Below are 72089 nucleotides of genomic sequence, written 5' to 3'. Positions count from 1 at the left end.
AGGGAGCTAAGTATTCTCCAAGATTGATCTTCGATCAGGATACCACCAGCTGAAGATCCGAGAACAAGATATACCTAAGATAGCTTTTACCACAAGGTATGGGCTATATGAGTACACGGTCATGTCTTTTGGATTGACTAACGCCCCTGCCTATTTTATGAGTATGATGAATAAGGTGTTCATGGAGTTCTTGGATAAGTTTGTTGTGGTGTTCATTGATGATATATTGGTGTACTCGAAGAATGAAGAGGAACACAAGGAACATTTGCGATTGGTGCTCGAGAAGCTCAGGGAAGACCAGCTATATGCCAAGTTCAGCAAATGTGAGTTTTGGTTGAAGGAAGTTGGATTCTTGGGCATGTTATATCAGGAGAAGGTATAGCAGTAGACCCTACCAAGGTTCAGTCTTTCACTGAGTAGTTGGCACCCACCTCAGTTGGGGAGATCCGCAGTTTTCTAGGACTCGCAAGATACTATAGGTGGTTCATTGAGAATTTTTCCAAGATTGTGAAACCCATGACAAAGTTGTTGAAGAAGGACACCAAGTTCAAATGGACAGAGGAATGTGAGGCCAGTTTTCAGGAGTTGAAGAAACGCTTGGTTACAGCCCCAGTGCTGGTACTTCCAGATATACGCAAGGATTTCCAAGTTTATTACGACGCTTCTCGCCTAGGACTTGGAGGTGTACTTATGCAAGGCGAAAGAGTTGTTTCATATGCCTCACGTCAGCTTTGACCCCATGAGTTGAATTATGCCATGCATGATTTAGAGTTAACAACCGTAGTGCATGCGCTCAAGACCTGGAGACATTTTCTTATTGGAAACCGTTGTGATGTATACACAGACCATAAGAGTTTGAAGTATATTTTCACGCAGAAGGAGCTGAATCTCAGGCAGAGGAGATGGTTGGGGCTCATAAAGGATTATGATATGAAGTTACATTATCATCCAGGAAAGGCCAATGTCATAGCAGACGCTTTGAGCCACAAGAGTAATGTCAATACCCTCGTAAGCGGAGGATTACCGCAGGAGTTAGTCGACGATCTCAAGGAACTTCGTTTGGAGATAGTTCCAAGAGGATTTGTTGCAGCAATGGAGGTTCAGTCTATGTTGTTGGGAAGGATTCGAGAGGCTCAGAAGGATGATAAGGAAATTGCTGAGATAAAGGAGAAAATGAGCGAAGGAAAGGAAAAAGGTTTTCGTGAAGATGAGCACAAAACTTTATGGTTTGAGGACCGTGTTTACGTGCCTAATGACTCAGAGATCAGGAAGTTAATACTTCAGGAGGCTCATGACTCGCCATACTCGATTCACCCCGGAAACACTAAGATGTATTTGGATTTGAAGGAACATTTCTGGTGGATAGGTATGGAGAAGGATACTGCCGAGTATGTAGCTCTATGTGATGTATGTCAGAGAGTTAAGGAAGAACATCAGAAGCCAGCAGGATTATTACAGCCTATGCCAATACCTGAATGGAAGTGGGATAAACTTGGCATGGACTTTATCACCAGATTACCTAGGACAAGATCAGGATATGACTCCATCTAGGTATTAGTTGATCGCTTGACAAAGTGGCTCACTTCATCCCTGTGAAAACCACTTATACGAGTGCGAAGTTGGCCAAGATATATATGACCAGGGTCGTATGTCTGCATGGAGTTCTGAGGACCATCATATTAGACAGAGGAACACAGTTTACCTCGAAGTTTTGGAATCAGTTACACCAGACTTTGGGTACCAGGCTAGAGTTCAGTACAGCCTTTCATCCGCAGACAGATGGACAGACCGAGAGAGTCAATCAGATTCTGGAGGACATGTTGATAGCTTGTGCGCTAGATTATGGATCTAGTTGGGATGATAATTTGCCTTACGCAGAGTTCTCATACAACAACAGTTATCAGGCTAGTTTGAAGATGGCCCCTTTCGAAGCTTTGTATGGAAGAAGGTGCAGGACACCATTGATGTGGGATGAAGTCGGAGACCATCAGTTGTTTGGACCAGATTTAATCAAGGAGTCTGGAGAGAAGGTTAAGTTAATTCGTGATAGACTGAAGGTAGCTCAGTCCAGGCAGAAGAGTTATGCCAACACTAAACACAAGGAGGTAGTCTATGATATCAGAGACAGAGCATATCTTCGTGTGTCACCACTCCAAGGAGTTAAACGATTTGGAGTTAAAGGAAAGTTAGCCCAGAGATTTGTAGGACCCTACCGAGTGTTGGAACGTATGGGAGAAGTGGCCTACAAGTTGAAGTTACCCAAAGGACTGTCAGGAGTTCATGATGTGTTTCACGTTTCCTAGTTGAAGAAGTGCCATGCATAGATGGCTAATATTCCTCTGAGAGATACAGTGCCCCTGGAAGCAATTCAGTTGGAGACTGACCTAACCTACGAGGAGAAACCAGTCAAGATTCTCAAGTTTGCCAGCCGACTTACACGCAGCAAGGTTATCAAGTTTTGCAAAGTTCAGTGGAGCCACCATACCGAGGAGGAAGACACCTGGGAGCGAGAAGAAGACCTACGGAAAGACCACCCACACCTATTTTCTAGCCAACCCGAATCTCGAGGGCGAGATTCATCTTAAAGGGGGTAGGTTTGTAACATCCCAATTTTCAATTTGGATGTTATACATAGGTCATCATATGCATATCATATTTTTATTTGCTTTTGGTTGTGATCCTAGAAATCTTAAGCAACTCAAGGACCCAAGGAGAGAGTTGGAGGTTTCAAAAAAATCATATTTGAATTTATTTCAAATTTGAATAAAGGATCAATTTGATTTTAATATTTTTTCCCTCCAATTATTTTCAATAACAAAAATAAATGAGAGAAGATAATATGACTTCTTCAACACAAGAGAAATTTTGGAGCACAAATTTTAAAATCAATTTCTCATTTTATTTGCGATTTTATTTGAATTAGATAAAAACTTGAATTTTTAAAAATTGCATTTAGCCCAGAAAAATGTTCATCTTGTCCTAAATATTAGGTTTGGACGATGAAAATTGTTTCTGGGATTTTTATGATTTTTTTCTATTTTATTAGGATTTTTCTTCCATGGAGAAATTGAAAAAAAAAACTCCGTCGGACCGAACTGGGCCAGAGGCACAGCCGAGCGCCGCCGCCTCCCGCTCGGAGTCCCGGTCGCCACCTCCGTGGAGTCCGGCTCGAACTCCACCTTGTCGCCGCCCCTCCCGCAAGTAAGCACCCCCCTCGGCCCCTTTATAAGTCGCCCCACCCCGCCGCCTCCTCCTGATCGCCAGCCGCCGCCAGCCACCGCGCGTCGCCGACGCTGCCGCCTCACCTCGCCGACGCTGCCAGATCCCGCCGCCCCACCATTGACCTCGCCGCCGCGGTTGACCGGTACAAAAACCTATCGGTTTTTTCAATTTAGATTAGATCGGTTTTATTTTTAGGGTTCGCTAATTAGCGAACGTTCACCGGTTAGATCGTTTTAACGAACGGTTTTGTTCGTTAGCCTCTGTTAGCGAACGTTCGTTCATTAGACTTTTTCTTTTAGTTTTATATTCGGCCAGGGACCTATCCGCGAATACTTTTGTCATAGATTAGTCCCTGATCTTCAAACCCTCGTTACCTTTTACTCGTTTGTCCAAATCCCGTGGAACCAACGCCAAAATCTTTGTCTTGTTCCCATCTTTCCAGATAATCAACTTGAACATGGTTTTGACAATTTAAAATTTGGTTTCAAGCAGATTTGATTTCGAACTTCTTTTGATTGTAGTTTGAGTTTCGTAGCTCCGATTTAATTGATTCTTTTTGCAAATCGAAGCTCTTCACTTGAACTTTCAGTTTGGATCTTTTCTTTTGGGTTTTATCTTTGCATCTTATGCTTGAGTGCTTATGCGCTATTTTTTGTTCATGATACAGTTTCCGGAGTGCGAAGCGTGCTACTACGAGTGACTAGGGTTTTCAGATCGTCAGCAAGGCAAGTAACACTTTGATCATATCCCTTATTACCAAGTTTTTATCCATAAGTTTCAACCCTCAAACATTTCATGAGTATGATCTGTTAACATGTGGGTTTTGGAAAGTAGTTGAACAGGTAGAACCTATTGCCCTTTCATATTCAAACCCCTGGGTGTTACTACGTTATGCTTATATTGATATGCTATGTTCGTAGATGTCGGCGTTCTGGGAACGGGGGTCCCCGGACTTGCCTACCTGCGGCCCGCAGCATGGCTCCACCAGCAGCCCCGTACGACCCATCTTCACCAGCAAACATTCAAGACCCTCGCGAGGGGCCAAGCCTCGCGAGCCGGACGATGCAAGACCTCCTCAGGGGCGGCCTCACCAGTCTGGCTCGCGAGGGGCGGAGAGACCAAGGCAAGGGGCACCTTGCGAGGTTCCTGTGACGCAAGCCATGACGATTGGAACCAGGCGGGTGCCAGGAGGGCGCTAGCGCACAGTGTCCCCATTTCCTCTTTGGTGCTAAAGGGGCAAGCGCAGGCGAGGAGTCCCGAGGCATCAGGCAAAGGTTTCCATATCGGTGCAATAAGACCAAGACCAGCAGGACGGCAAGACGGAGGTCACCGTGGAGCCCAAGGCGGCGTCACCACCAGAGCCTTTGGCAGGCGAAGACCACTTTTGTCAGGATAGCTTGTACTAGTTGTATCCCTTTGAATTTGGCCGTTGTGGGATCCTTTCCCGCTCAATATTTGGGAAGAGGACCAGGGCCTCTATAAGTAGGACTAGCCACCACCAAGGGAGGCAACTGATTCAGACCCAGATCATCCCGAACCACACAAGTTCACCACGCACAAGAACACCTCTCCTCAGGAGGCTGTTCTTCCCTTGTAACAGTTCATCATCAGCCCAAGAGGCAATCCACCACACCATACTGGATTAGGGTATTACACCACAACGGTGGCCCGAGCTAGTATAAATCTTGTGTCTCATGTTCTTTGGGTTCGTCGAGCCAGGCTGTGAGATCGTAAAGTGTGTGAACTAGAGAGGGGGAGAGATCTTCGTGCGCACCCCAGTGTTTGAACCTCAAGGGTTTTGCCAGAAACCGAAATCCGATATTTGGCGCGCCAGGTAGGGGTGCGCCGAAGCTTTCCTCTTTGTCGATCTGCGCTTCACCGCTTCGCCAAGTTCATGGCCGACGCTCGTCGGGCTCGCGCTGAGCGCCGGGCCGCTCTCGCCACCCGTGTCGCTCAGACCGCCCCTATCGGCGGACCTCCCCGCCGTTCTCCATCACCTGCCGCCAACGCTGCCACTAGTCCGGCGGCAAACGAGCAGCAAGCCTCTTCATTGCACCCCTCTGTGCGGCGAGATGGTCGCACCGCCACCCCGTCGCTGACTCCGGCAGTCCCATCGTCCCACGCTCGCCGCGCCCCCACGGACGCGCAGGCCACGCTGCTCATGGCACACGAGCTCCTGCGCTACCACCTAGTCGACGACCTCTAGGAGGACTGGTTGGACCGCATCGCCGAGCTCGTCAGCGCCGCAGGGGGCTCTCCAGTGCCATCCCTCTCACTGCCTCGCCCGCCCCCGGCTGCGGGCGATGTGGCTCACGGAGCGCCTCCACCCCCTCAGCACCAAGATGGCGCCCTCGCACCGGGGCACGCGGCTCAGGGAGCACCTCAGCCTCCCCCGCATCAATACGGCGTCCTCGCTTCAAGATGTGCGGCCCAACGGCGTGATCCTCCGTGCCGTGTGCCCGCGCACGAAGAAAGAAGTTGCCAGGAGGTTCCCCGTCCGCAAGAAGACGCTCCACCGCTTCCAGCACCACCACGTCAGGATCGCTTGCTGCAGCAGGGCCATGTGCCACTTGCCGTGGCGGCACAAGGACACCAAGGTCAAGCTCCACCTCCACGACGGGCCCTGGTGGCCACGGCGGGCTGTCGTGCCTTCACTCCTGAGCTGCGTAGCGTCGCCTGGCCGGGCAAGTTCAAGCCGAATCTGCCTCCTCGCTACGACGGCACCCGTGACCCTGTGGAGTTTTTGCAACTCTACGAGCTGAGCATCGAGGCGGCCAACGGCGATGAAAAGGTCATGGCGAACTGGTTTCCCATGGCTCTCAAGGACGGTGCCCGCTCATGGCTCCTGAACCTACCCCCAGGCTCGATTTCCTCCTGGGATGAGATGCGCAGCTGCTTCATCGCCAACTTCCAGGGCACTCGTGACCGCCCCCGGTCGCGGGTGACCTGCGCCGCATCAAGCAACAACCAGGAGAGACCCTGCAGAAATGCATTCATCGCTTCAACAGCACGCGTATCAAGATCCCCAAGGTGATGGACGAGGCCATCATTTCGGCGTTTTCTGATGGTGTCCGTGACGTCAAGATGAAGGAGGAGCTCGCCATCCATGAGGAGCTATGCACGACCTTGGAGATGTTCAACATAGCAACCAAGTATGCAAGGGCTGAGGAGGGGCACCTCTCCCTCCTCGAGCTTCCAGCTGCGGATCCAGAGGAGAAGAAGGCCAAGGTCAAGGACGTGAAGCGCAAAGGGGTGGTCGTACTCGCAACAGAACCAGACACCAAGCGTGGCCGAGATCTTCCTGAGCCGGACAAGGGCAGCCGTACGTTCTGCACCTTCCACAACGTGCATACGCACAACACCAACGACTGTCAAGAGCTCAGGGCCATTCGAGATGGACGCTTCGGTCGACACCCCGAGCGCAACGACCGGGGCTACAGCCGAGGAGGTGGACGAGGTGGAGGACGTTGGGACGACCGTGGGCCTCACCAAGAGTGGCACGACTAGCCTCGCGAGGATCATTGGCAAGACCAGCCTCGCGAGGACGCCTGGAGGGACCAGCCTCGTGAGGACCGCCCTCAGGGCAACCCTGGTCTCCCCCCCCCCCCCCCCCCGCTGCCGCCACCAAGAAGGAACAACGACCATCAATAGGACGAAGGGGCTGGGGGCTTTCCGGAGCCGCGCGCCATCGCTTGCATCTTGGGTGGCGCTCAGGCCCCAGCCTCCTAGCGCATCTTCAAGCAGTTCTCTCGAGAAGTGGATGTAGTCCTCCCCAAGCTCGAGGCTACGTGCCCGCTCAGGTGGTCCAAGTACGCCATCACCTTTAGCTCGGCGGACCAGCTCAAGTGCGCGGCAACCGCCGGCGTCCTCCCGATGGTCTGCTCATCCGTCATCAGCAATGTCCAAGTCACCAAGACACTCATCGACGGCGGCGCAGGGCTCAGTGTCCTGTCCGTTGAAATGTTCGACGGCCTCCAAGTGCCATACGATCTGCTCCAGCCCACCAAGCCTTTCTCAGGAGTGACAGACGGCTCCACCACCCCGATAGGGCAGGTTCGCCTCCCTATCACCTTCGGTCAGCGCGACAACTACCACACCGAGCTCATCGACTTCGATGTTGCCCACATCCTCCTGCCATACAATGCCATCCTCGGGTACCCAGCACTGGCCAAATTCATGGCAATCACCCACCATGGCTACAACGTCCTCAAGATGCCAGGAAGCGGCGGAATCATCACGGTCCCTTGCGAACAAAGAGACATGAAGTGCTCCCTCAAGCGCGCCTTCCAAGCTGCATCAATCGAAGACCCTGATAGCGTGGGTGTGCGGTACCCTCCTGAGGCCAATCCCAAGATGAAGAAGAAGAAGCTACTCCGCGCTGGGCCTCAGGGGAGTGGCACCTCCAGCGGCACCACTTCAGGACCTGGCCAACATCACGAGGGAGGCGCTCGAGCACCACGTGGAGGTGTGCCTCGCGGCTCGTTTCCCTCAGGAGTATATACCGGGCGAAGAGCGCCCGGCGCTCAGGAGTTCATCACCAAGGCATCTCATGAGCTTCAGGAAGCAAGGGCAATACGCGGCGACCGCCGCCCACCTGGCACCGCTCCCCACCCAGGCGAGGGTGGTGAGCTGCATGTCTGCACCGACATCTCAGGGCTCAACAGGGCCGCATCTCAGGAGCCCTTCTGGCCTTCGCGTGTTGGCCGGTGTGAGGGCCCGCCTCACAGCTGCGTTCGCATGCCGTTCGGCCTACCGAGCATGGTTGTCGCCTTCCAGCGCAATCTGCGGAGCATCCTGGCAGGTCAGGAGGCCAGGCGTCATGCGGTCCTGGCGGAGATGAAGACGACCCTCCGGAGGCCACCTGAGCCTCCAGAGCCTCCCGAGGCTCAGGGCCCCGGCGGCTCGTGAGAAGAACTTCTTAGCTATGTGTCTTCAGCTACCCCGACACTTCTTCAGCAACCAAACCAGGTGACATCTTTCCAAGTTCATTTAGCTGGGAGCGCCCCCTGGGCTGCATTGTCCCCAGGCCGCGTGGGTCCGTCCCTGTGGCATGTATCTGCTTGCATCTTTAGTTCACTCTGCTGGGAGCGCCCCACGGGCTGCATTAACCCCAGGCCGCTCGGGTCCAATCCAGTGGCATGTATCGTTCTCGCATTTACCTAGCTAGTTGCTTTTCATGTGTAATCTATCTATGGATATCACCTGCTCCATTGTCACCTACCATGGGAGTCACGCGCCAATTGTCTTTCTTCAGGATCCTTCCAATTAGAAGGCTAGGCACGGTGTCTGTGCTTGGGCCCGTCCCTGCAGCGTCGATAAATCCAATGGTTGAGCTTTATTTGGCGGGTCGGCCCCGTTCACGTCACCTCCTGGGGTCGTTGGTGCTTGGCCTTCTCGTGCGATAGCCTCAGGAAATCCACTCGGTGCAGGTTGTCTAACCATTTCGCAGGAACGCCAAAGCCATCAAGAATCAAGACCAGACGCAACCCACCTTGAGGTAGGGCCTCGTGAGTCCCGCGCTGGCTCACGAGCGCACAGATACACCTCGCCTAGCCCTGTCGTGCAAGCCACGTGTCAGGGCGGGGTTGTACGTGCCCCGGGGGCTCTCCGCAGTAGGGAGTCCCCTCCCACAAGCCAGCGACGGACGGGCGATCACCACGGCGATTTGCGCCTGATACGTCTCCAACGTATCTATAATTTTTGATTGTTCCATGCTATTATATTATCTGTTTTGGATATTTATGGGCTTTATTAAACACTTTTATATTATTTTTGGGACTAACCTATTAACCGGAGGCCCAACCCAAATTGCTGTTTTCTTGCCTATTTCAGTGTTTCGAAGAAAAGGAATATCAAACGGAGTCCAAACGGAATGAAATCTTCGGGAGAGTTATTTTTGGAACGGAAGCAATCCAGGAGACTTGGAGTAGACGTCAGGGAAGCTTCGAGGTGGACACGAGGCAGGGAGGCGCGCCTGCCCCCTGGGTGCGCCCCCCACCCTCGTGGGCCCCTCGTGGCTCCCCTGACCGACTTCTTTCGCCTATATATGTCCATATACCCTAAAAACATCGGAGAGGGGAATAGATCGAGAGTTCCGCCACCAGAAGCCTTCGTAGTCACCGAAAACCAATCTAGACCCGTTTCGGCACCCTGTCGGAGGGGGGAATCCCTCTCCGGTGGCCATCTTCATCATCCCGGTGCTCTCCATGACAAGGAGGGAGTAGTTCTCCCTCAGGGCTGAGTGTATGTACCAGTAGCTATGTGTTTGATCTCTCTCTCTCTCATGTTCTTGAGGTGGTACGATCTTGATGTATCGCGAGCTTTGCTATTATAGTTGGATCTTATGATGTTTCTCCCCCTCTACTCTCTTGTGATGAATTGAGTTTTCCCTTTGAAGTTATCTTATCGGATTGAGTCTTTAAGGATTTGAGAACACTTGATGTATGTCTTGCATGTTCTTATCTGGGGTGATAATGGGATATCACGTGATCCACTTGATGTATGTTTTGGTGATCAACTTGCGAGTTCCGTGACCTCGTGAACTTACGCATAGGGGTTGGCACACGTTTTCGTCTTGACTCTCCGGCAGAAACTTTGGGGCACTCTTTGATATTCTCTGTCTTGGTTGAATAGATGAATCTGAGATTGTGTGATGCATATCGTATAATCATACCCACGGATACTTGAGGTGACATTGGAGTATCTAGGTGACATTAAGGTTTTGGTTGATTTGTGTGTTAAGGTGTTATTCTAGTACGAACTCTATGATAGATTGAACGGAAAGAATAGCTTCATGTTATTTTACTACGGACTCTTGAATAGATCGATCAGAAAGGATAACTTTGAGGTGGTTTCATACCCTACAATAATCTCTTCGTTCGTTCTCCGCTATTATTGACTTTGGAGTGACTCTTTGTTGCATGTTGAGGGATAGTTATATGATCCAATTATGTTATTATTGTTGAGAGGACTTGCACTAGTGAAAGTATGAACCCTAGGCCTTGTTTCAACGCATTGCAATACTATTTGTGCTCACTTTTACCACTTGCTACCTTGCTGTTTTTATATTTTCAGATTACAAAAACCATTATCTACTATCCATATTGCACTTGTATCACCATATCTTCGTCAAACTAGTGCACGTATACAATTTACCATTGTATTGGGTGTATTGGGGACACAAGAGAATCTTTGTTATTTGGTTGCAGGGTTGCTTGAGAGAGACCATCTTCATCCTACGCCTCCCACAGATTGATAAACCTTAGGTTATCCACTTGAGGGAAATTTGCTACTGTCCTACAAACCTCTGCACTTGGAGGCCCAACAACATCTACAAGAAGAAGGTTGTGTAGTAGACATCAAGCTCTTTTTTGGCGCCGTTGCCGGGGAGGTTAGCGCTTGAAGGTATATCTTTAGATCTTGCAATCGAATCTTTTTGTTTCTTGTTTTATCACTAGTTTAGTTTATAAAAGAAAACTACAAAAAATGGAATTAAGGGTACCTCATATGCTTCATCTTTTTAATGTCTTCCGTGAAAATAAGGATTCCGATAATTGTGCTCAATTGCTAGAGGAAGAATGCATTAGAATGTTTGGCACTAAATCTTTGAATGATGAGCATGATTGCAATGTTGTTAGTATGAATTCTTTGAATATCCATGATGCTAATGATATGCAAAGCCACAAGCTTGGGGATGCTATGTTTGATGAAGATGATATTTTTTGTCCCGCAAGTTTTGATGAGAAAATTTATTATGATGATAGCATGCCTCCTATTTATGATGATTATATTGATGAAAGTGGGTTTGGAAGAGTGTCAACTTTAGGAAGTAATGATCCCACTATTTTGGAGGGTGTTGAATCTTATTGTGATAATTATGAAAGTGTATTTGGAGAGATCATGACTTTACTTAGTAATGAATCCACTATTTCGGAAGAGGTTCCAATTGATTATGTGCACAAAGTTGCTATCTATGATGATTATTGTGATGACTTGTATGCTATTAAGAATAATGATAACCATGAAACTTGTCATCATGATTTTAGTTTTCAATTGGATTATGCCTCACATGGTAATTATTTTGTTGAGTTTACTCCCACTATTATTCATGAGAAGAAATTTGCTTATGCGGAGAGTAATAAAAATTCTATGCTTGTAGATCATGAAAAGAATGATTTATGTGATGGTTATATTGTTGAATTCATTCATGATGCTACTGAAAATTATTATGAGGGAGGAATATATGCTTGTAGGAATTGCAATAATATCAAGTTTCCTCTCTATGTGCTTAAAGTTTTGAGTTATGCTTGTTTTGCCCTCCTATGCTAGTTGATTATTGTTCCCATAAGTTGTTTGCTCACAAAATCCCTATGCATAGGAAGAGGGTTAGACTTAAATGTGCTAGTCATATTCTTCATGATGCTCTCTTTATGTTACAATTCTTATCTTTTATGTGAGCATCATTGAAATCATCATGCCTAGCTAGGGGCGTTAAACGATAGCGCTTGTTGGGAGGCAACCCAATTTTATTTTTTTCCTTGCTTTTTGTTCCTATTTAGTAATAAATAATTCATATAGCCTCTGTTTATATGTGGTTTTATGTTTTAATTAGTGTTTGTGCCAAGTAAAGCCTTTAGGACCTTCTTGGGTGATTGTTATTTGATCTTGATGTAAAAACAGAAAGTATGCGCTCACGAGAATAATTTTCATTTTTTACTAGAGAGCGATATAATACCAATTCCAATTTCAGTAGATCATTAAACAAATTTCCTAGGACTTCCTAATTTCTTAGGATTTTTGGAGTTACAGAAGTATTCGGAACCTACAAATTACTACATCCTGTTCTGTTTTTGACAGATTCTGTTTTCTATGTGTTGTTTGCTTATTTTGATGAATCTATGAGTAGTATCGGAGGGTATGAACCATAGAGAAGTTGGAATACAGTAGATATTACACCAATATTAATTTAGAATGAGTTCACAACAGTACCGAAGTGGTGATTTATTTTCTTATACTAACGGAGCTTATGAGTTTTCTGTTAAGTTTTGTATTGTGAAGTTTTCAAGTTTTGGGTAAAGATTGGATGGACTATGGAATAAGGAGTGGCAAGAGCCTAAGATTTGGGATGCCCAAGGCACCCCAAGGCAATATTCAAGGACAACCAAGAGCCTAATCTTGGGGATGCCCCGGAAGGCATCCCCTCTTTCGTCTTCGTTCATCGGTAACTTTACTTGGAGCTATATTTTTATTCACCACATGATATGTGTTTTGCTTGGAGCGTCATTTTATTTTCTTTTGTTTTGCTTGCTGTGAATACAATACCAAGATCTAAAATTATTAAATGTTAGAGAGTCTTTACATAGTTGCATAATTATTCGACTACTCATTGATCTTCACTTATATCTTTCGGAGTAGTTTGTTGTTGCTCTAGTGCTTCACTTATATCTTTTTAGAGAACGGTGGTGGTTTTATTTTATAGAAATAGATGAACTCTCATGCGTCACTTATATTATTTTGAGAGTCCTAAACAGCATGGTAATTTGCTTTGGTTATGAATTTAGTCCTAATATGATGGGCATCCAAGAGGGATATAATAAAAACTTTCATATAAAATGCATTGAATACTATAAGAAGTTTGATACTTGATGATTGTTTTGAGATATGAGGATGGTAATATTAGAGTCATGCTAGTGAGTAGTTGTGAATTTGATAAATACTTGTGTTAAAGTTTGTGATTCCCATAGCATGCACGTTTGGTGAACAGACATGTGATGAAGTCGGAGCATGATTTATTTATTGATTGTCTTCCTTATGAGTGGCGGTCGGGGACGAGTGATGGTCTTTTCCTACCAATCTATCCCCCTACGAGCATGCATGTAGTACTTTGTTTCGATAACTAATAGATTTTTGCAATAAGTATGTGAGTTCTTTATGACTAATGTTGAGTCCATGGATTATACGCACTCTCACCCTTCCACCATTGCTAGCCTCTCTAGTACCGCGCAACTTTCGTCGGTACCTTAAACCCACCATATACCTTCCTCAAAACAGCCACCATACCTACCTATTATGGCGTTTCCATAGCCATTCCGAGATATATTGCCATGCAACTTTCCACCGTTCCATTATTATGAAACGCTCCATCATTGTCATATTGCTTTGCATGATCATGTAGTTGACATCGTATTTGTGGCAAAGCCACATTTCATAATTCTTTCATACATGTCACTCATGAGTCATTGCACATCCCGGTACACCGCCAGACGCATTCAAATAGAGTCATATTTTGTTCAAAGTATCGAGTTGTAATTCTTGAGTTGTAAGTAAATAAAAGTGTGATGATCATCATTATTAGAGCATTGTCCTAGTGACGAAAGGATGATGGAGACTATGATTCCCCCACAAGTCGGGATGAGACTCCGGATGAAAAAAAAAGAAAGAGAAAAGAGGCCAAAAAAAGAAAGAAGGCCCAAATAAAAAATAAAAAAATAAAAGAAAATGAGAGAAAAAGAGAGAAGGGGCAATGCTACTATCCTTTTTCCACACTTGTGCTTCAAAGTAGCACCATGATCTTCATGATAGAGAGTCTCCTATGTTGTCACTTTCATATACTAGTGGGAATCTTCCATTATAGAACTTGGCTTGTATATTCCAATGATGGGCTTCCTCAAAATGCCCTAGGTCTTCGTGAGCAAGCGAGTTGTATGCACACCCACTTAGTTTCTTTCTGAGCTTTCATACACATATAGCTCTATTGCATCCGTTGCATGGCAATCCCTACTCACTCACATTGATATCTATTGATGGGCATCTCCATAGCCCGTTGATATGCCTAGCTGATGTGAGACTATCTTCTCCTTTTTGTCTTCTCCACAATGATACGTCTCCAACGTATCTATAATTTTTTATTGTTCCATGCTATATTATATTCTGTTTTGGACATTATTGAGATTTATTATACACTTTTATATTATTTTTGGGACTAACCTATTAACCGGAGGCCCAGCCCAGAATTGTTGTTTTTTGCCTATTTCAGAGTTTCACAGAAAAAGAATATCAAACGGAGTCCAAACGGAATGAAACCTTCGGGAACGTGATTTTTGGAACGAAGTGATCCAGAGGACTTGGACCCTACGTCAAGAAAGCAACCAGGAAGGCATGAGGTAGGGGGGCGCGCCTGCCCCCCAAGGCGCGCCCTCCACCCTCATGGGGCCCATGTTGCTCCACCGACGTACTTCGTCCTCCTATGTATACCTATGTACCCCCAAACTACCAGATACGGAGCCAAAACCCTAATTCCGCTGCCGCAACCTTCTGTACCCATGAGATCCCATCTTGGGGCCTTTTCCGGAGCTCCGCCGGAGGGAGCATCGATCACGGAGGGCTTCTACATCAACACCATAGCCTCTTCGATGATGTGTGAGTAGTTTACCTCAGACCTTCGGGTCCATAGTTATTAGCTAGATGGCTTCTTCTCTCTTTTTGGATCTCAATACAATGTTCTCCCGCTCTCTTGTGGAGATCTATTCGATGTAATCTTCTTTTGCAGTGTATTTGTTGAGATCGATGAATTGTGGGTTTATGATCAAGTTTATCTATGAACAATATTTGAATCTTCTCTGAATTCTTTTATGTATGATTGGTTATCTTTGCAAGTCTCTTTGAATTATCAGTTTGGTTTGGCCTACTAGATTGATCTTTCTTGCAATGGGAGAAGTGCTTAGCTTTGGGTTCAATCTTGCAGTGTCCTTTCCCAGTGATAGTAGGGGCAGCAAGGCACGTATTGTAATGTATTGTTGCCATCGAGGATAACAAGATGGGGTTTATATCATATTGCATGAGTTTATCCCTCTACATCATGTAATCTTGCTTAAAGCGTTACTCTGTTCTTTTGAACTTAATACTCAAGATGCATGCTGGATAGAGGTTGATGTGTGGAGTAATAGTAGTAGATGCAAGCAGGAGTCGGTCTACTTGTCTCAGACGTGATGCCTATATACATGATCATACCTAGATATTCTCATAACTATGCTCAATTCTGTCAATTGCTCAACAGTAATTTGTTTACCCACCGTAATACTTATGCTCTCGAGAGAAGCCACTAGTGAAACCTATGGCCCTCGGGTCTATTTTCTATCATATTAATCTTCCATCAACAAGCTATTTCTTGCACCGTTTTTATTTTGCTTTATTTACTTTGCATCTTTATCATAAAAACACCAAAAATATTATCTTATCATATCTATCAGATCTCACTTTCGTAAGTGACCGTGAAGGGATTGACAACCCCTTTATTGCGTTTGTTGCGAGGATTTTATTTGTTTGTGCAGGTGTTAGGGACTCATGCGTGGCCTCCTACTGGATTGATACCTTGTTTCTGAAAAACTGAGGGAAATACTTACACTACTTTGCTGCATCACCCTTTCCTATTCAAGGGAAAACCAACGCAGTGCTCAAGAGGTAGCACACAACCACCATTCTATTCCACCTATAGTGCTATATCCATGGCTCATGCTTATGTATTGCGTGAAGATTGAAAAAGTTTGAGAACACCAAAAGTATGAAAAAATTGCTTGGCTTCCCATCGGGGTTGTGCATGATTTAAATACTTTGTGTGGTGAAGATGGAGCATAGCCAGACTATATGATTTTGTAGGGATAGCTTGCTTTGGCCATGTTATTTTGAGGAGATATGATTGCTTTATTAGTATGCTTGAAGTATTATTATTTTTATGTCAATATTAAACTTTTGTCTTGAATCTTATGGATCTGAACATTCATGCCACAATAAAGAGAATTACTTAGAGAAATATGTTAGGTAGCATTCCACATCAAAAATTCTGTTTTTATCATTTACCAACTCGAGGACGAGCAGGAATTAAGATTGGGGATGCTGATACGTCTCGAGCGTATCTATAATTTTTTATTGTTCCATGCTATTATATTATCTATTTTGGATGTTTATGGGCTTTATTATACACTTTTATATTATTTTTGGGACTAACCTATTAACCGGAGGCCCATCACAAATTGTTGTTTTCTTGCCTATTTCAGTGTTTCGAAGAAAAGGAATATCAAACGGAGTCCAAATGGAATGAAACCTTAGGGAGAGTTATTTTTGGAACGGAAGCAATCCAGGAGACTTGGAGTAGACGTCAGGGAAGCTTCGAGGTGGCCACGAGGCAGGGAGGCGCGCCTGCCCCCCTGGGCGTGCCCCCCACCCTCGTGGGCCCCTCGTGGCTCCCCTGACCGACTTCTTCCGCCTATATATGTCCATATACCCTAAAAACATCGGAGAGGAGAATAGATCGGGAGTTCCGCCGCCAGAAGCCTTCGTAGCCTCCGAAAACCAATCTAGACCTGTTCCGGCACCCTGCCGGAGGGGGGAATTCCTCTCCGGTGGCCATCTTCATCATCCCGGTGCTCTCCATGACAAGGAGGGAGTAGTTCTCCCTCGGGGCTGAGGGTATGTACCAGTAGCTATGTGTTTGATCTCTCTCTCTCTCTCGTGTTCTTGAGGTGGTATGATCTTGATGTATCGCGAGCTTTGCTATTATAGTTGGATCTTATGATGTTTCTCCCCCTCTACTCTCTTGTGATGAATTGAGTTTTCCCTTTGAAGTTATCTTATCGGATTGAGTCTTTAAGGATTTGAGAACACTTGATGTATGTCTTGCATGTGCTTATCTGTGGTGACAATGGGATATCACGTGATCACTTGATGTATGTTTTGGTGATCAACTTGCGAGTTCCGTGACCTCGTGAACTTACGCATAGGGGTTGTCACATGTTTTCGTCTTGACTCTCCACACTACTAGGGAAAACCTTATACACAGAATCTTAGCAGCAGCATGGTCTAAAAACAGACGCTACTGCTAATTAGCAGCAACGAGCTTTAGAAAAGAGCGCTGCTAATGACTGAGTAGCAGTAGCGCTCTAGGTGAAAAGAGCGCTACTACTATAATTGCCACGGTGTTGCCTCCAGGCTAGATATAGTAGTAGCGCCCTTCCCGTGGACGCGCTACTGCTAAAGAACTTAGTAGCAGCGGTTTTGCTCAAAACTCGCTGCTGCTAAGTATGACCGCAACTAATTAAGTTTAGTCCCATACTGCTAAGCGAACAAGGTGTTTACCACCTTAAATATGTTGCTTCTCAACCTATCTCGAGCACTTGGTCTTCATTGAACTATATGTGTATGATTTGTGGTTGCAATATGAATCCTCGCCTGTACCTATACAGGTACAGTGAGGATTCATGTTGACTATTTAGATTATACACAAAAAGTTCAATGATGACCAATGTATATTTTTGATGTTTTTACTAAACAAAAGAAATAACTGCTTCCATTAGCAGTAGCGGTTTTCCCCAAAACGCGCTGTAGATAAGTTAGCTATAGCGCGTTTTCTGTACGTGCGCTACTGCTAGTTCGAGTTAACCACCCCCCGCATCAAAATTTCGCTAAGTCCTCCTTTCCCCCCTACCGGCCTGTTCCCCTACTCCCTGTCGCCGCCGCCCGAGCCCGAGCGCGCCTGCGCCCTCACCGCCGCCGCCGCCCGCCCTCAACCTCACCGCCGCCGCTCTCGACCACACTGTCACCGCCCTCGACCTCACCGCCGCCGCCCTCGACTGAGCCCACCGAGCCCGCCGCCCAGGACCGCCGCCCTCCCGATCTCGAGCCCGCCCTCGCCGCCCCTCCGTCGCCGAGCACCTCCCCGCCACCGTCTCTCCCTCTGTAAGCCCCCCACCCTCCCCAACCCCCTCTCTCTTTGCTTAGTTAGTAGATGATTTTAGTAGTAGTAGATGTTAATTTAGGGTTCATAGATAATGATTTTTAGAAGTAGTGGACATTAATTACTACTGGTGATGGTAAACTAGTTGTATAATTAGCAGTAGTACATGTTAATTAGTAGTAGATGTAGTAGTTAGATGTTAATTAGTAGTAGTAGATGTGCTAGTTTCTTTCTATTTATAGTAAGTTTATATTTAGTAAGAACTAGTTGAATTAATAGAACTAGTTTAGTTTTAGTTGAACTAGTTAAGTTTTAGTTGAGCTAGTATAGTAAGTAAATTAATAACTAGCTGAACTACTTCATTTTTAGAAAGAACTAGTTTTTTTCTTTTTATACTAAGTTTATATTTAGTAAGAACTAGTTGAATTAATAGAACTAGTTGAATTAATAGAACTATTTGAACATGCCATATTTGGTGTTATTTTTTAGTTTAAGCAATTATTTCATGTTTTGGTTACACCTCCGAGTGGCCTATGTTTTGCCGGAGTGTTGATTAATTTCCGTTCCGGCAAATTTCAGGCGCTCGATATGTCCTTTTTTAGCAAAGGTCATGCCAGATTTTTCCGTGAATTCTGGCATGACTTGTGCTAGAATATGTACAAGTTTAATCTTTGAATTATGAACGTAGGAAATGTCGTACTCGGACGACGACAGTCTCCCGGGGGAGTGCAGTTGGTGCCACGATGATCGAGGTATGTGCGACAGGTTCGTTCAGCTGGATGAAGATCGGCGCTTCAGCATTAAGCTCGAGGAGACCTTCGATGTTGAAACGGTACGCAACAACGACAAGTGTTTTTTTTCGTAATTAAGCATGACTTCAACTATTTCAACGTCTAATTTTCATCTTTTACAATTCGACTAGCTTATCCCATGCCATGCAAGACGCTATGTCTTGGAGAGGATGGGTTTTGAAGACCATGAAAATTTTCAAACAAAGAAAATACACCTAAGGACCCATCATGATATCGATTTTGAAGTAAATCTGTACAATTCTCAGAGCGTAACCCATTTTGGTTGCCAAAATTGGGAAGCACTTTGCAAAATGTATGGTTTTTATGAGGGTATGATTGTCAGCATGGATCTTGGTGATCCTGACATCGAGCAACACAATATGGACATTTGGGTCCTTGTTGATACGCTTCCGATTCTACCGCAATGTGAGTTTCTCAAACATAGTTATTAACTAATTTATATTGTTTATTTCAAAATAGTTGACAGCTTATTTCCATTGACAGCTTATTTTGAATCTTCAAAGAATGTGCAGAAGATGGTAGACAAAACCCACTACACTGATGGCTCCGAATTAACTTATAAGGAGAAAAATCATCTGATTGCTTATTGTACTTTTTTGAGAATTACAATACCTATTATCAAACTCCTCCAAATTATGGTGAATACGTGCCACTAGTGCACGTGTTGAACCACGATAACTTCTATGGAGATACCCTGGTAAGATATTTTACTATTACGACATCCGTGCATCTTTTGCATACTTCTAAAACTAGTACATCATTGCTAACTACGAAGTTATTACTATGTTTTTCAACAGAAAATCTCGATGGATTGTGTGCCTCATCTGATGTATTACAATGGTTGCCTTGAAGTTCTGAACCTACAGCTAGGTCATCCTACGGATCTCACCTGTGCATATCGAATTTCTGAACCGGTGAACACATGCTAATCAAAGAGTGGAAAAAATGTTTGGACATTCGTAAGGAGGTTCTTGGAAGCAACATTAAGCGAAAGGCGAGAATTGGAGACAGGATAATCTGCATTCTCCATAATGGAGAGCGAGGGGCTATCTTGTTTTTTGCTATTTTACCTTAGAGAATATAGTAGGTCCTAAGAGAATGTAGTAGGTCCAATGAGGTACAATATGTTTATTATGTGATACAATGTGTTAGAGTTGAAGATGTGAGGAGTACTTGTGATTACGACTAGTGACCAATGATATGATGATCATGATAATGATAAGTTGTTAATGATATGATGATGATGATGATGATATTTATTATATCATTGGGTGAAAGAACCGCGGATTAGTTTCAAGTGGATGTCCGTCCACTTGAAACTAGTCCACACGGTTCTTTCACCCCGTGATGTAATAACTCATTATGATGTAAAAACAATTTGTAAATTCCTGTTGTATGAAAATTTGTGTAAAGGTGTACGAATACAACATCAAATAAAAAATAAGTAAAATACAAAATAATAGTAGCAGCGCGGGCAGAGAGAAGCGCTACTACTAATTACCAGCAGCGCTCCTCTTGGAACTCGCTGCTACTAAGTCGATTTAGCCGTAGCGTGGGTGGAGGCACGCTACTGCTATTCGTTAGCTGTAGCGCCTTATCAGTAGCGCACCACCCCGCGCTACTGATAGGTCTAAAACCCGCGCTGCTGCTAGCCTTTTCCCTAGTAGTGCCAGTAGAAACTTTGGGGCACTCTCTCTCTTCTCCCATGCAATTCGCTTGCGCGTTAAAAGGGGGGGCTCCTGAGCATCGCGACTCAGGAGCTCTTACTGGCTCTCCAGCCCTCACCCCCTGGCCTTGACCACGACATCGCGACCTGGCATACCAGCGGCGGCTGAGCTCGCTCGAGGGCCGGGACCTGAGGACGTAGAGTGCCAGGAAGAACATGGAGAAGAGGGGAAGGCCCGCACGGGCCTAACCTAGCTACCCAGCAGAGGCCGACACCCAAGTGTGGTGCGGCACGGGAAGACGGCTCCGGAATGCCAAGATAAGTCTTGTACCTAGACCGACCCAGCGCTACGGCATAAGATTCTCGCCTTTTCACTGCCCTGCTGCAGGAACGTCACCTCCCTTTCCCATCCTCATATAGCTGCTTGCACGCTAAAGGGGACCTCTTAAGCATAGCGCCTCAGGAGCTCTTACCGGACCTCGGGCCGCTCACCTCCTGGCCTTGACCACGGCATTGTGACCTGGCATACCAGTGACGGCTGCAGCCTGCCTGGGGACCGGGACCTGTCAGCGTAGAGCACCAAGCTGTCGCGGGATTGGAAAGGAGGAACCGAGCCTCAGCAGGACATGCGCTCGCAAATTTCCACAATAAGGATAACATCAACAAAAGGCATTACAGACGCTTTACACACCCCCGCGGGGTCCGTTTCGATTCCTCGCAGGGAACAAAACAAAGGGAATTCCTAGGAGCTCTATCTACATGCGTCAGACGTCACCGACGCCATCATCAAAAGTGGGCCACGGAACGCCGGCGCCAACCCCATCCAGATCAACGGCAGTGGCCAGACGTGGCGACCTTGCTCCGGGCTCGACGAGAACTCGAGGGCACGTAGCTGTCATCGCTCGTCTTCGGAGACTCCATGAGCTCGAGAGAGTCGCTGGACCACCAGGAGTAACCGCTGTCGCTGGAGGAGCTGCGGGCGAGGCCAGCGGCAGGCCCGGTGCCAGCCGCCGCTCCGTCCCGGTGGCTCCCTTCAGGGCAACACTCCAAGTGGCGGCCTTCCTCGTCTAAGACCTTGAAGAATAGCGTGGAGGCACCATCATACTCGAAGTGGATGGCGAGGGCACCGTACGTGCAGCAGGATCGGGTGACCTCGCCCCAGCCTCGAGTCATGAAGATCCTCCCAGAAGCGATGGCTTCAACTTCCGCTCGAGTTGCCGGGGCATCGCAGTCGGCGTGCTGCAGCCAAAGCTCGAGAGGGCCCCTCGGCGGCATCTCGATGGTGAAGAACTGCAGAAGGCGAATCCAAGTGCTTGGAGGCATCGCCGCCCATAGCACGAACTCGCGCGAGGAGTCCGCAGCATTGACCCCTGGGTGACGGCATGCGCCTCCGCGGCACGGCGGCCACGGCCATGGAACGGGCGGCGGCGCTCATCGCTCCTCCCCCCGGAACCCTCGGCGTGAGCGTACAAGGGCAACGGGTACCCAGGAGGTGGCCTTTCGTACCATGGCCACGACACTACCAGCCTCACGACCATCTCACGATGATGGGACCTCCTCTTCTTCGGCGGGAGCAGCTCGGGCTCATTGAGGGGAGTCTTGCCCTTCTCCGTGGCTGAGAACCTCTGTATCGGCACCATGACTACACCAGCGAGGAGTGGAGCAAGGAAGGAGAAGAAGCAGGAGAAGTAAGGAAGAGACGGGTGACGGGGGCTCCGCCCCCCACTTCCCATTTATAGCCAAGGGGAGGCCAACCGCCGGCCTCCATGATCCAAGGTAATAATGATCTTTTCTGCATGCAGCAAGGACCCGTCAAGTCGGGCAGTTGCCGGGGCTGCGTGGGGAAGCTGAGATGCCCACGTCCAATTAGTCGCCATGCGCTAACCATGGTTGCAGACTGATGGGGCCCGCGGTGCTCCGCACTTGCCCTTTGGCTTCGCCTCGAAGCCAAGTCCGAGCGCGCCTTGGGCCCGGGGGCTACTGTCGGCGTTCTGGGAAGGGGGGTCCCCAGACTTGCCTGCCTGCGGCCCGCAGCGTGGCTCCACCAGCAGCCCCGTACGGCCCATCTTCAGCAGCAAACATTCAAGGCCTCGTGAGGGGTGAAGCCTCGCGATACAGATGACGCAAGACCTCTTCAAGGGCGGCCTCACCAGCCTGGCTCATGAGGGGCGGAGAGACCAAGGTGAGGGGCACCTCGCGAGGTTCCTCTAATGCAAGCCATGACGACCGGAACCAGGCGGGCGCCAGGCGGATGCCAGCGCATGCAGTGTCATCGTTTCCTCTTTGGTGCTGAAGGGGCAAGCGCAGACGAGGAGTCCCAAGGAATCAGGCAAAGGTTTCCATATCAGTGCAACAAGACAAAGACCAACAGGACGGCAAGACGGAGGTCACCATGGAGCCCAAGGCGGCGTCACCACCAGAGCCTTTGGCAGGCGAAGACCACTTTTGTCAGGATAGCTTGTACTAGTTGTCTCCCTTCAAATTTGGCCATTGTGGGATCCCTTCCTGCTCAATATTTGGGAAGAGTACGCGGGCCTCTATAAGTAGGACTAGCCACCACCAAGGGAGGCAACTGATTCAGACCCAGATCATCCCAAACCACACAAGTTCACCACGCACAAGAACACCTCTCCTCAGGAGGTTGTTCTTCCCTTGTAACTGTTCATCCTTAGCCCAAGAGGCAATCCACCACACCACACTGGAGTAGGGTATTACACCATAATGGTAGCCCGAACCAGTATAAATCTTGTGTCTCATGTTCTTTGGGTTCGTCGAGCTAGGCTGTGAGATCGTAGAGTGCGTGAACTAGAGAGGGGGAGAGATCTTCGTGCGCACCCCGGTGTTCGAACCTCAAGGGTTTTGCCGGAACCCGAAATCCGACAGTAGACGTGGATTGGTTTGAGAGATTCATGAAAGATGTGAGAGTTATTATTAATTAATGGTAAACTTAAGGTAGCTACTTTAATACACATCTGGGTGGATTGGTTGGGGCACCCTGGAGCACCCAGTGGTTGTCCGGGCACCTGGAGCAATCCAGTGTTGTCCTAGGATATTCCGGAGTACCTGTGTGATCATCCTATGGTTTGCCACCCAGGCTCAAAGGGATCTTGAGATTATTCGTGCTAGAAACTTCCGTGTGCAGCCACACGCCACTATGGGCTCTGGCATAGTTGAGTAAGTTGTGTGACCTCTTTTAGTGGTAGGCTAGCAGATGTAGGGAAGGTAGGTGGTACTGTCTACCCAGAGTAAAGAGTTAATGCTTCTGAAAGACTGTGTCTCGGTCATCCGTTTCTCAAACACCATGTAGTGCGAGAAATCCAATGGAGGTGTAACACCCACGATGCGGCTATATCTCCCACGTGTCGGAGCACGACTTAGAGGCATAACCGCATTGTAGGCATGTCGCAAGAGGGGTAATCTTTACACATCCCATGTACTAAATAAGAAAGGGATAAAGAGTTGGCTTACAATCGCCACTTCACACAATACATAAATATAGCATTACATCATCCAGAATACAATGAAGGTCCGACTACGGAACCAAATAAAGAAAGACAACCCCTAATGCAATAGATCCCCGATCGCCCCAACTGGGCTCCACTACTGATCAACCGGAAAAGACACAACACAATGAGCAAGATCTTCATCGAGCTCCCACTTGAGCTCGGTTGCGTCATCTGCACTGGTATCATCGGCACCTGCAACTGTTGGGAAGTATCTGTGAGCCACGAGGACTCAGCAATCTCACACCCGCGAGATCAAGACTATTTAAGCTTATGGGTAGGAAAGGGTAGTGAGGTGGAGGTGCAGCAAGCACTAGCATATATGGTGGCTAACTTACGCAAATGAGAGCGAGAAGAGAAGCAAAGCACAGTCATGAACTAGAAGTGATCAAGAAGTGATCCTGAAACTACTTACGTTCAAGCATAACACAAGAACCGTGTTAACTTCCCGGACTCCGCCGAGAAGAGACCATCACAGCTACACATGCGGTTGATGCATTTTAATTAAGTCAAGTGTTAAGTTCTCTACAACCGGACATTAACAAATTCCCATCTGTCCATAACCGCGGGCACGACTTTTGAAAGTTCAAAACCCTAAAGGGGTGTCCCAACTTAGCCCATCACAAGCTCTCACGGTCAACGAAGGATATTCCTTTTCCCAGGAAGACCCGATCAGACTTGGAATCCCGGTTACAAGACATTTCGACAATGGTAAAATAAGACCAGCAAGACCACCCGCTGTGCCGACAAATCCTGATAGGAGCTGCATATATCTCGTTCTCAGGGCACACCGGATAAGCTAAGCGTACAGGAGCTGACGTAACCCAAGTTGCCAAGGGATGGCCCCGCACGATGCTCTAGTTTGGACCAACACTTAGAGGAGCACTGGACCGAGGGGTTTAAATAAAGATGACTCTTGAGTCTGCAGAACCCAAGGGAAAAAGGTTTAGGTGGAAATGGTAAAACCAAGGTTGGGCCTTGCTGGAGGAGTTTTATTCAAAGCGAACTGTCAAGGGGTTCCCATTATAACCCAACCACGTAAGGAACGCAAAATCAAGGAACGTAACACCGTTATGACGGAAACTAGGGCGGCAAGAGTGGAACAAAACACCAGGCATAAGGCCGAGCCTTCCACCCTTTACCAAGTATATAGATGCATTCAAGTAAACAAGATATAATAATGATATCCCAACAATAATCATGTTCCAACAAGGAACCAAGTCCATCTTCACCTGCAACTAGCAACGCTATAAGAGGGGCTGAGCAAAGCGGTAACATAGCCAAACAACGGTTTGCTAGGAAAGGTGGGTTAGAGGCTTGACATGGCAATATGGGAGGCATGATATAGCAAGTGGTAGGTATCGCGGCATAGCAATAGAGCGAGCAACTAGCAAGCAAAGATAGAAGTGATTTCGAGGGTATGGTCATCTTGCCTGAGATCCCGCAAGGAAGAAGAACGAGTCCATGAAGAAGACAAACGGACGTAGTCGAACGGATCCTCACAAACGCGACATTATCGGAGCTAACCAAAAGAAGCAACACCGGAAAGAAGCAAACAACATGGTAAACAACCATCACATAAGCATGGCATGATGCACAACCAAGTATGATGCATGTCCGGTTTAAAGAGGCATGGCATGGCAAAATGCACAAACAATATTACAAACTAAGTGGAGCTCACTATGCAAGGAGTTGCATATTGACGGAACACCACATTCAAGTTATTTAGTTCGAATCTCGTTTATGTACCCAACAATATTAAATGTCGATTAACATGGCAAGAGGTGAAGCAAATGAAAACTACCTATCTAGGCAAGTTTAAATGAGGCCGGAAACAACAAGCAGCAATTCCGGTAAATCCCCATATGCATTTAGCAATTTAAAGCAAACAACAATTTTAAACATTTTAATTGTTGTTATCATGATGCGGATGACATGTGCAAGTTTTATGCAATATTTATGAAAACGTTGACATGATAAGATATGAGGCATTTGTCATCGTGGCAGAAACGAAAGGGGTGCCACGACAACGAATCCGAAAATGATGCCATGCAACATATCGGTTTCGAAAGCTCGTGGAGATACCGGTGCAAAAGGAAGTGTGACGGGAGTGTGTCATGCAAGATGATGGGGTGATCCCGGTTGCCATGTTCCCACGGGTGGACGACATGGCAACGAGGAGGAACAGGCAAGCGACAATTTCAAACACGGTGCAAAACACGGGGTTCATCTCATTCAACACACATGCATTCGGTCCACGGAGGGTCGTCTCGACGGTTATACCTTCGAAGCGTGCAAACGGAAGGGTTTGGGTTCGGTGCAATGTGGAGGAAGTAGATGTTCACGGTTCATTGTGGGAAGTAGTCGTTCTCGTGGCGATGGTAGTCGTTCGCATTCTTAGTCTCACAAGTTTCCGTAGATGTTCGGGGGCACGGCGAGAAACTTGACGTCCAAAGAGTCTTCGAGGGTCGACGGTAGTGGTACTTGGCAAAATGCACGTCGACGGTAGTTGTTCTCATATCGTCGTGGTACTTGGCAATTCGGAGATGGTGGAAGACGAACTTGGCAATCCGAAGGGGTACTTGGTGGTATCCCCGCAGTCGTGCACGGGTCAGAGAGGAACTTGGCGCATCATCCTGTAGTCGTACTCGAGGTCCTCGTGCATTTTGACGACTCTAGAAGATGAATTTTTCACCCACGGGTTGACGGCAACAGTGCCAGGCAGCGGAGATCACGCACAACAGGGAACGGGAGAAGATGTGCACGGCAGCAGGAGGTCATCCAAAGGAGGCAGGGGCCATGGCGCCAAGGGTGAGCGGCGACGGAACTTGAGCAGGGCTGGCGAGAAGGCAGCGATGGACTTGACTAAAAAGGACGACGCGGCGCGAGCTTGCAGGTCACCGGGAGGGTTCGGCAGGGGCGCGGGCTACCTCGCAGAAGCTCTGGCGAGGGCACCGGTGGCCGGTGACGGGCGAAGCGATGCCGAGGGGCGCCGGGGTGCAGAAGACGGCGACGAGGAGAAACCATAGGAGAGGCGGCGCGGGAGGTCCTCGGAGAAGGCAGGACTAGGGCGAAGGTCATGGGGCTCCTGCTCCTACCGGTGGCGACGAAGACAGGCGCGGTTGTCCATGGCAGGGGCGGAGGCACGGCGCTCCAGGCCAGCAGGGTCGCGGCGGCGCTGTGGTGCTCTACAGATGGAGGAGGCGCGGGGAGAAGGAGAGGGATCGAGAGGAGGGAGGAGCAATGTGAGGTCTTTCCTCTCTCCGGTGATGCGTTGGTGGCGGCGCCATGGGGTTTGGGTGTGAGGAAAAGCGAGAGGAGGGAGAGGGGATCGGGCAAAGCGGGACCCTGGCGGCGCAAGGGGAGACGAGGGAGATGGGATCGAGACTTAGGGTTCGGGAGGGAGTGGGCCGGCTAGAGCGCAGCTGGGCCTAGCACGTCGGCCCAGTGAGGAGGGCGTCGGCTGAAGGGCTTGCTGGATTGGGCTCACTCACTCTTAACCTCTCTTCTATTGCCCAGAAAAGAAGAAACAACAAAGGAAAGAAAAAGAAAAGAAGGGTGGAGACAGGATTTGGGCATGGGGATAATTTTCCCGAACTCACAAAAATATGCTTGTTCCGAGAAAATATAAAAGGTGAAGATTGAAAGATGTAAAATTCAAACTCGTTTGAATTTAATTCCAACGGGTTTGAACTAGGACTTGGTTTTTGAAGTGACCAATAATGTTGAAAATTTAGGTGGAGCTCGGGGAAGTGACGAAAGAATTCACAGGAAAAGTTTGAGGACCAAACTTGAAGCGGAAAAAGGCATGTGATTATTTGCAAGTGTGTTAAATGTAATTCCAAAATAAAGGAATATTTATTATAGCTCCCTAATATTGGGATATATGTTGTAAAGAGAATCACCACGTGAATTCCCTCGGTTTAAAATGGATCAAAGATCCATGCCATTTACTTAGTTGAGTTAAGAAAAAGAAATGACATGATTGCATGATGACATGATGCAATGCACACGATGCAATGATGAACGCATTGAACCAAACAAATCACACGACGGAACCCGGAAACCCTGGAAGGCATCTGAAGCTCCGGTCTTGGGGCGTTACAACACTCCACCACTACGAGAGGATCTCGTCCCGAGATCTAGGATGGCACCGGAGAGAAAAGGAGGGGAATATAAGAGGTAAAACTGAGTTTCTTCTTTGACAAACGAGTGAAACCACGAACCTTGGGAGGTTGAACAAATTGAAAGAAAGAATACAACGAACATGAAAACAATCCGTTAGAAAAGAGGAACAAGGAACATTACGAGAACCTTGTGGGTTGAAAGACATAAGAAAAGGTTACAATGGACAAGAAGTACATGCAAGCACTCCGATAGAAACGAAATGTACAAGGAACGATAAGATCAATTACGACAACACTCCGGTTAAAACAAGATAGAGAAGGAATAAGAATGATATTATTTGGGTAGCACTCCGACTGAAAATGGAAGGAATTGAACATGATCTTGACAAAACAAGATGATGGGTCGAAGAGAGCAACATCAAAATGCCTCCGGAAGAAATGACAGAATTGAATGGAATGAACAGAGGATAAAACAATATCTTCTACCTCAAATGAGCTTGAAAAGCATCTTTAGGATAAGGGTCGAACGGAGTTGTTGGAAAACCAACAAAGAAAAGAGTAAACTTGTTGTGGGCTTATGGAAAACATCTCAAAACTATGAGGTGAAATTCTGCCACTAACGGAAACAATAGATTGGATTGATATCAACAAGGAGATGAGAAGTTTATTTCACCGGGAGGATAAATGAAAAACTTGGGTCATTTATAAGCACCATAAATAGCAACAATCCTTAGAGAAAGCTTTTAGGTGAAATATAACCCAATCTAACTCCAATGAAGAGATTGATTGGTTGAAAAGATGACTTGAGCGAAGAGAAAATGATGGATTTAGATATGTCACTCTTGAAAACTTGTGAATCATGAAACACAAAGGGAAACTATCAATAATGACATAAAACCACCTCAAAAGATGAGATATGAAAAAATTGCACTTCGGAATGCAAGATGAAGAATACTTGAGCTCCTTTGAAAAGAATCTCAATGAACACTTCGAGAAGGAATTAAATCCTTGACGAACCATCATGTAGAGTCTCCATGAAGAACTCCGGTAATAAAAGGATGATCAAACGAAAGGAAAGAGAAGTTGAAAACACAAGGTGAAGCCTTGCAATGATTTAGATGGAGCTTCGTGATGAGATAATGCGGAAAACTTGGAACTCCGGAAGAAAGATAAAGCATCTTGAACTGAGAAAAAGATATCATGAACGAACTCCGGAAGAAGGAATTAGATCACTTGGATGAAACAATAATAAGAATTACGTCATGCGTATCCTTTACCAATTAAATTGATGACAAGCAACGGATTTGGCATACCACTTATTCTCGTTGAAAGGATTAATAGAGATATAGCGTAAACTTGAGAAGGACTTCAATGATCCACCGGTAGGATTTGGAAAGAACGTATGAATTGATATGATAACGAAGGAAGAGAAATCTTGAACGAACCACCGTAAGATTTGAAAATGAATGAAGAAAAGGTAGCGAAACACCGGGAAGAATTAGAAACAAATGAAAATACTTGAGGGAATTTGATACAAGAGAACGAAGAGATCACGAGCTGCTTAGGGGATACTTGAATGATGTACCGGTAAGATTTGGAGAACGAGAGCTAAAAGCTGAGAATGAATAAACCCAAAATGATGGGCTCTGAAGAATCAAACTTAAAATACTCCTGAATTGCTCCGGATGGGTGAAAAGACTTCTCACAATCGAAAACAATTATGAGAGGATGGCATAAGGCTAGCACCATGAATCTTGAAGAAAATGGAGCAAGATATGGAGGAAAACTCTTCTTCGGTCTTCAAATCTGAGAATGGCGATGAGAAACAGCACCATGAGTTGTTGAGATACTCCGAGATGACGAATGGAAAGGTTGAGCCAACGGTGAAGAATTTGACAGATCTTGGAGAAAACATATGACCGATGATAATTCATTCTTACTTCAAACTTTGAAATGACTTTGAGAATAACTCCGGAAAAGAAGAGTCAGGTAAGATCCTGGGAAAGACCTATGGGTTAGGGCCCACTCAAGAGAAACACCGTTGAATGATTGCTTGAAAAGGAGATTGCACCGGTTGAGTTAAATAGCTTGTATGAGATAACATCCTCAAAAGAGCTTGAACGGATTAGTAGTGAAAACATGAATCTTCTGAGATATGTTCAGCACTCCAGAACAAATGAATAGTGAGAGGTGAATGATTAATAGGTGCACCGACATGAGAAAACATTTGAAATGAGGAAAAAGATATGATCGACAAAGCTTGACTTAAATCCACCAGAGAAGAAAGAGAACGAAGAATGTTGAACTTGTAGAGCATCTTCACGAGAACCACCGGGTAAGAACATTGACGGAAAGAATGGAGAGGCTTCACATGAATAAGATGGATACTTGATTAAGAAATTCGAGTCCTTGAAGAAAAAGGGTGGGCGGGCGGGAAAACAAAGGCAACTTGTAGACGATGAAACAAATAACGTTGAGAATACTTAGAGTTGGTCTTGCGGATGTAGAAAATGAACGGATCCACTTGAAGGGAAGCTCACCGGTTGAGAATAAATTGAAATGACAAACTCGATGATCGAGAAGGATTAGTATTCACATAGGAACATGAGAACACCTCTTAGGAAAGGTATGGAATCAACACTTGACTTCGAAGCAACTCGAATACCACAATCAAAACAAAACAAAGGATTGGCTTGCAAAATAAGCCGGAACAAACATATGATAGAGATTTCGTCCGAAGTTTTCGTGGTGGGGCCCACACGAGCTTGATCGTACAACACCATCATGTACAAGGCAGTGCACATGACATACGAAGCGTCCCCGAGTCAGCATAGCCAAAGACTCTTTAAGACACAACGAGACCACTATAAAACCAACCGTGGATAGGCGGACCACTAGACGTCGAACCCCAATTTCATATCATACATCTGTCGAAAAGATATCCTAAGGGCTACTTGAATTCCCACTTATAAACTCCCGAAACTTTCTGGTTATGCAATCAGGTGTTGGGGATACAGGGGAAGCATAATATCTCACCCAAAACTAACAAATCCTACATCCACCTGTATCCATCCTTCAACACATAACCAAGAAACCTTCGGAAATCATTTACCTCAACCTTTGAAAAGCATCCGTTATACGAGTTATGGCAATACTCCCGAACTCCCGCCCCAGTACTGGGTGGCGTCGAGGTTATCTCACCAACAACTGCATAAAAGAGATTTTCGATGTCGGTGAAACTCAGGTATTCTAGAACTGCAACGATAAAATTGTGACGACAACACCTCAGAGCTCAACTCCCCGGGATAGTGCCACAACCCCTAAATGTCAGGAGGCACCAAGAACAATGTTCTCGTCACAAAACCATCGGAACGATTCCAAGATACCCGCGTGATCCTAAAAAAATAGTGAAATTTGAGAAGAGAAGAGTCAAAACTCTACGTCAGGTTGCCTCACCAGAGCGACGAAGGGACTGAGGAGTAAAAAGAATCATACTCTTCGATATATATATATATATATATATAATCCTATAAGACTCAAAACATTTTCTAGACTCAACAACGTCAGCGATTCAATCAAGCAGGGGCTCCTAAGTCGGGGAAGGCTCTGATTACCAACTTGTAACACCCACGATGCGGCTATATCTCCCACGTGTCGGAGCACGACTTAGAGGCATAACCGCATTGTAGGAATGTCGCAAGAGGGGTAATCTTTACACATCCCATGTACTAAATAAGAAAGGGATAAAGAGTTGGCTTACAATCGCCACTTCACACAATACATAAATATAGCATTACATCATCCAGAATACAATGAAGGTCCGACTACGGAACCAAATAAAGAAAGACAACCCCTAATGCAATAGATCCCCGATCGCCCCAACTGGGCTCCACTACTGATCAACCTAAAAAGACACAACACAACAAGCAAGATCTTCCTCGAGCTCCCACTTGAGCTCGGTTGTGTCATCTGCACTAGTACCATCGGCACCTGTAACTGTTTGGAAGTATCTGTGAGCCACGAGGACTCATCAATCTCACACCCGCGAGATCAAGACTATTTAAGCTTATGGGTAGGAAAGGGTAGTGAGGTGGAGCTGCAGCAAGCACTAGCATATATGGTGGCTAACTTACGCAAATGAGAGCGAGAAGAGAAGCAAAGCACGGTCGTGAACTAGAAGTGATCAAGAAGTGATCCTGAAACTACTTACGTTCAAGCATAACACAAGAACCATGTTCACTTCCCGGACTCCGCCGAGAAGAGACCATCACGGCTACACACGTGGTTGATGCATTTTAATTAAGTCAAGTGTCACGTTCTCTACAACCGGACATTAACAAATTCCCATCTGCCCATAACCGCGGGCATGGCTTTTGGAAGTTCAAAACCCTGCAGGGGTGTCCCAACTTAGCCCATCACAAGCTCTCACGATCAACGAAGGATATTCCTTCTCCCAAGAAGACCCGATGAGACTCGGAATCCTGGTTACAAGACATTTAGACAATGGTAAAACAAGACCAGCAAGACCATCTGCTATGCCGACAAATCCCGATAGGAGCTGCACATATCTCATTCTCAGGGCACACCGGATAAGCTAAGCGTACAGGAGCCGGCGTAACCCAAGTTGCCAAGGGATGGCCCCGCACGGTGCTCTAGTTTGGACCAACACTCAGAGGAGCACTGGCCCGGGGGGTTTAAATAAAGATAACCCTTGAGTCTGCAGAACCTAAGGGAAAAAGGCTTAGGTAGCAAATGGTAAAACCAAGGTTGGGCCTTGCTGGAGGAGTTTTATTCAAAGCGAACTGTCAAGGGGTTCCCATTATAACCCAACCGCGTAAGGAACGCAAAATCAAGGAACATAACACCGGTATGACGGAAACTAGGGCGGCAAGAGTGGAACAAAACACCAGGCATAAGGTCGAGCCTTCCACCCTTTACCAAGTATATAGATGCATTAAAGTAAACAAGATATACTAATGATATCCCAACAATAATCATGTTCAATAAGGAACAAACTCCATCTTCACCTGCAACTAGCAACGCTATAAGAGGGGCTGAGCAAAGCGGTAACATAGCCAAACAACGGTTTGCTAGGAAAGGTGGGTTAGAGGCTTGACATGGCAATATGGGAGGCATGATATAGCAAGTGGTAGGTATCGCGGCATAGCAATAGAGCGAGAAACTAGCAAGCAAAGATAGAAGTGATTTCAAGGGTATAGTCATCTTGCCTGAGATCTCGCAAGGAAGAAGAACGAGTCCATGAAGAAGGCAAACGGACGTAGTCGAACGGATCCTCACAAACGCGGCGTTATCGGAACTAACCCAAAGAAGCAACACCGGAAAGAAGCAAACAACATGGTAAACAACCATCACATAAGCATGGCATGATGCACAACCAAGTATGATGCATGTCCAGTTTAAAGAGGCATGGCATGGAAAAATGCACAAACAATACTACAAATTAAGTGGAGCTCAATATGCAACGAGTTGCATATTGACGGAACACCACATTCAAGTTATTTAGTTCGAATCTCGTTTATGTACCCAACAATATTAAATGTTGATTAACATGGAAAGAGGTGAAGCAAATGAAAACTACCTATCTAGGCAAGTTTAAATGAGGCCGGAAACAACAAGCAACAATTCCGGTAAATCCCCATATGCATTTAGCAATTTAAAGCAAACAACAATTTTAAACATTTTAATTGTTGTTATCATGATGCGGATGACATGTGCAAGTTTGATGCAATATTTATGAAAACGTTGACATGATAAGATATGAGGCATTTGTCATCGTGGAGGAAACGAAAGGGGTGCCACGACAACGAATCCGAAAATGATGCCACACAACATATCGGTTTCGGAAGCTCGTGGAGATACCGGTGCAAAAGGAAGTGTGACGGGAGCGTGTCATGCAACATGATGGGGTGATCCCGGTTGCCGGGTTCCCACGGGTAGATGGCATGGCAACGAGGAGGAACATGCAAGTGACAATTTCAGACACGATGCAAAACGGGGGTTCATCTCATTCAACACACATGCATTCGGTCCACGGAGGGTCGTCTCGACGGTTATACCTTCGAAGCATGCAAACGGAAGGGTTTGGGTTCGGTGCAATGTAGAGGAAGTAGATGTTCTCGGTTCGTTGTGGGAAGTAGTTGTTCTCGTGGCGACGGTAGTCTTTCACGTTCTTAGTCTCACAAGTTTCCGTAGATGTTCGGGGGCACGGCGAGAAACTTGACGTCCACGGAGTCTTCGAGGGTCGACGGTAGTGGTACTTGGCAAAATGCACGTCGACGGTAGTTGTTCTCGTATCGTCGTGGTACTTGGCGATTTCGGAGACGGCGGAAGATGAACTTAGCGATCTGAAGGGGTACTTGGTGGTATCCCCGTAGTCGTGCACGGGTCGGAGAGGAACTTGGCGCGTCATCCTGTAGTCGTACTCGAGGTGCTCGTGCATTTTGACGACTCTAGAAGATGAATTTTTCACCCACGGGTTGACGGCAACAATGCCAGGCAGCGGAGATCATGCACAACAGGGCACGGGAGAAGATGTGCACGGCGGCAGGAGGTCATCCAAAGGAGGCAGGGGCCATGGTGCCAAGGGTGAGCGGCGACGGAGCTTGAGCAGGGCTGGCGAGAAGGCGGCGATGGACTTGACTGAAAAGGACGACGCGGCGCGAGCTTGCAGGTCACCGGGAGGGTTCGGCAGGGGCGCGGGGTAGCTCGCAGAAGCTCCGGCGAAGGCACCGGTGGCCGGTGACGGGCGAAGTGATGCCGAGGGGGGCCGGGGTGCAGAAGACGGCGACGAGGAGAAACCAGAGGAGAGGCGGCGCGGGAGGTCCTCGGAGTAGGCAGGATGACGGCGAAGGTCATGGGGCTCCTGCTCCTGCCGGTGGCGACGAAGACAGGCGCGGCTGTCCATGGCAGGGGCGGAGGTGCGGCGCTCCGGGCCAGCAGGGCCGCGGCGGCGCTGTGGTGCTCTACAGATGGAGGAGGCGCGGGGAGAAGGAGAGGGATCGAGAGGAGGGAGGAGCAATGTGAGGTCTTTCCTCTCTCTGGCGGTGCGTTGGTGGCGACGCCATGGGGTTTGGGCATGAGGAAAAGCGAGAGGAGGGAGAGAGGATCGGGCGAAGCAGGACCCTGGCGGCGCAAGGGGAGACGAGGGAGATGGGATCGAGGCCTAGGGTTCGGGAGGGAGTGGGCCGGCTGGAGCGCAGCTGGGCCTAGCAGGTCGGCCCAGTGAGGAGGGCGCCGGCTAAAGGGCTTGCTGGATTGGGCTCACTCACTCTTAACCTCTCTTCTATTGCCCAGAAAAGAAGAAAAAAACAAAGAAAAGAAGGGTGGAGACAGGATTTGGGCACGGGGATAATTTTTCCGAACTCACAAAAATATACTTGTTCCGAGAAAATAGAAAAGGTGAAGATTGAAAGATGTAAAATTCAAACTCATTTGAATTTAATTCCAACGGGTTTGAACTAGGACTTGGTTTTTGAAGTGACCAATAATGTTGAAAAATTAGGTGGAGCTCGGGGAAGTGACGAAAGAACTCACAGGAAAAGTTTGAGGACCAAACTTGAAGCGGAAAAAGACATGTGATTATTTGCAAGTGTGTTAAAGGTAATTCCAAAATAAAGAAATATTTATTATAGCTCCCTAATATTGGGATATATGTTGTAAAGAGAATCACCACGTGAATTCCCTCGGTTTAAATGGATCAAAGATCCATGCCATTTATTTAGTTGAGTTAAGAAAAAGAAATGACATGATGCAATGATGACATGATGCAATGCACACGATGCAATGATGAATGCAATGAACCAAACAAATCACACGACGGAACCCGGAAACCCTGGAAGGCATCTGAAGCTCCGGTCTTGGGGCGTTACAGGAGGAGATCGAGTCTTGTGGGGAAAACTGCGCAAACCTCTGCAGAGTGTACAAACTAACCATGGTTAGCCGTGTCCCCGGTTATGGACATGTTGAGTATCTGGTACTTGAATTATTGATTTAATTTCATCACTTTACTTAATTAATTTGTTGGGTTATAATTATTATTTTGGCATTTGAGTTGGAGGAACCTTCTCAATAATTTCAACGAACCTTGTAGTTAAATAAAATATAATCCTTTGTTGTAGGAAAAAAAAATTAGCTTTATGCAAATGATAACCGTAGAGCCTTCACCAGCCATATATGCATGTAGTGATAGCTGTTATCTGTTCATTGTTCTATAATGTTATCTTGCCAGCATATTCCATATGCTGACCTACACAGGCTGCAACGTATTATGTTGCAGAGTTTTCAGACGAAGAGTAAGGTGCGCTAGGTTGTTGTCATGCACTCAGTTTTGCCGTGGAGTTGGATGGACTCTTCTACCATCGAAGCTTCCACTGTTATCTTATTTAGATGGTCTTCAGCCATATTATTGTAATAAGTTCTTTTTTGAGACATTCGATGTAATAAGTGTGTGATTGAACTCTGTTATAAATCCTTGAGTACTGTGTGTGTCAGCAATACTGATCCAGGGATGACACTTAAGCACAAAGACTTGACCGTCTGAGGTCGGGTCGCTACACCATGACTAACGACAGATGGAAGCTGGTTGCACGGGCGGGAGGGAGAGGTAAGGAAGGGGGGCAGCCTGGGGTTGGGCTGCCGTCGTCTGGCTTAAATAGTCGGACCTGCTCCCTTGGGCGGCACGCCGGAGCGACGCCACATGGCGCCATGAATGCATGTGCATCAAGGACCGGGGGAGGCGCCCGTCGGACCAACGGTCTCTATGTGTGACCGCGTGAGCCCTTGCGACCAGTCTTACATGGCGGGCGTGTTCGGGCATCACCGGATATGGGCCGGGTATGAAGACTGTTGGTCAGTCGGGACGTTTGGGGTGGATTTACGTGGCACAATTGGGTGCGGTTTTTGCATCTGGGCAGCTCGTTAGGGCGGGCATATTTTGGTCCTGATGTGGATGCTTTAAAATGCCAACATATATAGAAGAAGAAAAACCCCGCAAAAAACTATATAGAAGAAGAAAAACAAGAAGCCGGCCCAAACTCTGTAAAGTCTGCGGGTCTGTTGTTCAAAATAACAAAAGAAAGCTGATTTGCGAACGCAACGTGCGCTGCCCGTGCTTGATGTCCCAGAATCTCAGCGTGAGCTCGCCTCCTCCCAAGCTCATCACATGTACTCTAGCGTGATGTGTCGCACGGACCACTGTACTACCGTCCAAGTCAAAATAGATGGTGCCACTGCTCCGGCCGACTGCCACACCACGTGGCGCGACAGATGTGAGAAGAACAATCTAGTCGGCCACTCGTCGTGCTCCTATCAAGAAAGGCGAAGCAAAAATCCCTGCAAAATAAAAGCAGCTTTTCACTGTAAGCTTGTAATATTAAGGTTTCTTCCAATGCTTCACCTTGTACAGGTGCTAAGGCTGTCATATAGGTAAAGAAAATGATGTGGCAAGGTAATTAAAAAGAGAGAGATGGGTGTGGTGACCTCAGAAAGAAACAATGCCAAGCGCAGGAACCTAGAAAAAACACTTAAATGAAAAAAGCCCATCAATGCATGGACAACTTTAGTTACTAAATCATTAAATGAAGGATGCTTAACAACAACAAGCTAAGCTCCTTTGCATTGGGGACTTTAGTTGCTTAGATTTTTTAATATGCTTAGCACCTTATCTTAGCACTAGTGCATTGGAGGTCTAAAGGTGTGCTTTCGAGGTACCGTTCTCCACTTGGCAATGTTCAAGGTTATCTTCTCTTTTTTTGCGAAAATGCACTAGACTATGTTACTACCTTTATAGTGGGTAATAACATAGATGTGGTGTCATGCAAACCTCCATTTATTAGGTTATAGATTCATACTGCATTGGGACATGTGATGTTACAGTAACTAGCTAAGTTATTAGCACTACCTTTCTTTTTATTAACTCATTGCTACATAGACAAATTTACTAAGTTGAACTTAAAATTATTGCTTAAGTTACTCTCACTGTGGCTAGTCTAAGGCCACCCTCTGCCCGTGCAGCGACATGCACGTACTACTACTGGTAATTCATTCCAGACGTCACGTAAGTGTTCATTGTTTAAATGCAGCCATGAACAAAATCACTAAAAGAAAAAAGAAACTCCAAATAGCAATCAAGTCACCGTAAACACATCACAGTAGATGAAAACATTGCCTCATATACTTTTGTAGTTTGACTTTAAACAAATTTTATTTAGACATCAAAGCATTAGGGCATCAATAAATTTTTTTTAGGATTGCACCAATAATTATCTAACAACCTAACCATATTTTTTTAATATAGTATAAATGACGCACATCATAACAGTATCTTCGAAAGACTGAGTCGACACATTCAGACATACTTAAGAGCCTAAAATGAAAGAAATCGCCATATACGAATACATCATAAAAATGTTCTACGTAGTAAGTACTTAGTACATTGTACAATCATTTTCGCCAACTGTCCAACGCTCTCCACCACGCGTCAGCAAGGCGCTGCATCTCATCTTATAAAGTTGGGCAACTCGGCTTTCGCCTTCCTCACCAGCGCTCGCAACATCGCGGGACGGGAGCACAGTGACACGAGTCAGCAGCAGAGCAGCCAGCCATGGCCGCCTCGAAGCTTGACCGCACCCCGAGCATCCGCGAACGCGTGGAGGACACCCTCCACGCCCACCGCAACGAGCTCGTCGCCCTCCTCTCCAAGTGAGTCGCCGATCAGCCACCCCGCCCAATTGTTCGCTCGTATGCCTCGCTGACGATTTTTTGCCCCTGCTTCGGTCGGTTTGGTGGCCGTACCGTAGGTACGTGAGCAAGGGGAAGGGGATCCTGCAGCCGCACCGCATCCTCGACACGCTCGACGAGGTCCAGGTCTCCGGCGGCAGCGCCTTCGCCGAGGGCCCCTTCCTCGACGTCCTGCGCTCCTCCCAGGTGAGCCCGTCACATCGCAACACCGGCTGTTTCGTGCGCGCGCGTGTCCCTGAATTTTTTTTATGTCTCTCGTGTGCGCGTATTTTTCGAGCAGGAGGCGATCGTGCTGCCGCCGTTCGTGGCCATCGCGGTGCGGCCGCGGCCGGGGGTTTGGGAGTACGTCCGCGTCAATGTGCACGAGCTCAACGTCGAGCAGCTCAGCGTGTCGGAGTATCTCCGCTTCAAGGAGGAGCTCGTCGACGGCCAGTATGTGTTGCGCCCCCCTGTTCCTTCCTGCTATCTCAGCTCCAGCGTCTGCTCCTTTTGCCTCTGCTATGGTCAATTTTTAGCCAGAGGTTAATGTTGGGCTTTGAGAGGCCGCCATCACGGAACCATGGCTTGAATTGTTCATCGTTTGCTACTTTGCTTAGCTATCTGTGCACGGCTGAGTTCATTAAGAGATTGACAACTTAGTAGTAGCTTTCAGAATAAGTATGGCTCTGTGCTGGACTGTTGGAGCCGTGGTTCGACTCTTGCAGAGTGATGATATTAAAACTAAAACTAAAAGCAGCTAAACTGTCACAAGTAGCATTGTTTCAGTTTCTACCACCATAATCTTAACCTCATGACCTGGCAGGCACAAAGACCCCTACGTGCTGGAGCTTGACTTTGAGCCATTCACTGCCTTAATCCCACGTCCGAGTCGGTCATCGTCGATTGGAAATGGCGTGCAGTTTCTCAACAGGCACCTGTCCTCGATTTTGTTCCGCAACAGGGATTGCCTGGAGCCCCTGCTTGATTTCCTTCGCGAGCACCGGCACAAGGGGCATGTGAGTTTTGCTACCGCCGAGGATATCTTTGCGAGAAACTTGTGATTCATGTGTATGTTTGTTGTTAATTTGGGAAGCTTTGCATGTGTGTTCTGCAGGTGATGATGCTAAATGACAGGGTACAGAGCGTGGGAAGGCTTCAGTCTGTCCTGACCAAAGCTGAGGAGCACCTGTCGAAGCTCCCATCTGAAACACCATATTCACAATTTTCCAATCAGTTAGTTTACCCTATCACATTGTGCTGCCTCAGTATTTTTTTTTTGCATAAACTCGATAGTTGCATTTCAGTTTTGTAGTTTATTTTTTGTTCGGAGAAGCACGACTGATGTTTGACTGTTGGAGACTGAGCATTTCTAAGAGTGCAAATCGACAAATCTGACCCTTGTCAGAAAATTTAGCAAAAAATGAACACTTCACGAAAAGTTAAAACCAATCTGACCGTTTGGGTAGGCGGTAGTCACCCTGTCGCTGACGGTACACATTGCTGATTATTTTTTGTCTAGCCACAGTATATGCACAAATATGCGGGGGAGACTACAAACCACGAATTTTGTTACAGCTAGTCCTATGTCACCAAATTCAGTTCTGGGGTTTGACTCTTTGAGGCTTCGAGCATTTCTAAGAGATGCCCTCTCTAACCTTTTGTTAGAACATATAAGCTCAAGTTGAATTCCAGCTGCTTAAGTCTTACATACAGACATTTAATAGCTCTTGTGGTAAAGAAAGTATGTTAGTCTTGTTGAAATGCCTTTGACTAGGTCTTGCATCCGTAAATTTACTAGTCACTGGTAATTGCTGCATAGTGTATGTCTGAGATTATTTCGTGATTTACGAAGTGCAGCTTTTGAATAAATCACATCAGGCAAGAATAATGTAGCTTTAACACGCGATGTTTTTTCCTTAACCTTCAGATTTCAAGAATGGGGCTTGGAGAAAGGTTGGGGTGATACAACTGAACATGTCTTAGAGATGATACATCTCCTTCTGGATATTCTTCAAGCACCAGATCCATCTACACTAGAGACATTCTTGGGGAGGATCCCAATGATCTTTAATGTTGTGATAGTTTCACCTCATGGATACTTCGGTCAAGCTAATGTGCTGGGCATGCCAGATACTGGAGGGCAGGTACCAAACAATGGCATGGCCATCGATATATAGCTCGTCCCGGCTTTAATGTGCTATTTCCTCATCCCTTTGATACATCACCTTTTCCTTTCTTTGCTGTACTCAGATTGTTTATATATTGGACCAAGTTCGTGCTTTGGAGGATGAAATGGTTCTTAGGTTAAAAAAACAAGGCCTTGATGTTACCCCTAAAATTATCATTGTAAGTTCAATTCTCTTTTCTCATTTTTGTTGTCCATTACAAATCATTTTCATTGGGTACATTCTCCGGTTGCTTTATTGTGTTGTCTCATTATATTATGACATGCTCTTGTATATGGTAACCTTTTTCAATAAGAGGGAGCCCTGGGGCCTTTGCATCGATTGATGCATGCAACCATGTTATTGCAAAGTATCAATCATACAAAAAGCACAACAATTTTCTTTAAAGACCAGAGCAACTGCAATAGAGTTTACATGCCAGGCTTATGCATCCTATCGCTAGACCGTCATCTAAACTGGTTGAACATACCTTGTTTTACATCTTTAAGTGGCTGCACCCAGACTCCAGAGAAGTCTGCGTTTCCACATGCTGAAGTGAGCACCACGTACGGATCCAATGAGTAGCCATATGAATAACCTGAAGGAAATCAGAAACTTGTTTCTTTTGTTAAAAACAAATACGAAAATTCCATATTGCCAAACATAAAACACACACTTTAACTGAATGTGTGCTTTAAGTTGTCTAATAGCCTCACATAACCAACTCCCAGACATGTTCAGGAATACTAGTAGGCGGGGGTGATTAAAAGCCAGAAACACCGTCATCCACAGAAGTCATGCAGAACAGCATTTGAGGAATAATAAGTGCTGAATTGTGAGACCCTTAACACAATAACAATAATTCGTGATGCCATTCCAATTGCATTTTACTAGGTTGTCCTTTGTTAAAATGACACCTCTGCATGCATACCAAGACAGTATCTTGATTTTCAGGGGAACAATGAGTTTCCATATAATTTTTCTACAAGTGATGTTTCTCATTTACCATATCGGCACATAGATTTGGCCCCAAAAGACTAGGAGGCATGTATCTTCTTTCGGAGAACATTTGACTCCATCGTTAAATTGATGAACATTAAACGCTGAACTAGATGGGGCCATGAATGCCACCAGTTACTGTCCACCCAAAACAAACATTTACTGGCACTAAGGCCATGACATCGGCAACTGAAAGATGTTTTCTTTGAACAAAATTTTACATTATTGGATATTTCTCACTGAGAGGGCTATCCTGTAGTCAAGAGACTTCCCAAAACCACGTGTTGGTACCGTGGTGCCACTACCAACTATGGAAACACCCATGTTGAGGAACTCTTTGGCCCTCATATGGCCTTTCAAGAAAAAAGAGCCCGTAGGTTCATGGCATCTTGCGAAAGCAGGCACCACCAACTATGGAAACACCCATGTTGAGGAACTCTTTGACCCTCTTATGGCCTTTCAAGAAAAAAGAGCCTGTAGGTTCATGACATGTTGCGAAAGCGTTTTGGAGTACATGTATTTGTTGTGTAGTAACTCTTGCCACACCCCATCAACATTTTATAATCTGAAGAACCATTTGTTTAGCAAGCACTTACTTCTTTTTCCCTTGGTCCTCTACCACCAACCCCTTGGTATTGGTCTACAATAATACTCTACTTTTTCTGTGTAAAAAGGGTGTTTTTGTTGACTCATAATGTAGCACCAAGGGGATACAAAACACAATGACACGCCCGGTCTTTGCATGAGAACCAACATGCGCGCGCGCACACACACACAAAGTATCATGCCTACAAATAGCAAAGTCAAGCTATGAGTATGCGGAGGGAAAAAAAACCTGGAGCGATCGACGCAATACGGCAATCACCATTGGTACCAACCATCTCATGACAACACAAGAAATACAATAAAGGTTCTCCAATAGCAGCGCCTCCCAAAAGGAAATGATGCATAAGCGCCGCCGTCGCCCATTGTTGACGGATCTAGCCACCGATGGCAAGAGTGTGAGTTTTCACCCTAAAGTCAAATCCAAGCAAACTCCAAGCGAGTGTGGGATACAAGACCCAGGCCGGGGGCGCGCGGGGGGGGGGGGGGGGGGGGGGGCAGGGGCATGAGGATTTACTCCTTTGTTTATTGTCGCGTTTTTACACTGTTGATCACTGTTAATCACCGTAGTATTGAAGCAGGCCCGGAGCTTGGTGCTAGCCTGGCTCCGCCCCTGCTCCAAGCAATGCATTCAGCAAGGTACGACGCAAAAACACCATCATCATCAGGTACAACGTACTAGGATTGCACCTAGGGTTTTCACCATCATCGAAGTCATAATGTGTTTGTTGCCTCCACTTTCCATGATCCCAGCAGAGGCGGGAGGAAGGTCAATGACAAAGCCAAAATCTTAATTCACGACGCTTTGGCTGACCGTTCTTACAAGTGGCAGGTCATGGCAAATCTGCATCAAGCACCACCACACACCAGCTTTTGCTACGTCGTCCACGCCAGCAGAACCATGGTGCCATCCGTGTGTCCTAGGAGTCCTAGCGGAGGACCGCCTTAGAGCATGGTTAATTTTTTTAGATAAAAGGATACGCCTGACTTTATAAATAAAGCCACCAGGCAGAGTAGCACAACCAGCAAACCAAGCAAGCACACAACCAGTCACATGACAAATGAAAAGTAAAGAAAGTCTGGTACATGGCACCCAAGCCAAACATGGCACGCAAGCCAAATAGTAGATGAACAGAAGGAGGAGCCGCCAGGATCCATCAACCTCCTGGTTGTCTGCGCGCCAGGGAGGAAGCAGTAGCCCGAATCTTGGACGTCATAATGTCGAAAGCCTCATGATCAGCATCCCTAGTCAATGATCTCCACTGCTGCAAAAATATGCCAGTTTTAAATAAGCAGTCAGCAGGTTTAGCCGGGAAGGAGTAGGTTTAGCCGGGAAGGAGTGCTCGATCGTAAACTTGTTTCCAGTGGTCCACAACGACCAACAAATCGCCGCAAACACCACCCAAAAAACCCGTTTAGAGCTCCCAGATAGGCCGCCATTGGACAGGGCCCTAAGATCAGCAAAGGATGATGGATTCCAAGAGACATGGAGCCAGGATCGGATGCAACACCAAACGAAATTAGCCAAGGGGCACCGGAAGAAAATGTGCTCCGTATTCTCGAGCTCACCACACAATGCACATCTGTCCGAACCAGGACCGTTTCTCTTACGGATTTGGTCAGCCGCTGGAAGCTTTCGACGAAACGTTTGCCACATAAAAGATTTTAATCTTAGGGGGGACACGGGCACGCCAGATGCGCTTAAACTTGAAGATAAGTGAGCCCGAACTCAATTTAGCGTACAGAGATTTAACTGAGAAACGACCAAAGGCAGAATGGGGTCAGGCCACCGAGTCCTCTCCCTCCGAGAGCAAGGGGAAGCAGGCAACGAGACGCTGCCAATCATCCAACTCTGCAGGAGATAGAGACCTATGAAGGTCCAGGTCCCAGTTATTTTCCGAGAACTCAAAGATAGAGATCTCCGGGTCCGGACAGTAAGAGAAAAGTACCGGGAATGATACAGCCAATGGTCGGCTATAAAGGCTATAAGAAGTTGCCATGTCATCTACAACCAATCTCTTAGCCGGCACGTACAATAGTAAGTTTTAAATATATACTAGATTATTAATAGTTGGTTCATCTTACATCTTCACAAAGTGTCTTGGGTCCTATGTTGCAGCTGGTTACTAATCAAGAACCCGCTTCTCTTCTCTCTCTTTCAACTAAGTAAAGATATATTATTTTATTTCTTATAGTCTCCTTATGTCACCCTATTGTATTTGCTTTTATGGGGAGGCAGATGGCTGCCGCCCACAAACCTGTAGATTATGGGATCACGGCCTCTGGCGCAGAACTTGTGGATCCTCGCACACCCAGCTGTACGTTGTCAGTCCGTGGCATGGCTTCCACAGCCCTGCGTGACCACAGTGGCCATGGCATCGCAGCCGCCCCTCCGACCACCTTAGGCCAAGCTCGACCGACTTCAGCCAGTCACTGGCGCAAGAGGGAGCAACCTCAAGCCCCAACCCTCACCAGCAGATGACCCCGAGGATGGGCTTCAGGATCGAGTTGGCCAGAGGCCCGAGGCCATGACACAAAGCGTCCGCCGCCGTCGCTAAGGCCACCTCGAGGAGAGACGTGGCGACGAGGGAGCGGAGAAGCCATGGGGATGGGATATCAGGCAGGGAGGATGGAGGAAGGGGAGAGCGCCCCTCTGCCGCCGTCTGCCGTTGTACGACTTCCTCCGACGACGGCGACGGATCTGGTGGTGGCGGCAGCTGGGGGAGCCTCCGGTGGGGAATGCGTCTGGCGCATCCGTGCTTGTGGTGCTACCTTTCCAACAACTGTTATTTTGCCAATCGATCCTGAACTCACTTCCAACAACTGTAGGATAGAAGCTTGCCTTCCCAACAACTGTTATTTTGCTAATCGATCCTAAACTCACTTCCATTCCTTATTCAAGAGCTTCCGATAATGGATGGGTATGCCAAGATATTGGAAGAAGGACCCTGCTTCACAACCAAACAATTGTTTATATTGATCCTTGACTTCTTTGGCTTGACCAAAGCAAAAAAAAGAAAGTTCACGAGTTCACTGACTTTCATATTTATCCTTTTTTTCATATCATGTTCCATGAAGATAGCCAGAGCTAGGTAGAAAATTTGTGGGGGTGCAAAATGCTAAAAAAAATCTCATCTGAGCCCTCCCCTCAAAATTTTCTTCACACTTTGGTCCAAGGCTAGGGGGCCCACAGCCCCCAGCGTCGTACATAGCTCCGTCGCCGGTAGTATGGTCCATATACCCAAACATGGACACCCCACTATCTACGAAGTTTGAGATGAGGCCGCCAACCTGACCGTCCTCCTTAGCCGGTGCTATGAGGATGGCAAGATATCAACGGCAGTATTAAAAAAATCGGAGACATAGCCAATTTTAGACTAAGCATAAATTCATTTGGAAAGAAAAGGGAGATCACCTTGCCTCATACCCTTTCTGCTCTGGGGCTAATGGTTAATGTTGCCATTGACTTCAATACCAACACTCCCACCGTGAATGAACTGAGCAATTCATCCGCGCCACTCAGGTGTGGAATCCTTCATGCGGAAGGTCTGTTCAAGAAAAGGCCATTTGACTATGTTATGCCTTCCCAAAATCCACCTTCAACCCCTTTCCGAACCATCATGGCAGGATCATCGTGTGGGTTGGTCGTATTTCATTATGAACTATGACAATGAAACCATTAGTGTCCATTTTGGTGAATATTTTAAACTGGCATTTAAGAGGAAAATAGGGTGACGTTACTGAATTTGTACTTCATCTTGTTTCTTTGGCAAGAGGGTAATGATCCAGCTGAAACAGAGGCAGTGTCCACTGTCGAAAATCAGCGAATAAAGCCATCGGATCACTGTTAATTACCTCTCAGAGCGTTTGATAGAAATCAGCATGTGTTTCTGTTATGTGGTATATAGATTGGTATAGTTTGGAAGTACTTTCTACTGACTCTTGCAGACAGAGAAGCACTGCTAATCATTTGTTTCTGTTATGTGGTTTAGGTTACTCGACTAATACCAGATTCAAAAGGGACATCATGTAATCAGCGGCTTGAGAGAATAAGTGGTACACAGCACACTTTCATATTGCGTGTTCCCTTTAGAAATGAAAATGGAGTACTCAGGAAATGGATTTCAAGATTTGACGTGTGGCCCTATCTGGAGAAATTTGCTGAGGTAAGTAGCAGTGATGCTTCTCCCCTTGTAGCGATTCCTGAGATGGCCAACTGTTATCTTGTTTCCTGAAAGAGTCCCACGAGAAAGACATCGCATCTGTACGATATATATCATGAAACGTGTATGGTTTGGAATGATGCCATATATTATTGGACATGAGACAACTACGGTAAGGTGCAGAGTTACTTATGTAGAAAGGAACACAACTTTTAAGGAAAAATTTCCTCGTTATAATTTCTACATGAACACTTCCTCTGAGTATGAATTTGTGTTCAGTCTCATCTGACACTTGCTATTATTGTACAATTGGGTATTTTTATTTGTTGCAAAATGGTGGCAATATAATGTTTCTTTTATGCAGGATGCAGCTGGTGAAATTGCTGCAGAATTACAGGGTACCCCAGATTTCATAATTGGAAACTACAGTGATGGAAATCTTGTGGCATCATTGCTATCTTATAAGATGGGAATTACTCAGGTATGACTTATTAAATTATAGTCGAGGTTTTAAACTTTTTCTTTACTGATCATGTCAGAATATTCTTTGCAGTGCAATATTGCTCATGCACTGGAAAAGACCAAATATCCAGATTCAGACATATACTGGAAGAAATTCGATGAGAAGTATCATTTCTCTTGTCAGTTTACTGCTGATATAATCGCTATGAACAATGCTGATTTCATAATCACCAGCACGTACCAAGAAATCGCTGGAAGGTTTCTTCTATTCTGCCTTGTTGGCCAGACCATTTGTTTTCTCTGTCGTTTGATCTTGGTTAACTAATCTGCTCACATGTAGTATCAGTATGCATGAAAACTATATGCAGTTTCATTAATTATTTAATACCAGGGTAACATCTAGACTTGTTGCATTTCGAGTATCTTGCATTGGTTTCGATCGTACATCAGTATTATTGACAAGACACTTGTACTTAACTCTTACATTTGCATGGTATGCAGCAAAAACACAGTTGGACAGTACGAGAGCCATACTGCTTTTACTCTTCCTGGCCTGTACCGCGTTGTCCATGGGATTGATGTTTTTGATCCAAAGTTCAACATAGTATCTCCTGGAGCAGACATGTCTATATATTTTCCATTCACTGAAAAGGACAAGCGGCTCACTGCCCTTCATGGTTCAATTGAGAGCTTGATTTATGACCCAGAGCAAAACGATGTACACATGTGAGAACTCCCTGTCATCTTGTTGGATGTCGTTCACAATAGTATTTCAAGTGATTATACGGTTGCACTTCTTGTAGATTTCAGTTACCATTACCATCAATGATGGAATGATGTCTTTCCGCACAATTTTAGTGATATTAGTAGTATGGTCCTGCAAATAGTGTTGACACGTGCGTCTTTCTGATGATAATTACTGTTCTTTGCAGTGGACATCTGGATGACCGATCAAAACCAATTCTCTTCTCCATGGCAAGACTTGACCGTGTTAAAAACATGACAGGACTAGTGGAAGCTTATAGTAAAAATGCTAAGCTAAGGTCGCTGGTAAACCTTGTTGTGGTCGCTGGCTACAACAATGTCAAGAAATCAAAGGATAGAGAAGAGATCGCAGAGATAGAGAAGATGCATGAACTTATTAAGACATATAACTTGTTTGGGCAGTTCCGCTGGATCTCTGCCCAGACGAACAGGGCTCGCAACGGTGAGCTGTATCGCTACATTGCTGATACTCATGGTGCCTTTGTGCAGGTATGGTTGTAAAGTTGTAACTTGTGGTTCTAGAGGCAAAAGTTTTGTGGGTGCTAACGAAGTAGCTTTACATACTGACTATATTAATTGATCTTTGCAACAGCCAGCTTTGTATGAAGCATTTGGTCTCACTGTTGTGGAAGCCATGACCTGCGGACTCCCTACTTTTGCAACACTCCATGGAGGGCCTGCCGAGATTATAGAGCACGGGATCTCTGGTTTCCACATTGATCCTTACCATCCTGATCAGGCTGCCACGTTGATGGCTGACTTCTTTGAAAAATGCAAACAGGACCCCAATCATTGGGTTAAGATATCTGACAGAGGCCTCCAGCGCATTTACGAGAAGTTAGTACCAGCCAATCCTGTTTTGGGCAGGTGCCTGCCTACCTGGTGTTTTTTCATATGTTGCCTGTGTGATATTTGTTTTCTCCTTGGTTTCTAGGTATACATGGAAGATTTACTCCGAGAGGTTGATGACACTGGCTGGAGTTTATGGCTTTTGGAAGTACGTTTCGAAGCTTGAAAGGCGGGAGACTAGGCGTTATCTTGAGATGTTCTACATATTGAAGCTCCGTGAGCTGGTACGCAGTAGCCACTCAACCTCGGCGCTAGTTGCTCACGGCAATACAGCAGTTTCTAGATGAATTGTGTTTGAAATATAACCGTTTCTAAATATAAGACCTTTTAGAGATTTCAATATGGACTACATACGGAACAAAATGAGTGAATCTACACTCTAAAATATGTCTATATACATCCGTATGTAGTCTGTATTGAAATCTCTAAAAGGGTTTATATTTAGAAATGGAGGGAGTAATTGACTTGCATAGTGGAAATCACACTTCTCTATTCTCTTCTCTTCTCGAGATGTTCTTTTTTCGTCTTGAGATGAGGGAGAACAGAGAATCATACTTGTTTGAAAAAGATGCACTTCTGATCGGCATCTCTTTTATTCATGCAGGTGAAGAGTGTGCCGCTTGCAATAGATGAGGCGCATTAACTGTTCCGTCTCCAATAAAAGTCATCTACTTATTTGTCCAGCGATCGGTGAACTCGCCTTTTTTACTTTACATTGCGAGTGTTGAACTGGGGTTTGAGTGTGCTCGCTATGTACATGAGTGATTGATACACTGTTGGCAAATTGTATTTTGCCACGTTGCTTGTATTTTTAAAGCTTCTGCTAAGACAGAATTCACTAGCCTGCTATCTCATGTGGAATCTGCTCTACTATTTTTTGACGCCGTTGCTCAAGAGCATAGCCCTATTCGTAAGTTCACTTGGAGTTTTACTTGTATGCTGAGGACACTAAACCAAAGATCATCCCATCTAAGACAAGAAAAGGTACAAACTTATGTAAGTGTTACTCTTGGTTCACTACTGTTTTAAATCAACTTGTGACATCACCACCACCACAACTACATTCACATACACATGTCACACTCTGTTATGTCACATATAGTTGATTCCATTATGCTTGATAATATTGTTTCACTTGCAGATCTTTCGAGTATTTAACAAAAAACTACTACAATTCATCAAACTGTGTCCATAAACCATCACTTTACAAATTTGTGTCAAAAACTATCATTTTTTCTCTAATCTTTAACTAAAAATTACCACATCAACTTAAAGACTAATTAGCCAAAAATTAAACCTAATTAGCGCAGCTAGCCGGAACTAGCTAGCCGGCCGGAGCTGCTAGTTCACGAGGGGGATGCAGCCAGAGCTAGCTATCACGACGGGGACGCAGCTAGAACTAGTTGGCTAGCGCACACACTCACTGCGGCGGCCGGCGCTATCTGTCTATGTGCGACCGCCGCTTGCTGTTGCTGCTATTTGCTGTCGCTTCAGCTTGCCGTCCGCAGCTGTTGCTCTTCTGCCACCGTCGCTGCTTGCCGTTGCTCCCGCTCGCCGCCGCCGCCGCTGCCGCATGCCTTTGCTTGCCGCTGCCGCTGCCGCCACTGACGAGCTCGCCGGCTGGACCTGATTGCCTTTTATTTTATTTTACAGAGACCTGATCGCTTTAAAAAATTGTAGGGACCTGATTGCATTTGTAAAGTGGACCTAAGCTCGTTTAAAATGGACGAGACGGTTGATTTAGAGACATGGTAGTTTTTAGGGAAAAATTAGTAAGAAAGTGGTAGTTTTCGGTATAAATTTGTAAAGTGGTAGTTTGTGGGCACGATTTCATGAATTGTGGTAGTTTTTCGTTAAATACTCCAGATCTTTCAGATGCTCATATTGCTAAAATCTAAAACTTGAGAATGTTGAAAATCCTGAAATACCACCTATTACACCTACTAAAAGATATTTTCTTTGTCTACCTACCACACCTATTGTATTTTCTTGTCGGAAATTTTTTTCATCTATTTGTCAACTGTCAAGATAGTACAAAGAACACCAGAAGTAAAAAAATACATTCAGGTACGTAACCATCTAGCTATGACTACCAAGTACTGGAGCGAACCGAAGGCGCGTCGTCATCATCGCCCCTCTCTCACTGGAGGCGGGCAAACCTTGTTGTAGTAGACCGTCGAAAAGTCGTCGTGCTAAAGCCTTAGAGGACCAGCACATCAGAACAACAACCGCCTTCGATTAAGAGAAGCGTAGATCGGAAAGATCTAACATGTAAACATGCGACCACTCACAAACGAAGACCTGATCCACATGGATCCATCGAAGACAAACACCGAAGAAATCCCACGAGATCCGCCAAAGACAAACCTCAACACGCACTCCAATGATCTAGAGGTCTCTAGAGAAAATTTATGGCTTATGATATTGAAGTTGGGATAGATTGTATGATTGGATTATTTAAGAAAAAACTCTAAATTATATTTTTCCTGATGATGAATTTGGTACTTCTCTGATATACATCAAAGATGATGCTTATGATTTCTCTATTGATCCTGAAATAATTATTCGGGTTGAATTTGATGCTTTCCATGGTAGTAAGGAACTAAGGATGAAGAAATGTTGACCATCTCTTGAAACTTAAATCAATTGCTTCCATATTCACTAAAGAAGACTTAGCTTGGGATTATTATGTACTTAAGTTGTTTTCTTTCTCGTTAAAAGGTAATGCTAAAACTTGGTACAACAACTTATGGCCTGGATGTATTAGAAGTCCATGTATGTCGACTAATCTACTCTTTGAAAAATGTTTCCCTATGCATATGCGACAAGCTGCCTTACAGGATATTTATGACTTAACTCAACTTGAGGAAGAGACTCTCCTCAAGCTTAGGTTTTTGTGAACTTCAAAGGGCTAGCTCTAATTATCCTATCAAGGAACATGAATTACTTGACATGTTTTACAACGCTTTAACCTCTGAGTCTAGGACATACCTAGATACTTGTGCATAAAATATTTCCAGGGAAAGGACATTGGAAGAAGCCAAAGAATTATTGGAAAATATTATGAAGAATTATAATGATTGGACTATTCCCGGGCCTCAACCAACACCTATTCCGAATAACAGTTTCTTAAGACCATACGATATTGAAGAAGCCAATAAATATTCCAAATAACTAGACAATGACGTGCGCGTTGCTGCGGAATATCAGAAAATTTGTTGCCGCAATCATGATCAGCACCAAGGCTCTTCCACGAGCAAAACATGATCAGCACCAAGGCTCCATGGGTGTTAGAATTATTACTGTGTAATCTAGATTATCGACTCTAGTGCAAGTGGGAGACTGAAGGAAATATGCCCTAGAGGCAATAATAAAGTTATTATTTACTTCCTTATTTCATGATAAATGTTTATTATTCATGCTAGAATTTTATTAACCGGAAACATAATACATGTGTGAATACATAGACAAACACAACGTCACTATTATGCCTCTACTTGACTAGCTCATTGATCAAAGATGGTTAAGTTTCCTAACCATAGACATGAGTTGTTATTTGATCAATGGGATCACATTATTAGGAGAATGATGTGATTGACTTGACCCATTCCGTTAGCTTAGCACTTGATCGTTTTTGTTTACTGCTATTGTTTTCTTCATGACTTATACATGTTATTATGACTATGAGATTATGCAACTCCCGAATACCGGAGGAACACTTTGTGTGCTACCAAATGTCACAACATAACTGGGTGATTATAAGGGCGCTCTACAGGTGTCTCCGATGGTACTTGTTGAGTTGGCATAGATCAAGATTAGGATTTGTCACTCTGATTGTCGGAGAGGTATCTCTGGGCCCTCTCGGTAATGCACATCACTATAAGCCCTGCAAACAATGCAGCTAATGAGTTAGTTGTGGGATAGTGCATTACGAAATGAGTAAAGAGACTTGCCGGTAACGAGATTGAATTAGGTATTGGGATACCGACGATCGAATCTCGGGCAAGTAACATACCGATGACAAAGAGAACAACGTATGGTGTTATGCGGTTTGACCGATAAAGATCTTCGTGAATATGTAGGAACCAATATGAGCATCCAGGTTCCGCTATTGGTTATTGACCGGAGACATGTCTTGGTCATGTCTACATAGTTCTCGAACCCGTAGGGTCCGCATGCTTAAAGTTCTGTGACGATCGGTTTTATGAGTTTATATGTTTTGATGTACCTAAGGTAGTTCGGAGTCCCGGATATGATCACGGACATGACGAGCAGTCTTGAAATGGTCGAGACATAAAGATCGATATATTGGAAGCCTACATTTGGACATGGGAAGAGTTCCGGGTAAAATCGGGATTTTACCGGAGTACCGGAGGGGTTACCGGAACCCCCCGGGGAATAATGGGCCTTGTTGGGCCATAAAGGAAAGAAAGAGGGGCCGACCTAGGGCAGGCAGTGCGCCCCCTCCCTCTGGTCCGAATTGGACTAGGAGAGGGGGGCGGCGCCCCCCTTTCCTTCTCTTTCTTCCCCTTCCTTTCCCCCTCCTAGTAGGAGTAGGAAAGGGAGGAATCCTACTCCTACTAGGAGGAGGATTCCTCCTCCCGTCACACCAACAAGGGCCGACCGGCCTCCCCCTTGCTCCTTTATATACAGGGGCAGGGGGGCACCTCTAGACACACAAGTTGATCACAAAGATCTCTCCCAGCCGTGTGCGGTGCCCCCCTCCACCATAATCCACCTCGGTCATACTGTAGCGGTGTTTAGGCGAAGACCTGCTGCGGTAGCTTCATCAACATCGTCACCACGCCGTCGTGCCGACGAAACTCTTCCCCGAGCTCTACTAGATCGTGAGTTCGTGGGACGTCACCGAGCTGAACGTGTGCTGAACGCGGAGGTGCCGTACGTTCGGTACTGAGGATCGGTTGATCGTGAAGACGTACGACTACATCAACCGTGATGTCATAACGCTTCCGCTTAACAGTCTACGAGGGTACGTGGACGACACTCTCCCCTCTCGTTGCTATGCATCACCATGATCCTGCGTGTGCGTAGGATTTTTTTTGAAATTACTACATTCCCCAACACTTATCTGGTGCTTCAGCCCCCGGTATCTGGTGCTGGACGATAACAACTGGCATAGTAAGTGATCCTGTCTGGAAATCATATCCCTCTCCCATGACAATACTGTTTGGTATGTCCCTGAGTTCTCCCACTCTAACCTTCACCATTAGATTAGCCTTGGTGCTACAGACTCTATCCCACATAAGAAATTTCCCACACTTACTGACCACATTACTGACTTCCTGAATGTTCCTTCTGTCGAATGGATAACCACATAAAAGGATCCATGCATCTCTATTAAGTACCAGACTTCTCCAGTTCAGACCTCTGTCGTGCTTTTGGAATATGACATGGACATCAGTGAACTGGTGTTGACTACGAGTGCCCATATCATCTCTATCAAAAACACCACTAAATTTGACATAAGCCTGACTGAACGGACATGGCTCAATATCAGTGAAACCAAACTGGTGGCCACCAAGGAAATCGGTCAGTACCTCTCTAGCGGTATTGAAAGCCACTGGAAGATTAGGCATCAAGATGATAGTCGAAATCACCCACTCTTCGTGCGTCGCCGGTGCAGCTCCGGTGATGACTCGAATCCAGGCAGGTCGGCCTGCAACCTGGATGCTTTGGTGGTTTGGTGGTAGGAAAGGTGTGGGGTCGAAAGAGAATGCCGCCATTGTCGAAGAGATCGTTGATGAGGCCAATGCAGCAGGCAACAACATTTAAGAGGATGGATTTGGTTGGATTGTGGCTGATTGGAGGCGGAGAGAAATGGAGTTTTGGGAGGTGCTATGATTGTGGCTACCGACCCGAATCATCTGTCGAGGAGAATTAACTCGAGAGCCCTGGTTGGGAGGTTGAATGACCTCTCGATTAGTCACCGTCACGGGAACAGTGTGAGGTTGCCTCGGAATCGTAAGCGTTTGGCTAGGAGGTGCGCTATTCTCCGAGATTGGGTTGGGCCTAGCTAGAGAGTAGAAGTCGCGTGCTATGTGGCCCCAATGCTTGTAGGCCCTACACTTAATTCTATTCGAGCACTTGGGCCGAATGTGGCCCGTGAGAAGGCAGCGAACACAGAACAAACTATTGGAGTTTTGAACCTGCGTTGATCTTGCCATATTGGTAGTAACTGCCCGATTAATGGCATTATGTCCGGCGCTATGATTCTGTCCCAATGATCGTTTGAGAAATTGGATTAGCTCTAGTCGATCTATGATATGAAGAATGGGAATCAAAATAGATTCTGGGAGATTGGAGAGCTTGGCTGTATGATTTTCTAGGGTGACGACGAAAGATATGCGTCCATGCATCTTCTTTTTCTTTGAGGTATTGGTCTAATTCCCAACTGGAGTTAGGACCACCATTTCCCCAAAGTAAGAAATTGATATTCAGAAGTGGGAGTGAGATGTTGCCCCCCTTGATGATCGAAAAACCCACTTCTTTGGAGGAGACAAATAGCTTAAACGACTGATTCTTAAGAAGCTTGACCTTAAAAAGCGGTGCTCTCCCTCCAAAGCAAGATAAGATAATTGTGCTTACAGATTCCTTTGTGAGTCTGAGCTGTGATCTTGTGAATTTTGCGACCAGGAGGAACTCTTCTAGGTCTTTGCCCTCCTCGTAGTTGATGGGTACTCCCCATTTCCTCCAAACCTCAGCGGCAAAGTCTTGTCCAATGTCGAAGTTGAGATCAACAAGGGTGATGACCCACAAGTACAGGGGATCAATTGTAGCTCTTTTCGATAAGTAAGAGTGTCAAACCCAAGGAGGAGCAGAAGGAAATGACAAGTAGTTTTCAGTAAGGTAATGTCTGCAAGTGCTGAAATTGTAAGTAGCAGAGTGGTTTGATAGCAAGATAATTTGTAACGAGCAAGTAATGATAGTAGTAACAAAAGTGCAGCAAGGTAGCCCAATCCTTTTGAGGCAAAGGACAGGCCAAAACGGTCTCTTATGATAAGCAAAGCGTTCTTGAGGGTACACGGGAATTCCATCTAGTCACTTTCATCATGTTGGTTTAATTCATGTTCTCTACTTTGATAATTTGATATGTGGGTGGACCGGTGCTTAGGTGATGTTCTTACTTGAACAAACCTCCTACTTATGATTAACCCTCCCGCAAGCATCCGCAACTACGAGAAAAGTATTAAGAATAAATCTAACAATAGCATTAAACTTTTGGATCCAATCGGTCCCTTACGGAATAGTGCATAAACTGGGGTTTAAGTTTCTGTCACTCTCGCAACCCATCATCTAATTGCTACTCCACAATGCATTCCCTTAGGCCAAAATATGGTGAAGTGTCATGTAGTCGACGTTCTCATGACACCACTAAGGGAATCACTAAAGGAAATATGCCCTAGAGGCAATAATAAAGTTGTTATTTATATTTCCTTATATCATGATGAATGTTTATTATTCATGCTAGAATTGTATTAACCAGAAACTTACTACATGTGTGAATACATAGGCAAACAGAGTGTCACTAGTATGCCTCTACTTGACTAGCTCGTTAATCAAAGATGGTTAAGTTTCCTAGCCATAGACATGAGTTGTCATTTGATGAACGGGATCACATCATTAGAGAATGATGTGATTGACATGACCCATCCGTTAGCTTAGCACTATGATAGTTTAGTTTATTGCTATTGCTTTCTCCATAACTTATACATGTTCCTATGACTATGAGATTATGCAACTCCCGAATACCGGAGGAACACTTAGTGTGCTATCAAACGTCACAACGTAACTGGGTGATTATAAAGATGCTCTACAGGTGTCTCCGATGGTGTTTGTTGAGTTGGCATAGATCGAGATTAGGATTTGTCACTCCGATTGTCGGAGAGGTATCTCCGGGCCCTCTTAGTAATGCACATCACTATAAGCCTTGCAAGCAATGCAACTAATGAGTTAGTTACAGGATGTTGCATGACGGAACGAGTAAAGAGACTTGCCGTTAATGAGATTGAACTAGGTATGATGATACCGACGATCGAATCTCGGGCAAGTAACATACCAATGACAAAGGGAACAACGTATGTTGTTATGCGATTTGACCGATAAAGATCTGCGTAGAATATGTAGGAACCAATATGAGCATACAGGTTCAACTATTGGTTATTGACCAGAGATGAGTCTCGGTCATGTCTACATAGTTCTCGAACCTGTAGGGTCCGCACGCTTAACGTTCGATGACGATATGTATTGTGAGTTATGTGATTTGATGTACCGAAGGTTGTTCAGAGTCCCGGATGTGATCACGGACATGACGAAGAGTCTTGAAATGGTTGAGACATGAAGATTGATATATTGGAAGGTTATGTTTGGACACCGGAAAGGTTTCAGATAGGTTCGGGAATTTTCCGAAGTACCGGCGGGTTACCGGAACCCCCCCGGGAGTTAATGGGCCTTCATGGGCTTTAGTGGAAGAGAGAGAAGGCGGCCAAGAGGAGCCCCCCCCCCCCCAAGCCCAATCCGAATGGGGGGGGCTTTCCTTCTTCCCCTCTTCCCTTTCCTCCCCCCTCCTAGTTGGACTAGGAAAGGGGGGAACCTACTCCTAGTAGGAGTAGGATTCCCCGCTTGGGGCGCGACCTATGTGGCCGGACGGCCCCCTCCTCCACTCCTTTATATACGGGGAGGGGGCACCCCATAGACACACAAGTTGATTTCTTAGCCATGTGCGGTGCCCCCCTCCATACATTTCCACCTCGGTCATATTGTAGTAGTGCTTAGGCGAAGCCTTGCGTTGGTAACTTCATCATCACCGTCAACACGCTGTCGTGCTGACGAAACTCTCCCTCGGCCTCATCTGGATCTAGAGTTCGAGGGAAGTCACCGAGCTGAATGTGTGCAGATCGTGGAGGTGTCGTGCGTTCGGTACTTGATCGGTTGGATTGCGAAGACGTTCGACTACATCAACCGCGTTACTTAGTTCTTCCGCTTTTGGTCTACAAGGGTATGTAGAGACACTCTCCCCTCTCGTTGCTATGCATCTCCTAGATAGATCTTGCATGATGTAGGAATTTTTTGAAATACTGCGTTCCCCAACAGTGGCATCCGAACCAGGTCTATGCGTAGATGTTATATGCACGAGTAGAACACAAAGGAGTTGTGGGCGTGGGTATATACATATTGCTTGCCGTCACTAGTTGTTTCTTGATTCGGCAGTATTGTTGGATGAAGCGGCCCGGACCAACATTACATGACCGCATTCATGAGACTGGTTCTACCGACGTGCTTTGCACACAGGTGGCAGGCGGGTGTCAGTTTCTCCAACTTTAATTGAATTAGATTCAATGAACATGGTTCTTTTTGAAGATCAAAAAGCAATCACTATACCACGTTGTGGTTTTGATGCGTAGGTAAGAACGGTTCTTGCTAGAAGCCCATAGCAGCCACGTAAAACTTGCAACAACAAAGTAGATGACGTCTAACTTGTTTTTGCAGGGCATGTTGTGATGTGATATGGTCAAGACGTTATTATATAAATTGTTGTATGAGATGATCATGTTTTGTAACACAGTTATCGGCAACTGGCAGGAGCCATATGGTTGTCACTTTATTGTATGAAATGCAATCGCCATGTAATTGGTTTAATTTATCACTAAACGGTAGCGATAGTCGTGAAAGCAATAGTTGGCAAGACGACAACGATGCTATGATGGAGATCAAGGTGTCAGGCTGGTGACAATGGTGATCATGACAGTGCTTTGGAGATGGAGATCAAAGGCACAAGATGATGATGGCCATATCATATCACTTATATTGATTGCATGTGATGTTTATCCTTTATGCAACTTATTTTGCTAAGTGCAGCGGTAGCATTATAAGATGATCTCTCACTAAATTTCAAGGTATAAGTGTTCTCCCTGAGTATGCGTCGTTGCTACAGTTCGTCATGCCGAGATGCCACGTGATGATCGGGTGTGATAAGCTCTACGTTCACATACAACGGGTGCAAGCCAGTTTTGCACACGCAGAATACTTGGGTTAAACTTGATGAGCCTAGCATATGCAGATATGGCCTCGGAACACTGAGACCGAAAGGTCGAGCATGAATCATATAGTAGATATGATCAACATAGTGATGTTCACCATTGAAAACTACTCCATCTCACGTGATGATCGGACATGGTTTAGTTGATATGGATCACGTGATCACTTAGATGATTAGAGGGATGTCAATCTAAGTGGGAGTTCTTAAGTAATATGATTAACTGAACTTTAATTTATCATGAATTTAGTACCTGATAGTATTTTGCATGTCTATGTTGCTGTAGATAAATGGCCCGTGTTGTTGTTCCGTTGAATTTTAATGAGTTCCTAGAGAAAGCTAAGTTGAAAGATGATGGTAGCAACTACACGGACTAGGTCCGTAACTTGAGGATTATCCTCATTGCTGCATAGAAGAATTACGTCCTGGAAGTACCGCTAGGTGCCAAACCTGCTGCAGGAGAAACTCCAGATGTTATGAACACCTGGCAGAGCAAAGATGATGACTACTCGATAGTTCAGTGTGCCATGATTTACGGCTTAGAACCCGGACTTCAACAACGTTTTGAACGTCATGGAGCATATGAGATGTTTCAAGAGTTGAAGTTAATATTTCAAGAAAATGCCCGCATTGAGAGATATGAAGTCTCCAATAAGTTCGACAACTTCAAAATGGAGGAGAATAGTTCTGTCAGTGAAGACATACTCAGAATGTCTGGTTACCACAATCACTTGACTCAGCTGGGAGTTAATCTTCCGGTTGATAGTGTCATTGACAGAGTTCTTCAATCACTGCTACCAAGCTACAAAAGCTTCATGATGAGCTATAGTATGCAAGGGATGGGTAAGAAAATTCCCGAGCTCTTCGCGATGCTAAAGGCCGCGGAGGTAGAAATCAAGAAGGAGCATCAAGTGTTGATGGTCAATAGGACCACCAGTTTCAAGAAGAAGGGCAAAGGGAAGAAGGGGAACTTCAAGAAGAACGGCAAGCAAGTTGCTGCTTGATGACCCACAAGTATAGGGGATCTATCATAGTCCTTTCGATAAGTAAGAGTGTCGAACCCAACGAGGAGCAGAAGGAAATGATAAGCAGTTTTCAATAAGGTATTCTCTGCAAGCACTGAAATTATCAGTAACAAATAGTTTTGTGATAAGGTAATTTGTAACGGGTAACAAGTAATAAAAGTAAATAAGGTGCATCAAGATGGCCCAATCCTTTTTTAGCAAAGTACAAGCCTGGACAAACTCTTATATAAAGTAAAGCGCTCCCGAGGACACATGGGAATTGTCGTCAAGCTAGTTTTCATCACGCTCATATGATTCGCGTTCGGTACTTTGATAATTTGATATGTGGGTGGACCGGTGCTTGGGTATTGCCCTTCCTTGGACAAGCATCCCACTTATGATTAACCCCTATTGCAAGCATCCACAACTACAACAGAAGTATTAAGGTAAACCTAACCATAGCATGAAACATATGGATCCAAATCAGCCCCTTATGAAGCAACACATAAACTAGGGTTTAAGCTTCTGTCACTCTAGCAACCCATCATCTACTTATTACTTCCCAATGCCCTCCTCCAGGCCCAAACAATGGTTAAGTGTCATGTAGTCGACGTTCACATGACACCACTAGAGGAAAGACAACATACATCTCATCAAAATATCGAACGAATACCAAATTCACATGACTACTTATAGCAAGACTTCTCCCATGTCCTCAGGAACAAACGTAACTATTCACAAATCATATTCATGTTCATAATCAGAGGGGTATTAATATGTATAAAGGATCTGAACATTTGATCTTCCACCGAATAAACCAACTAGCATCAACTACAAAGAGTAATCAACACTACTAGCAACCCACAGGTACCAATCTAAGGCTTTGGGACAAAGATTTGATACAAGATATGAACTAGGGTTTAAGATGAGATGGTGCTGGTGAAGATGTTGATGGAGATTGACCCCCTCCCGATGAGAGGATCGATGGTGATGATTTCCCCCTCCCGGAGGGAAGTTTCCCCGGCAGAACAGCTCCACTGGAGCCCTAGATTGGTTCCACCAAGGTTCCGCCTCATGGCGGTGAAGTTTCGTCTCATGAGCTAGATTATGATTTTTTCCTCGACGAAAGACCTCATATAGCAGAAGATGGGCATTAGAGGGCTACCGGGGGGCCCACGAGGCAAGGGGCGCGCCCCCCACCCTCGTGGATGGTGGGTGGCCCCCTCTGGTACTTCTTTCACCCAATATTTTTTATATATTCTGAAACTTGCTCCCGTGAAGTTTCAAGACTTTTGGAGTTGTGCAGAATAGGTCTCTAATATTTGCTCCTTTTCCAGCCCAGAATTCGAGCTGCCGACATTCTCCCTCTTGATGTAAACCTTGTAAAATAAGAGAGAGTAGGCATAAGTATTGTGACGTAATGTGTAATAACAGCCCATAATGCAATAAATATCAATATAAAAGCATGATGCAAAATGGACGTATCAACTCCCCCAAGCTTAGACCTCGCTTGTCCTCAAGCGAAAGCCGATATATAAATATGTCCACATGTTTAGAGATAGAGGTGTCGATAAAAATAAAATATGGACATGAGGGCATCATGATCATTCTTAGAACAACAACAACAACAACAACATATATTGTCATATGATCTTTTATGCTAAAGTAACAATTCATTCACAGTTTCAAGTATGAATCAGAAACTTCATTAAAAACTAACAGAATATAATCTCAGTCATTGAGGCAATTGCAATTTATCATAACATAGGAAAGAGTCAATAAGAGCTTTTCAGCAAGTCCACATACTCAACCATCATTTAGTCTTTCACAATTGCTAACACTCACGCGGTATTTATGGTTATGAAGTTTTAATCAGACACAGAGAAAGATAGGGGATTATACGCGTCCCAACCTTTTACCTCAAGGGTAATGTCAACAATAATAGTTTATGAAAACTCACATCCAATTAGCCATATATATCAGGATCTTTCCAACACATTGTGCTTGCCAAAGGATAAAATGTAAAAAGGAAAGGTGAAGATCACCATGACTCTTGTATGAAGTATAAGACAAGAATAAAAGATAGGCCCTTCGCAGAGGGAAGCAGAGGTTGTCATGTGCTTTCATGGTTGGATGCATGAAGTCTTAATGCAAAAGAACGTCACTTTATATTGCCACTTGTGATATGGACCTTTATTATGCAGTCCGTCGCTTTTATTTCTTCCACATCACAAGATCGTATAAAGCTGATTTTATCCGCACTAATAAATCATACATATTTAGAGAGCAATTTTTATTGCTTGCAACGATGACAACTTACTTGAAGGATCTTACTCAATACATAGGTAGATATGGTGGTCTCTCATGACAAAACTGTGTTTAAGGATATTTGGAAGCACAAGTAGTATCTCTACTTGGTGCAAAGAATTTGGCTAGCATGAGAGGGAAAGGCAAGCTCAACATGTTGGATGATCCATGACAATATGATTTATTTCAGATGTAAGAAAACATAACCCATTACGTTGTCTTCCTTGTCCACCGTTAACTTTTTAGCATGTCATATTTTAATGAGTGCTCACAATCATAAAAGATGTCCAAGATAGTATATTTATATATGAAAACCTCTCTTTCTTTATTACTTCCTATTAATTGCAACGATCACCAAAACTATGTTTGTCAACTCTCAACCACTTTTATTCATCATACTCTTTATATGTGAAGTCATTACTCTCCATAAGATCCATATGATCCCTTTATTTCTTTTTATTCTTTCTCTTTTATTTTATTCCCTCAAGATCATAGCAAGATAATCAAGCCCTTGACTCAACACTAATCTTTATTATATATAGCTCACAGACTCGATTACTGTAACATCCCAAAATTTTAATTTGGAATGTTATACATAGATCATCCATGCATATCATATTTTACTGCATTTCGTTTCGCGATCCTCGAAATCCTAAGCAACTCAAGGACCCTCAGAGAGAGTTGGGGATTCCATTGCTTTCATATTTGAATTTTATCAAATATTGAAACGAGGATTTTGGTTTTAATTATTTTTCTCTTCGAAAATATTTCATATTAAAATATATGAGAGGAGATAATATGACTTCTCCAAAATAACTGAAATATTGGAGGAGAAAATATTAAAATCAAATATTTGATTTTATTCAGATTTTATTGCCATTTTATTTGCATTAGAAAAATTGCACGTTTTTCAAAATTGCATTTTATGGCAAAAAAATGTTCATCTCGTTCTAAATATTTTATTTAGATGGTGAAAATTTGTTTTGGTATTTTTTTAGATTTTTTTATTTTATTTTCTAGGATTTATTTAAGTTCCAGCGAAATAATTTAAAAAAAATCTCCCAGCGCCCGACTGGGCCGAAGCCCAGCCGAGCCGGCCCGCTAGCCCCGCGCCGCCGTCTCCCTCCAGGAGACCGGGAGGCCGCCGCCGCCTCCACCCCGAGTCCGGCCGGGACTCTGCCTCCCCGCGCCGCTTGCCCCCTCCCCCAAGCAGCCCCCTCCTTAAATACCCCGCCATCGGACCCCCCACCACCACCAACCCCACCGCCTGCCCCACCCCGCCTGCAGCGCCGCCGCCGCCTTTGCTGCCGCCGCCTCTGCCGCACCGCGTCGCCGCCTCTGCAGCGCCGCCGCCGCAGCCCCACCTCGCCGGAGCCGCCCCGCCTCGCCGGAGGTATACGCCTCGCCGCCGTTCAGTTTTTTTTAAAAAACTGATCCAATTTTTTTAGAAACCCTAATTTCGTTTTTATAGATCGGTTCACCGGTTTTCTTGGTTTAGTTTATTTAGCGGACGTTCATCCGTACGTTCGTTCTAACGAACGGTTTTCGCTCGTTAGTTACAGACAACGAACGTTCGTTAGCCTGTTCGTCAGTTTTCTTTTTCTCAGATTTTTCCGCGATTATTTTCAATCGGGATTTCTGATCCGATTTTCGTTTTAGTTTATCTTTTCGCTCGTTTATCGGAATCAGGCGATTCAAGCGCCTAGATCTTCGTCTCGAAACCCTCTTTCTGTTTAATCAACTTGAACAAGATTTTGGTACTGTAAAATTTGACTTTAGTTCAGATTAGTAAACGGATCTTGTTTCTTTCGTAGTTTGAGTTTCGTTGCTCTGTTTGATCTGATTCTTTTCGCAAACCGGAGTTCTTAAGTTGAAATTTATGGTTAGATCTTCTTATTTGAGATTTTCCCGTGTTTATTTGCTTGATTGCTTATGTATGCTATTGTCTGTTTGCGATAGAATTCCCGGAGTGCGAAGCGTGCTACTACGAGTCCCTAGGTTTTGTGGATCGTCAGCAAGGCAAGTAACACATTGATCATACTCCTTCCATACCTAGTTTTTATGCATTAGTTTCAATCCTCAAACATTGCATGATTAGGATGTGATTAACTTGTGTGTTGGGAAGTAGTTGATGAGGTAGAACCTATTGCCCTGTTATATTCAAACCTTGGGAGTTACTTCTACGTATTGCTTATATTGCTATGCTATGTTCATAGACGTGGTTTGGGTGAGTGAATCCATGACAGATGTGAGATTGTTAATTAATGGTTCAACTTAAGGTGGCAACTTTAATACACATCTGGGTGGATTGCTTGTCGGGCACCTAGAGAACCCAGTGTTGTCCTAGGATATCCCGGAGTACCTGTATGATCATCCTAAGGTCTGCCACCCAGGCTCAAAGGGAACTGAGATATTTTCATGCTAGAAACTTCCGTGTGCAGCCACAAGCTATTATGGGCTCTAGCATAGTTGAGTAGGTCGCATGAGCTCTTGAAGAGGTGGATCAGCAGGTAGAGGGAGTAGGTTTGGTATGGTCTGCCCGGAGTAAAGAGTTAATGTTTCTGAAAGACTGTGTCTCGGTCATCCGTTTCTCAAACACCATGTAGTGCGAGAAATCCAACGAAGGCGATCGAGTCTTGTGGGGAAAAGTGTGCAAACCTCTGAAGAGTGTACAATCTAATCATGGTTAGCCGTGTCCCCGGTTATGGACAATCTTGAGTATCTAGTACTTGGAGTATCCTAAGTATCTCATCACTCTAATTTAATATTGTTGGGTTGATAATTACTTTAATTGGGATTGAGTTGGAGGAACCTTCTCAATGATGTTTCAATTACCATGATAGTTAAATAGAATTTATTCCTTTGTTGTTGGAAAAAATTGGCTTTTCACAAAAACTATAACCATAGAGCTTTCCACCAGCCAAATATGCATGTAGTGATAGCATTATTCTGTTCTTGCTCTACTGTGTTATATTGCCAGCATATTCCATGTGCTTACCCGTTTTTGGGCTGCAACGTATTATGTTGCAGACTTTCAGACGAGGATTAAGGTTCGCTAGGTCGTTGTCGTACAACTCAGCTATGCCGTTGGAGTTGATGGACTCACTTTATCTTCCAAGCCTTCCGCTGTTATCGTATTAGATGGCCTTAAGCCATATTTATTGTAATAAGTTCTCTTTTGAGACATTCGATGTAATAAGTGTGTGATTGCTACTCTGTTATAAATCCTTTGAGTACTGTGTGTGTCAGCATTACCGATCCAGGGATGACACTGAAGCACAGAGACTTGACCGTTTGAGGTTGGGTCGCTACAAGATGGTATCAGAGCACACGCTGAGTGTAGGACACGACCATTAAGATAAGCCATAGGTCACTCTTCTCTACTCATTTCTGACTCCTCTCCTACTTTCTACTCTTTAGGATGGCGGAATTGAAGAACAAGTTTGCACAACCGTATGAAGACACACCCTTTGGGCGCCACTTGAAGGAAGTCACTAGATACTTGAACATCGGAATACCAAGCTTCACCGGGACGTACAACGGCACCTTACCAGAAGAGGAGCGCTGGATGATTCAAGTTCAAGTTCCAGGAAGGACGTTCTCGCCAACCACTAAGCCCATAGAATTTTCTTTTGAAGCACCCACCTGGAGTCTAGACAAGAGCATGGCAGCCCACATTACCATGGGATGCATTGGAGAAGTCTACAACAAGGATCTTAAGGACACTATCTATTAGATATGTGGGCGCCGAGATGAGCAATGGGAGATGATCAGCACCAAGAAGGACAGGTCCATTGCAGCTTTCATCCAGGAGTTAAACCAGCACATTCGACGCCAGGAGAATCAGATGTGCGCAGACATGATAGATTTGAAGAAGGCGAAGACAAGGATCATCGAGCTGGAAGAAGAAACCAAGTCTACACGCGATGGATATGAGGAGGAAATTGCAACACTATTGGAGAAGAACGACGACCTGATAAACAAAGTTGGAGTATTCATTGGAGACCCCACGCCGGGAGGAGAGGACGACGATTCCACTTGCCCGGAGAACTACATCATCATCGACGACACCGACTCCGACCCCAGTGATGATGACTTGGAAGACGAAGCTGGAGCAGACATCATGGAGTCTTCCACCGATCAAAATTTCTAGATGACCACCAAATGATAGTAGTATTCCCCATGTATAAAGTAGTAGTTGAGCACTTTTACGATAGTTCTAGACTGTTTGTATGCCCTTGCTTGATTGATTGAGTGAAATGATTGTGTTTGTCTCATGTGCATATGGGTAGTGCTTTCTCACTAGACCCCTTTTCTATTCTAATCTCTCCCCTCTAAACCCGCCAGATGCCTCTGAGACGTGACACCAGATTTGCCTTCCCGCCAGAGCTCACTCAGTTGATCCAGCAGCAGAATGCCTTGATGCAATTGTGAGTCCAGAACCAAGGCAACAATAACAACACGCCTCCAGTTGACAACTTAGCTCGCTTTCTGAGGTTGCAGCCGCGCGCCGGTGTTTTCCAGTAGCAGCGAGCCTATAGTTGCTGATGATTGGCTACACCGTATTGGAAGGGAGTTGACCACCGCAGGTTGCACAGATGCTGAGAAGGTGCGCTTTGCCGCACATCAATTGGATGGACCAGCAACGTCATGGTGGGAGAATTACACAGCCACTTTCCCCATAGCCAACGTCACTTGGGATCACTTTCAGCAAGCTTTCCGCACCGCCCATGTCTCAACTAGAGCTATGAATATGAAGAAGCGTGAGTTTCGCAACTTATGCCAGGGGAACCGTACTGTAGCTCAGTATGTGGATGAGTTTAGTAAGTTATCCCGCTATGCCCCGGATGATGTGGCCACAGATGCTGCGAAGCAGGACAAGTTTATGGAAGGGCTGAATGATGAGATGAGCATGCAGTTGATGGTGGAAACATTCAACAACTGCTAGGAGTTGATAGATAAGGCTCTGATGATTGAAGGGAAGCAGTAGCAAGTTGAGAGCCGTAAGAGGAAGTATGGGCAAGGGAGGTATAACTCAGGAGTTCAACAGAAGCCTTGCCTAACCCCGAACTCAGGAGGACTTGTTCATAACCATGGAGGTCATAACCACACCGGAGGAAGTTCGCATAACCACAATGGTTCTAAGAATGGGACTGGGAACGGAGCAAACAACAATCAGAACCCCCCCAATCCAGCCACACCCGCCAAGAGAGATCTAAGTCACATTACTTGCTTTAAGTGCGGGAAGACTGGACACTATGCCACGAAGTGCCCTGAAGCAAAGAATGGAAATGACAATGGGAGCGCTGGGAAGAAGCCCAATCCATTCGACAAAGGACAAGTGAACCACGTTAACGTGGAGGAGGTTGAAGAGCAGCCAGACGCGGTTATAGGTAAGTTTTTGGTTAAGTCATTTACCGCCCTTGTTCTTTTTGATACTGGTGCATCGCATTCATACATATCAAGGGAATTCGTGGATAAGTTTAAACTACCAACCCAAACCCTTAGGACCCCTCTGTTAGTGAGTTCACCTGGAGCAGAGTATATGGCTAGTCGATGGTGCGACCAGATACCCTTAACCATTGGTAGCCATGTTTTTCCGTCTGACCTAATAATCTTGGAGTCACAAGGATTGGATGTGATATTAGGCATGGACTGGATGTCAAAGTATGGAGGAAGCATTGACTGTGCTAGTAAGTCGATTTATCTCACCACCCTGGAGGGAAAAAGGATTAAGTATGTATCTAGGCATGTGCCTAGGGGGAGCCAAGTAAATACCCTCACGGGAGTTGTTTAGGAGGAAGTGCCAGTAGTGAAGGATTACCCAGATGTTTTTCCACAGGAGTTACCAGGCATGCCACCTGATCGAGACATCGAGTTTCTGATAGAGCTATTGCCAGGTACAGGGCCAATATCAAAGAGACCCTATCGGATGCCCGCAAATGATCTGGAGGAGATCAAGAAACAGATCAAGGAGTTATTGGAGAAAGGTTACATTCGACGGAGTTCATCACTGTAACGCCCCGAGACCGATGTGCCAGGTGTCTTCCAGTTATTCACTGTTGTTGCCTTGTCATTTGCTTGCGTGTCATGCATTTCATATCATGTCATCATGAGAATCTCATTTGCATACATGTTCGTCTCATGCACCCGAGCATTTTCCCCGTTGTCCGTTTTGCATTCCGGCGCTCCTATGTCTTCCGGTGTCCCTTTCTACCTCTTTTCATGTGCGGGTGTTAAATGTTCTCGGATTGGACCGAGACTTGCCAAGCGGCCTTGGTATACTACCAGTAGACCGCCTGTCAAGTTTCGTGCCATTTGGACTTTGTTTGATACTCTAACGGTTAACCGAGGAACCGTAAAGGCCTCGTGTGTGTTGCAACCCAACACCTCTCCAAATCGGCCCAAAACCCACCTAAAACCCCTCCATAATCTCGGTCGTTCAATCACGATCACGTGGCCAAAAACCGCACCTCATTTGGCTCTCCTAGCTCCCTCTACCTATATATATGTGATCCCCTTCAAAATTCGCGGACGAAACCCTAGATCTCACCTCCCTCCGCGTCGCCGGACATGTCTGCCCGCCGGCGGACGCGTCCATCCCGCCGCCACCTCACTCCGGCGAATCAGAGGCCGCCACGTCACCGTCGCCGCCGCTCCAGTCCAACCAGCGCGCACCACCTGTCCTCCCCGCGCCGTCCACCGAGCACGGGCCCGCCGGAGCCCATCGCAAGCCCGCCACGGGCCGCATCGGGCCCGGTCACCCACGCCGCTTCGCTGCCTCCTGCTCCTGTGTCGAGCACCTCCCCGAGCTCCCTTTGGGCTTCGCCACCGACCGGTGGCTCGCCGGAGTTGCCCGCCGGCGACCTCCAGGATGCTGCGCCGCCACCTCCAACCCTTGTCGCCGGATCTCCCCGAGCTTGCCGCGCTTCGTCATTGACCCCCTCCGCCGCGGATCGACCAGATCTGGTGGTTCCCGGCCGCCGTCACCTTTCCCCATGCTCGCCGTCGGCCGTCGTCGCCATTGGCCGCCGCCGCCCCTGCCTCCCCGATCCAGGTGGGATCGGGAGGGATGACCTGCCTCGTCTACGCGGGCCCCGCTCCGGCCCAGCGCGCCCCGCGGCCCAGTTCGTCACTGCCTCTGCTGCAGCCGAGCTCCTCTTCGCGTGGGCCAAGCCGAGGGTGAGCAAGCCCGCTATCCCTCGCCTGTGCACGTCTTAGTTATCTAGCGCTCATGTTTTTTTTCTCTGGAAAATGCTAAGCCCCAGTAATTTTGAGCATATTTCATCGCATCATAACTTTGCATCCGTGGCTCCGTTTTGGGCGTGTAGCATATCAAATTGTTTGTCTCGACGAGTACTTCATTTCATTCCATTGCACCATGTTCATTTGAGTTCATCTTGATGCCCTAAATGCTGTTGCAAGAGTGCTAGTTTATATTAGTTTCAGATTCTTATCAGTAATTGGACATTTGTCATTTTTGCCATGATTAATGTGTGCCTTCTATGAACCTGAGCTCTACATGAGTTTTGAAGTATGCCATTCCATCTTTATAGGAGTGTATGCCATGTATTTTTGTGATCTCTATGGTGACTAGCACAAGCATGCAAAGTACCCATAGTAATGTTGCTGATTTCAGGGACTTAGAAATCTTCTAAGTCTTTGCCCTGTTAATATTTTTATGCCATGTATTCATGTTGCTACCGAGTGATCCATGCCTCTTTTGAGCATGACCAGTAAGGATGTTTTGTAGATATTGTTGTGCTCTATCCATCCATGTCTTTATTTGCATTTATGGAGCACCCTAGCATGACTTAATCTTGCTCTACTTTTGCTATAAAATGTTCCTGGAAGAATGTTTACTTGTTAAGAATTTTTGCCGAGCTTGTTGTAGTTGATCCATGCATGCTATGTTATTGTTCTTGCCATGTTTAGCTTCTATGCTATGTCTACTTGCTGGGTGTATGCTTAGTTTATCATGCAATGCTTTGTGGTGAGTGCATCGAGCTCGTAAACATGCCTACTTGATATCTGTTTTGCCATGTTCTAGTTTTCTACTAAGTCTGAATCTGTTAACGATAATTGCTATGTTCACATGGTTGCCATTGTATTTTCTGATCCCTTTTGGCTCATGGTCAGTAAGGGACTTTTGTTGTATGCTTTGAGTAGCTTCATGCCATGCCTTGGTTTGCCATGATATGTTCCTGTAGCATGTTGTTATCTTGCTCTAAACATTGCTTCCTGATGTTAAATTCCTGACATGTTGTTATTTTCACTAAGTCTGTAACCTGTTATCTTTTGCTCTTTTGCCATGCTTGTTTGAACCTGCTATTGAGTGAATTAGCCGTAGCTCAGTGTTCATATTTTGTCAAGCATCTTGAGTGGATCCCTGCCATGTGCTTTGTTGCTATGTTAGAGTGCAGTAACTTGTTGTTCTTGATGCATCTAGATGGCCTCGTGCTGTTAATCGCAGCTTTGCGCCATTATTGGTTTGCTTGCCATTTGCAAACCGTGCATCCTATTTTGGTGATCTTTATATTGATTTCAACCGAAATCAACTCATCTTTCCAGTGGCACTCTTGGTTTTCCAAGTTGAGGCCTGATTCAATCTTTCCCTTCCGAAGCACGCATATGCATTGCATATCACATCCCGCATATCATGCCATGTTTTGCATCATGTTGTTTGCGCATTGCACCGTGGTTGATTGTGTCTCCCTTTGCTTGTGTTATTGCTTTGGGTAGAGCCAGGAGACGAGTTTGTGTTCGAGGTACCCGTTGAGTGCGCTTTCGAGGATCAAGCTTTCGTCTTCTCGGAGAACTTTGCAGGCAAGATGACCATACCCTTGAAATCACTTCTGTCTTTGCTTGCTAGTTGCTCGCTCTTTTGCCATGCCTATGCTACGATAACTACCACATGCTTTACCATGCCTCCCATATTGCTAAGCCGAGCCTCTAACCCACCTTGTCCTAGCAAACCGTTTGAAAGGATCGATATGGTTGACTAGAGGGGGGGGGGTGAATAGGCAACTACCAATTTTAGCTTATCTTTACCAAATTAAACTTTGCATCAAAGTAGGTTGTCTAGATGTGCAACTAGGTGAGCAACCTATATGATGCAATAACAACAAGCATACAAGCAAGCAAGGGAAGAAGCACTAAAGAGCTTGCACAAGTAAAGGTAAGAGATAACCAAGAGTGGATCCGGTGAAGATGAGTATGTGTTACCGAAGTTCCTTCCTTTTAAGGGGAAGTACGTCTCCATTGGAGCGGTGTGGAGGCACAATGCTCCCCAAGAAGCCACTAGGGCCACTGTATTCTCCTCACGCCCTCACACAATGCGAGATGCCGTGATTCCACTATTGGTGCCCTTGAAGACGGCGACCGAACCTTTACAAACAAGGTTGGGGCAATATCCACAACTTAATCAGAGGCTCCCAACAAGACCACGAAGCTTCAGCACAATGGAATATGGCTCCGAGGTGACCTCAACCGTCTAGGGTGCTCAAGCACCCAAGAGTAACAAGATCCGCTAGGGATGAGTGGGGGAATCCAAAATCCGTTGGTGGAAGTGTAGATCGGGGCCTTCTCAACCACTCCCGAGCAAATCAACAAGTTTGATTGGCTAGAGAGATAGATCGGGCGAAAATGGAGTTTGGAGTATTTAATGGAGCTTGAGCAATAAATGGAGCTTGGGGGAGGAAGGGGTAGGTGAGAAGGAAGAAAGGGACTCCATTTTATAGTGGGGGCAACAATCCCGTTGCCCCCCACCAACCAGCCCCGCACAGGGCGGTACTACCGCTGAGAGGGGGCGGTACTACCGCTAGGACAACGGTACTGCCGCGCCAGCCAGCGGTACTGCTGCGCTGAGGAGACTAGTAGGGAACGGGCCCAAATGCGGTACTACCGCGGTGGTAGGGCGGTAC

At 45.7% G+C, this 72089-nt stretch overlaps 1 protein-coding gene across 1 annotated transcript; it reads left to right on the top strand.

Moving 5' to 3' along the window:
• Window positions 1–38596: 38596 nt before the first annotated feature.
• On the top strand, window positions 38597–49682 carry LOC125551720 (sucrose synthase 4). Its single transcript, XM_048715016.2, has 15 exons — window positions 38597–38777; window positions 38876–39002; window positions 39097–39248; window positions 39619–39811; window positions 39910–40028; window positions 40723–40939; window positions 41046–41141; window positions 46555–46728; window positions 47090–47206; window positions 47279–47445; window positions 47689–47913; window positions 48120–48441; window positions 48545–48789; window positions 48887–49025; window positions 49406–49682. Exons 1-15 carry the CDS (start codon window positions 38680–38682, stop codon window positions 49442–49444), a joined length of 2430 nt encoding a protein of 809 aa, XP_048570973.1. The 5' UTR covers window positions 38597–38679; the 3' UTR covers window positions 49445–49682.
• The last annotated feature ends 22407 nt before the right edge of the window (window positions 49683–72089 follow it).

The sequence above is a fragment of the Triticum urartu genome, chromosome 4A, assembly GCF_056163025.1.
Source record: "Triticum urartu cultivar PI428250 chromosome 4A, HENAU_Tu73, whole genome shotgun sequence".
NCBI lineage: Eukaryota > Viridiplantae > Streptophyta > Magnoliopsida > Poales > Poaceae > Triticum > Triticum urartu.
The sequence above is the reverse complement of the archived record's forward strand: the minus strand, read 5'-3'. Positions and strand labels throughout refer to the sequence as shown.

Coding starts and splice junctions, on each gene's coding strand:
- LOC125551720 (XM_048715016.2), top strand. CDS start 38,680: ATGGCCGCCTCGAAGCTTGACCGCACCCCGAGCATCCGCGAACGCGTG. Junction 40,940..41,045: donor TGCCAGATACTGGAGGGCAG/GTACCAAACAAT, acceptor TGCTGTACTCAG/ATTGTTTATATATTGGACCA. Junction 41,142..46,554: donor TTACCCCTAAAATTATCATT/GTAAGTTCAATT, acceptor TATGTGGTTTAG/GTTACTCGACTAATACCAGA.